This window comes from Thalassophryne amazonica, chromosome 5 (genome assembly GCF_902500255.1).
Source record: "Thalassophryne amazonica chromosome 5, fThaAma1.1, whole genome shotgun sequence".
NCBI classification, from domain to species: domain Eukaryota; kingdom Metazoa; phylum Chordata; class Actinopteri; order Batrachoidiformes; family Batrachoididae; genus Thalassophryne; species Thalassophryne amazonica.
In genome coordinates this window covers 84,325,017-84,385,964 of record NC_047107.1, presented here as the reverse complement: position 1 = coordinate 84,385,964, position 60,948 = coordinate 84,325,017, and the positions used below count along the sequence as shown (strand labels likewise).

At 40.4% G+C, this 60,948-nt stretch overlaps 2 protein-coding genes across 3 annotated transcripts; one reads left to right on the top strand and one right to left on the bottom strand.

Moving 5' to 3' along the window:
* The first annotated feature begins 9,622 nt into the window (after positions 1-9,622).
* On the top strand, positions 9,623-29,261 carry agpat9l (1-acylglycerol-3-phosphate O-acyltransferase 9, like). Of its 2 annotated transcripts, none has more exons than XM_034170747.1 (14): positions 9,623-9,696; positions 9,950-10,152; positions 10,239-10,305; positions 17,532-17,680; positions 18,552-18,697; positions 19,402-19,476; positions 19,600-19,689; positions 19,785-19,878; positions 19,983-20,098; positions 20,719-20,774; positions 20,956-21,041; positions 21,126-21,258; positions 25,555-25,630; positions 28,859-29,261. In XM_034170747.1, exons 2-14 carry the CDS (start codon positions 10,009-10,011, stop codon positions 28,959-28,961), a joined length of 1,335 nt encoding a protein of 444 aa, XP_034026638.1. In that variant the 5' UTR covers positions 9,623-9,696; positions 9,950-10,008; the 3' UTR covers positions 28,962-29,261. The 2 variants fall into 2 exon arrangements, with proteins under 2 accessions (XP_034026638.1, XP_034026639.1); XM_034170748.1 differs by having other exon boundaries at positions 9,636-9,696; positions 9,975-10,152.
* A 15,912-nt stretch (positions 29,262-45,173) lies between these two features.
* myl7 (myosin, light chain 7, regulatory) lies at positions 45,174-50,833 on the bottom strand. Its single transcript, XM_034169478.1, has 7 exons — positions 50,770-50,833; positions 50,471-50,572; positions 46,691-46,766; positions 46,437-46,541; positions 46,267-46,345; positions 46,136-46,184; positions 45,174-45,412 (listed from the first exon to the last, which is right to left on the bottom strand). The coding sequence occupies exons 1-7, from the start codon at positions 50,770-50,772 to the stop codon at positions 45,308-45,310; spliced, it is 519 nt and encodes a 172-aa protein (XP_034025369.1). The 5' UTR covers positions 50,773-50,833; the 3' UTR covers positions 45,174-45,307.
* Positions 50,834-60,948: the final 10,115 nt, after the last annotated feature.

Sequence of the window (60,948 nt, the reverse complement as noted above, 5' to 3'; positions counted from 1 at the left end):
CCGAGACGGTGCAGGTCTTCTTTCCATCAGGGGATTTCACTGATTAACATCACTTTGAGTAGCTGGAGTCAGTTAATCAGTGAAATCACCTGACGGAAAGAAGACCTGCACCCTCTCAGCTATTTCTGGAATGAGTTGAATACCCCTGATGTAGGAGAACCTCTGGCCTTTGTTTTTGTTTATTCATTCATTCGTTTAGTTATTTATATGTACTTATTCTCCAGCAATTCCATATCTTATGGCCATTCAAATTCATGGTAATTGTGTCTCTAAATGCTTTGCCACATGGGGAACCTCTGGCCAAATGATTGATTTATTTATTTACTTACTACTTAGCAGTTGCATAATTGGAATAGTATCTCATGGCTAATTGATTTCTTGGTAACTGTGATTTTATGCAATTGCATGATTGTGTAATAGAACTTGCATATTGCTTTGGTAATTGCAATAAATACGTAAATAAATGCGGAGATGCAAACATTTATACATGTCTATAAAATAATGTTCCATGCACAGATCTGTGCAGATGTGCCAGAAATAACTGTCATAACAACACTAGATGCAATACTGAAGTAACTGATCACCATTTTTTTTTTTTTTTGCTTATTTAACAATAAAATCCATAAATACTAAAGAAAGTATTTTATTAAAGTCAACTGTATGCTTTTGGTGTTGTTGTTTTGATTTTTTTTTTTTATAACATTGATGCATGTTGACCTTTTTGAGGCCAGACATAGGTCATAGGTCATGGGCCAGACATAGGTCATGAGCTCAAAAATCCAAAGGGATATTGATTACACAACCCCACTGTCTATAAGTGTCAGAGGTGGACATCAAATGCTGTGTGCCATTTTCCTCAAAAAGTTTTAAGTCCCAACTGGGAGTGATGTCATAATCAAGGCAATGCATCCTATTTTCCTCATAGTCCTCCAAGTCGAAACCCCCCCCCACTGCGTACTTAACCTTCAGACATTCAGAAAGACTCCTACTTCTGGAAAAAGTGTATTCATGAGATCACTTCTGTAATCTGAGTGATCAACTACTTAGCCTCTATCACAATTGTAGCGATCTTTCATCACGTTTTGGACAAAAACTGAGTGATCTGCTGTCTGTTCTCTGATCTGTTAACATGCCCAGATGTGTGGAGCACAAACAATGGTCCCATGTCCTGCATGTTTTAAGACACCAAAGCATGCAATGTGTATTCTACTCATACGAAGGTCTCTGTATGCCAGCTATAAAAAACAAGCATAGCTGGCAATTGCCCATGTGTACTCTATGCCCATGTGTACTCTATGCATATGACATGCTGTCTCACATGCTGGTGTTTCCTTGTCTCCTTTGTGTGTTCCCGCTGTATGACAGAGCTGCATATGATATAAGGTCTGTGAATTCTGTGAAATAAAGCATCTATAATGATGATACAAATGTATACAAAATGTATACAAACTGTAGAATTAACGAGAGAAATAAACGGCGTGTACTTGCATTGCCAAAATGAGGAAATTGTGTTTCCTTCATCCAACACAAATTCTACACTGGTGATCCCAACATGATCACAACTTCTAGACGGTACAGCTAGGCTAACGTTATCTTTGGGGCTAAATCAAATTGTCAAAGATGGTTTTGCTGATGTGTGGTGCTGGTATCTTAACTAATTGTGTGCAGAATATGAATATATTACGTAAAGCAGTAATGTATTTTTAATATTAATTTAAAGATGAATTTTCAACATTAGTAACATTGTTGTCCCAGCAGCCACAAAGGGGGCTGCGACATTAATTTCCCCACAAGTGTCATTATGGAAATTCTGCCCAATGTAGCGTTCAAGGCATTTTTCCCCATGCTAGAGGCTGGAATCACCAAACTTCCAAGGGTTCTGAATGCAGATTTTGGAATATAGAATGCTACAAAAAATATTCAGTACACCAAACACAGAAATGGACTGCATTTATATAGCACTTTTCCATCCGCATCAGACGCTCAAAGCACTTTACAATAATGCCTCACATTCACCCCCCGATGTGAGGTTGCTGCCATACAAGGTACTCAGTACACACTGGGAGCAATAGGGGATTAAAGACCTTGCTCAAGGGCCCTTAGTGATTTTCCAGTCAGTTTGGGATTTGAACCGAGGATCTTCTGGTCTCAAGCCCAATGCCTTAACCACTAGACCATCACCTTATGGAAGTGAACAAATGACACAGAAATTAAATGAGTGTTTTCATTTACTGCTTGTTTTGAAGTGTGGTGTAGAAAGATATCACATTGTTTTAGTGGCAGCAAATTGTCTTGTAAAATGATATGCTTCGGGTAGCATTTAAGGACAAGTCTGAACACAAATGCACAGTGATGAAATAACAGAGACAGAGCTCAGGCTACAGCTCCCACCTCAAGACCCAATTTGCACCAATAAAGTCTATATCCCAATGTTAAAAGAATTTTTTAAACCCTTGTTTTTCCACATTATCTGGATCCATTCACTATTTAATGGGCTCTTCCATCATGTCCCACCCATAAACAAAACTGATGACATTTTGTAGTTTCTGAGTAATCCTGCCACCAGCCAAAGACTCACACTGTCAACATTCAAAGTTCCAACTTTAACTTCCACCCTTCTAGTTTTCCTCTTCTCCCGCTGTCTCTGGACACATTATCCTCCTCCTCCTCTTCTTCACCCAACAGTATCCCAATTTCTGCCAGCACCCTGTCAGGCAACACTACTGGTGTCGGTCATTGCTAACCCGGGCCTCGACCAATCCGGTATGGAAATTCATTTGTACTCTGCATATTTATTTTGGCTTGTTTTTTGTGGGCTGCCCTTCCAGACACAACCCTACACATTTATCCCAGTTTGGGACTGGCACTGTACTGGCTGCACACCTCATGTGGCTGAGTTAATGCCATACTTTTTGTATTTCTTCATAATTGATGTAAATAAAGTCCAAGACCTATTCAGTGACTTGCAAATGTTCATGTATCCATCCACTGACTTGTCTGAAGAAAACTGGCATTAAAACTGATTATTTACAGGTATTATACCAAAGGGGACCTTGGCATGCAACCCATTATCTTGGCTTTTATATTTTTAATTAATTTATATCAAGTTGTAGAGATTTGCTTTCAGTTTGAGTTTAAGGAAGATAATTTTAGAAATTTTTATATCGAAATTCCTGAATTACTTTTTGTATTTGGAATGACATCAACAAAATAAAATGCGGGAAATACCAGCAGGCCCAATAGCTTTGGAGGGCACTGTGCATCCATAAAAAGAGTCTCTTGATTGGGATCCATATGCCCATCTCTTATATACCAGAGACTAATACATTTCTCTTATGAGAACTTCTGTGAGAATCATGTCTTTTCTGCTGCACATTCTCCTGAGACCATAATCTAAAATTAACTTTGCAAGCTGCCGTCCCACACAGATTAGAAGCACTGGCTTTATCTCAGTAGGCCCAAACGTTCTCCTTATCTGCTCAGGAGATGTGAGAACAGTACCAGGCTGTGGCCTTCCCCAAACACACAACCCAATAAAACCAGCACTCAGCCGTAAACACTGATGTGTTGTGGCGAACGCGTTTTGCCTTGTTAGAAGCAACATGCTGTAACGCTGAAGGACAAAGTGGGCTTGTGTTTTTGCAACACATCTGGAAAGTCTGATTTATTAAGCCCAAATCCAGATATAACATCTTATCATGCACAGCTCTCTCACTGCATTAAAATCATATGAGTGGAGAGATTTTACAGGATGACAGCTCATATTTATGTAGGTCATTATGGCATGTCGCCAGTGAAATATAAATGTAGCTGGAAATGTGTGTTTGTTTAAAAGTCAGATTGTGGCGCAGAAGGTTGAGTGAAGTTCAGTCTTATCGTTCACTGAGATGTTACCCAGACAGACCCCCTGAAGTCTGCTCTTACACAAATGTGCAACAGACTCTGAAACGTGTGAAACTGCAAAAATAATCAGGAGGACCCTTTGTTCATCTTAGGTGGGAGACAAAACTTTACACACAGAAACTGTTGCCATATTTCTCATAAATGTTTCCCTGTGTAATTTCAATTTCAATTTAATTTTATATAGCGCCAAATGCCTTAGTTGCCTCAAGGCGCTTCACACAAGCAAGGTCTAACTTTACCAACCCCCAGAGCAAGCACACAGGCGACAGTGGTAAGGAAAAGCTCCCTCTGAGGAAGAAACCTCAAGCAGACCAGACTCAAAGGGGACTCTGCTTGGGCCATGCTACAGACACAAATACTGACACAAATTACAAAAACAATTCCTAATAAAATGAATTAAAAGAGTAAAAAGCATAGTAACATATTACGACAGTATGCTAGCCAAAGGGAAAATAAGTGTGTCTTAAGTCTGGACTTGAAAGTCTCCACAGAATCTGACTGTTTTATTGACGCAGGGAGTTCATTCCACTAAACAGGGGCATGATAAGACAAAGCTCTGTGACACACAGACTTTTAATTCACCCTAGGGACACAAAGTAGTCCTGCACTCTGAGAACGCAAAGCCTGGGCCGGTACATGGGGTTTAATTAGGTCAGCTAGGTAGGGATGTGCCAGTCTGTGAACAATTTTATAGGCTAGTAGCAGAACCTTAAAATCTGATCTCACTGGGACAGGAAGCCAGTGAAAAGATGCCAAAATGGGTGAAATGTGGTCAAACTTTCTGCCTTGTGTCAAAAGTCTGGCTGCAGCATTTTGAGCCAATTGGAGACCCCTAATGCTGGACTGCGGTAAACCAGACAATAGAACATTGCAGTAGTCCAATTTAGAAGAAACAAATGCATGAATCAGGGTCTCAACATCGGCCATAGACAGGATGGGACAAATCTTTGCTATATTTTGCATGTGGAAGAAAGCAGTCCTCGTAATATCTCTAATATGGAGGTCAAAGGACAACATAGGATCAAAAATTACCCCAAGGTTCCTCACTTTGTCAGTGTGATGTATGACACACGAGCCTATGCTAAGCATTAACTGGTCAAATTGATGCAGATGTCTCACTGGATCAAATACCATCATTTCAGTCTTATCAGAGTTTAAAAGTAGGAAATTGCTAGACATCCAGCTTCTCACTGATGCAAGGCAATCTTCTAAGGATTTTATGTGGATGAGATACCCAGCAGTTATCGGCATGTACATAAGAGTAGTAGTACGTAAGCGCTTGTAAGTGTAGCAAGGAAAATGTCTGAAATGTTTTTTTTTTTTGTTTTTAATATCTGCAACTGGTGATGATGCCACCAAAAACTGGCAATTAGATTGTCACTTTTTCAAATTTGCATCACAGTGGTGAGAATGATTCTGCTTCTCTGAACAAATTCCATGTCAGACATACTGATATTTCTTGTTTTTTGCTGAGAAAAATTTCCACAGATGACAGTGATAGTTAAACACAAAGACGTTTAGTTATTCATTTTACTCCAGTTTTTAAAAACTCATGGTTTAAACAATTAATTAAAAAATAATTGAGAAATTCCTTATGACCAAGTTTGAATTTTTATTTTGTGTCTGTATATTTGTGAGTCAGCAGGACAATCAATGGTTCTTCAGCAATAATTATTTAAAACAAACCCCACTGTATTATCAGGAAGAGTAATCATTAAAGCACATACATACACGACAATTTTTGTTTTATTTTGCTAATCCAGTCCAAATAAATCTGACATTAATTAAGGCTCGGCAGAATTTTTTCAGAGCTGTACTTGGGCCACCGATGTTCAAGCTTCGCTTTCAAGGAACAAGGTAACACCTTTAGCCTCCAGATACATTTTCTTCTGGGTGAGGCCGAGAACTTTTTGAAATACCCTTGTACGCTTCCCTGAAGCAAATGATTTTAAACGCAGAGACTTCCAGTTACTTTCACACACTGGCGCCACTTCCATGTAAGGTGCCGGCCTGCACACCGGCAGCAATTTGTGGTTCAGTGTCCGACTCAAAAAAACTTCAAAACACAGATAGGGAGCAATTTGTAATTTATCCCCAAAGAACATGTGTGGTTGATCCAGTAAGAAAATAAGCCACCTTGGCCTTAGTGGCCAACAGACCCAGGCTTTGGAAATAAAACTATTTAAATAATGAAAACAAAACTCTTTTCAGGCTACATGTAACTTCAAAACCACACATTGAAAGAGAAGGAAGAAGGGTCTGCTATTGATTGATATATATTTTCTGAGTAAAATGTTCGTATTGGCATGCCAGAGCTTGCAACTCAAAAACGCATAAGTCCATCCACGTAAGGATTTCTCTCAGAGCCTGGTTTTAACTCGGTTTGTTTTACCAGTGTCATGTGTTAGTTTCTCCACTAGATGGCGCCTTCGGTTTTGTTTCACACCTGAATCAGATAAGTGACTGATTTTTGATAGACTTTTTAAACTCTGACTTTCTGTTCATGTATTGCCAGATACTTGTGTGCCATGTTTGTCTGTTGCCTTGTTTTTCCTCGCCAGCTTCCAGAGTCACCTTCGATGATCCAGGCAGTTTCCAAGAAGATCAAACCTGAATGCCGCTCTGTGACCTTGACTGCATCTTCCAGCTGTGTGCTTAAGATGGCGAAGCATCCCACAGCAAAAGCTCAGTTCCTGGTCTCGGAGGCAAGCGTCCGCTTGGTTCTGAACCCTGAAGGCTTAGTTGATATTACCCTTCAAGACTGGCTAGGGATCCTGCAGCTCCTCATTTCAACGCCAGGAGGCAGGCCATCTCTCCACTCTGCAGGCACCCCAGTGCAGCACCTTTACTTTATTTATTATAAATAAATGTATTTTCCATTGTACTCTTCTCTGTGTCCAGCTCCCTGCATTTGGGTCCATTGCTTGCAATGGTTTGGTTCCACCCAAACCTCTAACCATAACAATCCAGCTGTAAGTGGGTATTGGCTGTGGAAAATAACTTGTGAAGGTCTGGTGTCCTATCCAAGTGGACTCGTCGACTCTCATCCACTTCACGTTACTGTATCTGTGCATAAACACCAACACCAATGTGTCTCAGGGCCTATATAGAACTTACTGCTTTTTAACTGGATATTTGTAATTTTATTCTTTTATGGTATATGGTGAAGTTTGTTTGAATTATGTTTGTTGTAATTATTGTTATGCTGCTTTGTTGGCCAGTTCTCTCTTGTAAAGAGAGTTTAATCTCAATGAGACTTTACCTGATTAAATAAAGGATATAATAATACTGCTTCTCTTCATATATAATTTGACATTGACATAATTTTGTACTGCACACTTACATACTTCTAGTAATAAGTTTGTATATTTGTGTTGTTGAGTCTGTACAACACCACATGTGGAGTAGAACTGAAATATTCAAAATGTGCTTGTAGTGCAGACATTAAGCTTTAACTCAGCTTTAAACACTGCATTAACCATTTAGGAATGACAGCATTTTTATACACAGCTTCACCCATCAGTTTCAGATGAAAGATTGATGAGAATAGTTTTCCTTTAACTTCATTTTTTACAATCTTTGTAAATATTAACAGAATGTACATTATAAACACACACACACACACACACACACACACACACACACACACACACACACACACATATATATATATATATATATATATATATATATATATATATATATATATATATATATATATATATACTCAACAAAAATATAAACGCAACACTTTTGGTTTTGCTCCCATTTTGTATGAGATGAACTCAAAGATCTAAAACTTTTTCCACATACACAATATCACCATTTCCCTCAAATATTGTTCACAAACCAGTCTAAATCTGTGATAGTGAGCACTTCTCCTTTGCTGAGATAATCCATCCCACCTCACAGGTGTGCCATACCAAGATGCTGATTAGACACCATGATTAGTGCACAGGTGTGCCTTAGACTGCCCACAATAAAAGGCCACTCTGAAAGGTGCAGTTTTATCACACAGCACAATGCCACAGATGTCGCAAGATTTGAGGGAGCGTGCAGTTGGCATGCTGACAGCAGGAATGTCAACCAGAGCTGTTGCTCGTGTATTGAATGTTCATTTCTCTACCATAAGCCGTCTCCAAAGGCGTTTCAGAGAATTTGGCAGTACATCCAACCAGCCTCACAACCGCAGACCACGTGTAACCACACCAGCCCAGGACCTCCACATCCAGCATGTTCACCTCCAAGATCGTCTGAGACCAGCCACTCGGACAGCTGCTGAAACAATCGGTTTGCATAACCAAAGAATTTCTGCACAAACTGTCAGAAACCATCTCAGGGAAGCTCATCTGCATGCTCGTCGTCCTCATCAGGGTCTCGACCTGACTCCAGTTCGTCGTCGTAACCGACTTGAGTGGGCAAATGCTCACATTCGCTGGCGTTTGGCACGTTGGAGAGGTGTTCTCTTCACGGATGATGCGAAGGAGATGTGTTGCACTGCATGAGGCAAATGGTGGTCACACCAGATAATGACTGGTATCCCCCCCCAATAAAACAAAACTGCACCTTTCAGAGTGGCCTTTTATTGTGGGCAGTCTAAGGCACACCTGTGCACTAATCATGGTGTCTAATCAGCATCTTGATATGGCACACCTGTGAGGTGGGATGGATTATCTCAGTAAAGGAGAAGTGCTCACTATCACAGATTTAGACTGGTTTGTGAACAATATTTGAGGGAAATGGTGATATTGTGTATGTGGAAAAAGTTTTAGATCTTTGAGTTCATCTCATACAAAATGGGAGCAAAACCAAAAGTGTTGCGTTTATATTTTTGTTGAGTGTATATATATACCTGTGCCAATTCAACATGCAGATCTACCTTGGATTTGCTGTGGCGACCACGAGTGCAAACAAGGGATATACACATATATAAACATTCATTTTCTGAGGCATCTGGGTCACAAACATTCCTTCTCCCAGTTGGACGTGCCTGACTTCCCTTTGGAGATGACCAGGGGGCTTCCTGACCAGATGCCCAAATCATCTCAACTGGCTCCTTTCGATGCAAAGACGCAGCAGCGCTACTCTGAGTCCCTCCTGAATACTCAAGCTTCTCACTCTTTCCAGGAGTGTAAACCCCGATACCCGACAGAGGAATCTCATTTCCGCCACTTGTATCCCGTGACCTTCCCGTGACCTTATTCTTTCAGTCATTATCAAATTTTCATGACCATAGGTGAGGAAAGGAGTGTAAATAGACCAATAAATTGAGAGCCTCATCTTCTGGCTCAGCTCCGTCTTCACGACTGTCCGCTACAGCCTCCGTAAAACATCAGCCACCGCCTCAATCCATCTACAGAGTATGAAGTAGTAATGATGTGTTGCTTGAATGCCTGAATAAATGCAGCTAAGCAAAGCCTCTGACCTGTAAATTTACATTTATGGATACAGAATTTTTCCAGTAAGCAAAACAAACAAAACAAAACAGTGCATTCTTCAAAAACACAATAATGTCCTCATCAGTATTTTCACCAGGAAGCCCCCCCCCTCAAAAAAAAAAAAAAAAAAAATGATTCGCGATGTCAAAACCATAGATTTTGGACACGTGTTGTTGGAGCTGTTAGCCCACGTGTTTGCTTTTCCTTGTGTGGCCACATGGGGGCGCGGATGGGCGGTGCCAAAGAGGTTATGGGCGGTGCACAGTGAACTTTGTTCTTCTTCTAAGTGGGCGTGGTCTGTGTCTATTCAGTTTTTGTCTTCGGAACAAACGACATGGACAGAAAAGGCTGACAGGTGAGATTTTTTTCTTGGAAATTCGGCACCGTGATAAGAGAGAATAAACCCAAAATAACTTGGTGTGACAGTGTGGTGTTTGTAGAGTTACTGAGCGTCAGTGTTAACCGTTGTTTGTCAGCGCGCGTGTCTTTTTTTTTTTTTTTATCATAATGTGGTTTGTCTGTTGATAGACTTTGCAGTGTGCACGTTCAGTTTGTTTGGAGTTGCTGCGTTTGACTGAGAGAAGTTCATGCACGGTGTCTCCCCACAGGACTGCTCCACACCTGGTCCACAGGGCTGCTCTCCAAACCTCAGGGAACTAAACCAAGCATGGAGGATTTGTGGGCCTTGGCCCTGTGGGGCCTGAAGGTCTGGCTTTGTCTCATCATCACCCTCATCATGCTGCCAGCAATGTTCGGCATCTCACTGGGCATCTCGGAGATCTACATGAGCATCCTGGTCAGAACTTTGGAGGTACAGTCACTCACGTTCCTCTGTTTCTCACAAGCTTTGTGATGATTTATCATTGCACTAGTATCCTGTTGTCTTTTTCTTCATAGTGGGCCACACTGAAGATCCAGAAGGCAAGGACAGAGAAGCAAATGCTCAAAGCTTCTGCGCCTAATGGTAAGCACAATATCCAGTTTCTGACGTCAACTGTTATCACTTATATTTACAACTCATCACATAATCTGTAGATGATAAGCAGCCGATCTGCTCTGTGTCAGCCTGATCCCGTCAGATCTCAGAAGCTAAGCAGTGCGGGACCCGGTTAGTACTTGGATGGGAGACCTCTTTGGAAAACCAGCGGCTGTGTGTGTTTCTCCAGGTAACACTGGAGTTGCGTCAGGAAGGGCATCCGGTGTAAAACCTGTGCCAAATATATCAATGCGGATCTGGTTACATCTGCTGTGGCGACCCCGAACATAAAACGGGAGTAGCCGAATGGACAACCAACCAACATAATCTGTAGATGATAGAAAACATGAAAAGTCCAAAATCTGTCAAAAAAAAAAAATGCATGTGGGTACTGTAAAACCTGTGCCCTGTATTTCTTGCTCCGGGTCATGTTCAGTGTTTATCATAATATGAATAAGTTCAATATAAAAAATAAATAATTATAATTTTATAGTGAAAATTTTATATATTCTAGACTCACTACATACAAACATTTTTAAAACATTTTTGTAAACTTTGACAGCCTACAATAAAAACAAAAAAAAAAAACACATCTTATTATATTATAATATTTCATAATAGTCCAAAAAATAAGTCTTTTTTTTTTCTTTTTTTTTTTTTTTTTTTTAACAGTAACTGTTGAATTTCTGTAAACTATGTTCATTCATGCAGTCAGTACTTGGTTGGAGCTCTTTCTGAATGACTTCTTGCATCAATGTGGTGTGGCATGGAGCCTGTGGCGTTGCTGAGGTGTTCTGGAAGCTCAGGTTGCTTTGATACCAGCCTTCAGCTCGTCTCTATTGTTGGGTCTTTGTGTCTCAGTGCCACATCCTGCCTGAAAAGTAAATCAACGTTGCCATAAAACTTGTCAGCAGATGGAAGCATGAAATGTTCTTAAATTTCCTGGTAGACCTGGACTTGAGAAAACAAAGTGGACCAACACCAGCAGATCACAACTGACTGCAGAGACTTCACACTGGACTTCATGCAACTTGGATTCTGTGCCTCTCCAGTCTTCTTCCAGACTCTGGAACCTTCATTTCTAAATATAATGTGAAATTTATTTTCACTTGAAAAGGACCACTTAACAACAGTCCAGTTGTTTTGCTCCTTAGCCCAGGCAAGACTCTTCTGGCATCATTTCTGGTTCAGGAGTGGTTTGATAGCAGGAATGCAACACTAGTAGCCCATGTCCTGGATATGTCTGTGTGGTGGCTCTTGATGTGCTGACTCCAGCCTCAGTCACCTCCTTCTGAAGCTTGCCCAGGTTCTTGCACTGTGTTTTCTTGACAGTTTTCTTAAGGCAGAGGTCATCCCTGTTGCTTGTGCATCTTTTCTCACCACACTTTTCCATTCTAATCATTTTTTTCATGAATATACTTTGATACAGCACTGTGTAAACAGCCAGCCCTTTCAACAATGACCTTCTGTGGTTCACCCTTCTTGTGGAGGGTGTCACTGTCAAGTTAGCAGTCTTTCCCCATAATTGTGGTTGTGTGTACTGAACCAGACTGACAGATTAATGGTATTCATACTACAAAATAGTGGCTTACTCGAACTTGAAATGAAATATTCTAATATTGGGAGATACTTGATTTTTGTTAGTTTGAGGTGTAGGCTGTAATTGTCAAAGTTAAGATAAAAAAAATAATACTTGAAACATTCTAGTTTATATGTAAAATAATGGAGATGAAATGAGATTTGAGTAGGTTTTCAGGCACTTCTGGAATTGCAAAATTTAATTTATTTCTTTATAACTCTTGTCCATCCAAATTGGAAGTCCCAAAAACCAGTTTTATTTGTTATTATCTATCGTCCACCTGGTCGTTACTGTGAGTTTCTCTGTGAATTTTCAGACCTTTTGTCTGACTTAGTGCTTAGCTCAGATAAGATAATTATAGTGGCCGATTTTAACATCCACACAGATGCTGAGAATGACAGCCTCAACACTGCATTTAATCTATTATTAGACTCTATCGGCTTTGCTCAAAAAGTAAATGAGTCCACCCACCACTTTAATCATATTTTAGATCTTGTTCTGACTTATGGTATGGAAATAGAAGACTTAACAGTATTCCCTGAAAACTCCCTTTTGTCTGATCATTTTTTAATAACATTTACATTTACCCTGATGGACTACCCTGCAGTGGGGAATAAGTTTCATTACACTAGAAGTCTTTCAGAAAGCGCTGTAACTAGGTTTAAGGATATGATTCCTTCTTTATGTTCTCTAATGTCATATACCAACATAGAGCAGAGTAGCTACCTAAACTCTGTAAGGGAGTTAGAGTATCTTGTCAATAGTTTTACATCCTCATTGAAGACAACTTTGGATGCTGTAGCTCCTCTGAAAAAGAGAGCTTTAAATCAGAAGTGTCTGACTCCGTGGTATAACTCACAAACTCGTAGCTTAAAGCAGATAACCCGTAAGTTGGAGAGGAAATGGCGTCTCACTAATTTAGAAGATCTTCACTTAGCCTGGAAAAAGAGTTTGTTGCTCTATAAGAAAGCCCTTTGTGAAGCTAGGACATCTTTCTACTCATCACTAATTGAAGAAAATAAGAACAACCCCAGGTTTCTTTTCAGCACTGTAGCCAGGCTGACAAAGAGTCAGAGCTCTATTGAGCTGAGTATTCCATTAACTTTAACTAGTAATGACTTCATGACTTTCTTTGCTAACAAAATTTTGACTATTAGAGAAAAAATTACTCATAACCATCCCAAAGATGTATCGTTATCTTTGGCTGCTTTCAGTGATGCCGGTATTTGGTTAGACTCTTTCTCTCCGATTGTTCTGTCTGAGTTATTTTCATTAGTTACTTCATCCAAACCATCAACATGCTTATTAGACCCCATTCCTGCCAGGCTGCTCAAGGAAGTCCTACCATTATTTAATGCTTCAATCTTAAATATGATCAATCTATCTTTGTTAGTTGGTTATGTACCACAGGCCTTTAAGGTGGCAGTAATTAAACCATTACTTAAAAAGCCATCACTTGACCCAGCTATCTTAGCCAATTATAGGCCAATCTCCAACCTTCCTTTTCTCTCAAAGATTCTTGAGAGGGTAGTTGTAAAACAGCTAACTGATCACCTGCAGAGGAATGGTCTATTTGAAGAGTTTCAGTCAGGTTTTAGAATTCATCATAGTACAGAAACAGCATTAGTGAAGGTTACAAATGATCTTCTTATGGCCTCGGACAGTGGACTCATCTCTGTGCTTGTTCTGTTAGACCTCAGTGCTGCTTTTGATACTGTTGACCATAAAATTTTATTACAGAGATTAGAGCATGCCATAGGTATTAAAGGCACTGCGTTGCGGTGGTTTGAATCATATTTGTCTAATAGATTACAATTTCTTCATGTAAATGGGGAATCTTCTTCACAGACTAAAGTTAATTATGGAGTTCCACAAGGTTCTGTGCTAGGACCAATTTTATTCACTTTATACATGCTTCCCTTAGGCAGTATTATTAGACGGTATTGCTTAAATTTTCATTGTTACGCAGATGATACCCAGCTTTATCTATCCATGAAGCCAGAGGACACACACCAATTAGCTAAACTGCAGGATTGTCTTACAGACATAAAGACATGGATGACCTCTAATTTCCTGCTTTTAAACTCAGATAAAACTGAAGTTATTGTACTTGGCCCCACAAATCTTAGAAGCATGGTGTCTAACCAGATCGTTACTCTGGATGGCATTTCCCTGATCTCTAGTAATACTGTGAGAAATCTTGGAGTTATTTTTGATCAGGATATGTCATTCAAAGCGCATATTAAACAAATATGTAGGACTGCCTTTTTGCATTTACGCAATATCTCTAAAATCAGAAAGGTCTTGTCTCAGAGTGATGCTGAAAAACTAATTCATGCATTTATTTCCTCTAGGCTGGACTATTGTAATTCATTATTATCAGGTTGTCCTAAAAGTTCCCTAAAAAGCCTTCAGTTGGTTCAGAATGCTGCAGCTAGAGTACTGACGGGGACTAGCAGGAGAGAGCATATCTCACCCGTGTTGGCCTCCCTTCATTGGCTTCCTGTTAATTCTAGAATAGAATTTAAAATTCTTCTTCTTACTTATAAGGTTTTGAATAATCAGGTCCCATCTTATCTTAGGGACCTCGTAGTACCATATTACCCCATTAGAGCGCTTCGCTCTCAGACTGCGGGCTTACTTGTAGTTCCTAGGGTTTGTAAGAGTAGAATGGGAGGCAGAGCCTTCAGCTTTCAGGCTCCTCTCCTGTGGAACCAGCTCCCAATTCAGATCAGGGAGACAGATACCCTCTCTACTTTTAAGATTAGGCTTAAAACTTTCCTTTTCGCTAAGGCTTATAGTTAGGGCTGGATCGGGTGACCCTGGACCATCCCTTGGTTATGTTGCTTTAGACGTAGACTGTGGGGGGGTTCCCATGATGCACTGTTTCTTTCTCTTTTTGCTCCGTATGCATCACTCTGCATTTAATCATTAGTGATCGATCTCTTTTTCCTGGTTCTTTCCCTCAGCCCCAACCAGTCTCAGCAGAGGACTGCCCCTCCCTGAGCCTGGTTCTGCTGGAGGTTTCTTCCTGTTAAGAGGGAGTTTTTCCTTCCCACTGTGGCCAAGTGCTTGCTCATAGGGGGTCGTTTTGACCGTTGGGGTTTTTCATAATTATTGTATGGCCTTGCCTTCCAATGTGGAGCGCCTTGGGGCAACTGTTTGTTGTGATTTGGCGCTATATAAGAAAAAAGTTGATTGATTGATTGATTGAATATATTTTGCTGACAGTCAAGTGATCAGGATATTAACGTTTGTCATAAAAATACACTAAAGACACTGAGGCGATGCATTCTAAATACAGACTTTTCAAGTCTGTCTTTAAAAAACAGTTTCTGTGCCTGTTGCTTTGCATTGAAAGGAGTGGCTGCTCGCTGTGCCCCATCTCTCTTTGAGTCCAAACATTGACTTGCGTGTCATATGAAGGAATGCGTTTTGGGACTACATTTTGCTCACTGCTGTGACACTGGCAGACGGACTGATGCACAGTTGCATGTGTTTGAAGATATTTAACATGGAACCCAGCCATATTTAACTGTAAGAGACAAAGCAGATTTTACACAATGAAGCTCCTTTAAACCTTTGTCTCCATTTAAAGGCTAAAACTTTATCCTGTCAAAACACTTCAGCAGTAATTCATGACAATTAAATAATTGTTTCAATACAAATCTGGAATGATTGTATAGAAACTCTATGTGGTAACCGTGGAAAGCATTATTTTTTTTCTCATACAGATTTTCTTCATTGCTTAACTGCTTTAGCGACATGTATGCTGCAATACTGACTTTGTTGTGACACAAGTCCAGGCATTGCCCAATTTGACTTGGTAACTGAGAAGAGTAAATGCAACAAGGAATGTCTTTGAATTCTGCATACACATGCAGTTCTTGCAGCTGATGGCTATGTGGCACATTTAAACGTACAGGAGGGATCATCTCTGCAGTGACTGTGTAACCGCACAGAATTTATGACACTATGACGTTGTGGGATCTCTGCCTATCTCATGACACAGACTTACACAACACTATCAGTCACATATTATTCGTGTTGTAACATGTACAGATTAGACGATCAGTACAATGTGACTCTACATCGCCAACATGCTAGTTTTGGGCACAGAATAAAAAACATAGTCGAGCTTCTTGATCTGAGACAGTGAAGCTGAGACTGAACAGCTCGTTCAAAATTTTGGACTCTGTCCTCTGTGTTATCAGACGCTGTGGACCTATCTCATCTGGTGCTAGCTTTCAGATTCACTACTGATAGTCTGATCTAACAGCAGAGTGTTTCATGTAGTGGTTAAGAAAGCATGGTTGATCTGACCCCCCCCACCAACACACATACACGTGCACACACACATACGGTTCAGTATGTATATGAACTGCAGATTAATTGCAAAGTTTACATAACAGTGTAAAATACATTTTTTTTAATGAAGTTGAATTGTTTTTAAAGTGATAACTGTAAATCTTGATACAAAGTTGCAGTGGAATCAAAGTGTGAGTGGGAGGGAAAAGCAATTGCGCTTTCATGAGAATGGAGTCTGTTGGAGTCTCCGCTCGAAACAGCTGGAGGCCTGTCAGAGTTCAAGCATAAAAAGAATCACTACAAAACATCAGGGCCTGTATCCTCTGTGCATCTCAAAGAGGTCCTAACGTAGCCTAAAATATCCTGGCAAGGACTCCCAGCCTAATTTTGGTGGTGTTTTTAAATCCATAACATAAAAATGAGTGATTGAGGCACTTTTGATGAGCTATAATGCAAAATGTACACCAAATGGGCTTTTCAATATTAAATTCAAATGTCCACAACTCCGCAATCCAGGTCCAGATCAAACTTTGGCAGGTGATAGTCTGCACCACACTTTCAAATATAAGAGTGACTGGGGCACGTCTGATTAAGATATAATGTAATATATACCTTACATGGGGTAATTGGGATTAGCTCTGGATCAAGCTTTCAGTCAATAAAGGGTACCATCCTACATAACACTCAAAAATATGAAAGAAATTTGATCTTTTTGACAGTTATGGTGGACGGTGGCTTAGTGGTTAGCAATGCTGCCTCACAGCACGAAGGTCATGGGTTTCATTCCACCTGTGGCCTTTCTTTGTGGAGTTTGCATGTTCTCCCCGTGTTTGCGTGGGTTTCCTCAGGGTCCTCCGGTTTCCTCCCACATTTAAAGACATGCAGGTTAGGTGAATTGGAAACTGTATAATTGTCCAGGTCTCCCTTGCAAAAGAGGTCTTGATCTCAATGGGACTAACCTGGTTAAATAATAACAATAATAAAAAAAAATCAATGTTAAAGAAGGAGTTTTTCCTGGTTTTGACCTATGCCCTTGAAAGTTGAATCACTTCTTGCCTATCAGGATATGAATCTTTAGTAAAAATTTAATAACGATATATGAAAAATTGTGGGCTGCAGGCTGTTCAGACAGACAGAAAAACAAACAGGGGTGAAAAACGTTGCTGGTGGAGGTTATACATTTTTTCTTTTTTATTGTTGTTGACTCAGTCATCTCTCACTATCAGAAGATCCAGCCTTGCAGTGTCCCGTTATCTTTTGGTTTACTGCAGCAGTGGTGATTTCTTCCAAACATTTATCTCTGTGTCTGTTTGCCTTTATGTCTGAGGTCTCATCCAGAGGGACAATGGCTCCATGGAGAAAGAACTGGAGGAGCTCAGACGCAGTCGCCCCAAACCACCAGTTGGTGGCGATTTTACACTTAGTGACTGTTTCTATTTCTGCCGAAGAGGAATTGAGAGTATTGTAGAAGATGAGGTACTTTTTATTTATTTATTTTTTAAGTTTACTGTATGTACATACAGTATTTTGTGTGTGGGTGGGTGGTGAGGGATTAAGTACCAAACTTTTAAATATACGTAAAACCTTTCCCAACATATTAAATGTGCTAAACATGTTGATAACTAAAAATGTGTGACCGCTGCTCATTTTGACAATTATATCTTTTAAGTGGTTTCATACAGTTTCTTAGAAAATCAAGTTTTATTTATAACAAGAGCAATCAGAGATTTCTGACGTTATAAGGGTAATCTTGATCCAGGATCTGAATCACCTCCAAAATTCAGTGGAGGCTTCCATGCACTAGTATCTCTGTGGTGCAAATTTGATGAGAGTCCGTGACGTAGTTTTGAAGCAGTCCTTCAAAGCCTATATAAAGTGAAACTTGATCCAGAATCTGGATCACCTCCAAAATTTAATGGGTTTTTCCATGGTCTAATATGTAGCTGTGAAAATTTAGTCAAAATCCGTACAGTAGTTTTGATGTAATCCTGCTAACAGACAGATGAATAAATAAATGAACACCGATGTCTTCATTACGTCCTTGATGGACGTAATTAGGATTTGCCATCAGTTTGAGTAATCGGTGCAAAAGTGCTTGTCATCATGTACCAGATGGTGCACATTCAAAGAAATCATTTTTGTTTTAATGTGAAAATGTTTTGTCAGAGAAATTCTCAGATCATTTTCTTTATTTTTTGGAATTACATTTGGATATGCCAGATTTAATTCCTGTGGCTCAAAATTTTTATGTGCCTAAAACTGTTGTGCTGTATAAGCTTTTTTTTTTTTTTACTGACCACATTTCAGACTTTTCTCTGTTTTTTGCCAATTGTCGCTATAACTTTAGGTGACCCAGCGGTTCACCTCAGAGGAGCTGGTATCGTGGAACCTACTGACTCGTAATAACAACAACTTTCAGTACATCAGCCTGAAGCTGACGCTTGTTTATGGCCTTGGTATCTTTGTGAGGTACTGCATCCTCACCCCTCTCAGGTACTGCACAGTTTAATGTCAGATATATTTTTTAATTCTCTCCTCCATGTAGATGCTGCAGAGATAAAAGTTATGAACAAAAACCTCACTACATACTCTGTATTCTTTGGTTTATTATATTTCTATATGGCAACTGCACCACCTCCTAATCCATCAGCAGTGTGGCCTCCACTAAGCATCCAGCAGGTGGCAGACACGTCTATGGGATATTTCACAAGCAAAGCTTTTTTTGTGTGAGGTTTGTCTTTATTGTATGCCACTGTGATTTATTGCGTCAGAGGTTGACAACACATATTGTTTTTGACTGGAGGGGGATGGTCTCGTCGATCTGTCTGTCTCATCTAATATATTCACTGACTGCATTTTTCAGCTGTTTTAAGTGATGTAGGTACATTTTCTTTTAGGTGGTTTGTTAAAATTTATAAGAAAATCGGGTTGTGCAATTTTGCTGTTTAGCATTAATCAGCAGTTGTGAAGTTTTTTTTTTTTTTTGAGAGTTGCAACACAATTTCTTTAATTAAATCCTAAATAAATCTTAGTCAAAATGTTTAAACACTGTAGATATTTTCTGTTGACCGACTAATAAAGCTAACAAAAATAAGTTTTACATACAGTGTTTAAAACATCTCCACAGTACTATATTTTAAATTGTTTTATTTTTGTAGCTTGAGAATTAAAGGCTGACTATGTAACACTCCCTCCAGGATGATGCTGGCCTGCATTGGCCTCAGCTGGTTGGTCATTGGAACATCTGCAGTGGGACTGCTCCCAAACTGGAGGTGACCCCAAAATCTAACAATCCAGCTATGGATTTACTGTTTCTAACAGTTACACCCTGAAACAGATGGCTTTCTCCTCATTTGTGCTCATCTTTTTTTTTTTTTTTTTTTTTTTTTTTTTAGGATCAAGTCCTGGCTGAGCGAATGGGTTCATGTCATATGTTATAGGATCTGTGCTCGCGGACTTTCTGCTGCCATCCGCTATCACAACAAGTGAGTGATCCTCCTTACCGTCCAAATGCACACCAAAGATGAGCAACAGCTTTTCCTGCTGATATCGACATTCTGTCTTCCGCTTACAACAACAGGGAAAATAAACCCCAGAAAGGAGGGCTCTGTGTTGCCAATCACACCAGTCCCATTGACATTGTAATTCTCTGCAATGATGGCTGTTATGCTATGGTACACAGAAGCATGACTTCTTCTCACATTTTAATTCACATGACTCTTAAGATTCTATGTTGAAACATAAGAAACTGCTGTGATTATATGTGTGTGTTTGTCAGGTTGGTCAGGTACATGGCGGTTTGATGGGCATCATCCAGAGAGCTATGGTTCGATCCTGTCCCCACGTCTGGTTTGAGAGGGCAGAGATGAAAGATCGCCACCTAGTGACCAAAAGGTTTTTTTTTTTTGTGCATTTTACTATGTCTACAGTTGCAAGCCACAGGTTTCTCACTCACTCACTCATCTCCAGCTGCTTACTCCAAGTAAGGATCACGGGGAGCTGGAGACAGGGTGCACCCTAGACAGGACAGCAGTCTGTCACAGGGCCACATATAGACAAACAAGCACATTCACACACACACCTACAGACAATTTAAAGTTTCCAATCCAACTAACCTGCATGTCTTTGAATGTGGGAGGAAGCCGAAACACCCAGAGGGAACCCATGCAAACATGGGGAGAACATGGAAACTCCACACAGAAAGGCCACGGGTGGGAATTGATCCCATGACCTTCTTGCTATGAAGCAACGGTGCTAACTACCAAGCCACCATGCTGCCCCTAAATGTTTTTGACCCTCTGAAATCCTTTTGGGGTCTCTGTACCTTTAATTACCCAGTCAAGAGCAAGACATGCTGGTAATGTTTTGACTCAACGGTGAGTCGTACAGACACCCATTGCACATATTGGTAATGTTTGAAGTTAAAAAAAAAAAAAAAAAAAAAGCCACGGGGCACAACATGCATTTCCTCCTCTTCTGTAAAATGGTTTGTGTCACCCAGTTGTTGCTTTCAGGTTGAAGGATCATGTGAGTGACAAGACGAAGCTTCCTATACTGATATTTCCTGAGGGTAGGTGTGGCTGAACTGAACACGAGAATTACGTATGTTTGCACATAAACGCAGTACTTGTTTGAATTTGGTGTCGTGATAATGTTCAGTAAGCATTGTTATTGTAGTTTATGATGAAAGAGCTGATACATAGGCTTGGAAAACACTCTCACAACTGTCGTCTGATCTCTGGGTTTCACAGGGACGTGTATCAACAATACATCAGTCATGATGTTTAAAAAGGGCAGTTTTGAAATCGGAGCAACGATATACCCGGTAGCTATTAAAGTAAGTCGTGGATTTCAGCGTGGTACCTTTTTGAAAGTGTTCATCATAATTTGGCTTTTAGTTATTTATTTTATTTTTCTTCAGTATGACCCAAAATTTGGAGATGCTTTCTGGAATAGTTCCAAATACAGCATGGTCAGTTACCTGCTGAGGATGATGACCAGCTGGGCCCTTGTCTGTAACGTCTGGTATCTGCCAGCTATGCATCAAAAGGTGAGTAGAAAATATAACACATACAGTACTGTGCAGCTGTTTTTGCATCTTCACAATCTACAGAACATAGTTTGTAATTCGTGGTGCAGGTACATTTGGGGCGTGTCTGACCACATTATTTACATAATGCAAAATCAGGCTGCTGGGTGCAATGTGATTGGTTAAAGTCACCTAATTAGCTCTGGACATAACATAAAATTCAGCCAACTGGAGTGTGATCAGTCATTGCCGTTAAAACACAAGTGCAGTAGGTGATTTCACGCTGCTGTCGAGAGGGCAAGGACACGAATCGGCATGCACAACACAATCGGCAGGGGAAAGAGACACAACACTGGAAATGTGGCTGTTGACATTTGAAATGTCACCTGTTGCATCTGCTGCTTTGTGTGAGGATTGTTCACTGACATCAGGGTATGTGTTTGTAGTCCAGACTTAAGATAACCTATTCTCCCTCTCGTATGGTTAGCATACTGGCATAGTATGGAACTATGCTTCTTATCCCTTGAACTCATTAGCAGCAGAACAGGTCTCAGCCTCACTTCATCTAAATTCTGGGTCTGTTAGTGAAGCTTAGGGCTACCTACCAGTGATCACCGTAGTATTCTCTTTACTTCCTTGTCGATTTTCTGCTAATCTCATACCTTAGGTGCAGTTTTTCCAGCCGACTGATTTTGCTCTTTTTCTTTGTCCGAGGCACTGACAACACCACTGACTGATCCTGGCCCAGCACCACCAAGGTGCCGGACTGACCTCGGGAAGTCGCGCCCGTTCCACGACTGACCGGAGGTCCTGGCCTGCAGCCTACCGGTGCTGGACAATATATATTAGAGACCCAAGACGGACTCTATTGTATTTTTAATGAAGGACTCTGTTTTTGTTGCTCGTTTGTAAAGAAACTTTTGAACAATCCTTAAAAAAAAATTGGGTCAATGGGTCACCCCTCTGGATCTGGTCTGCTTGAGGTTTCTTCCTCATTATCACCAGAGGGAGTTTTTCCTTACCACTGTGGCCTGCATGCTTGCTCAGGGGGTTGGTAAGGTTAGACCTTACTCATATGGAGCGCCTTGAGGCAGCTTTGTTGCGATTTGGTGCTGTATAAATAAAATAAATTGAATTGTATAGTATCAGGGCTGTCCTTAAGCAGTGGAATAATAGTGTTGTACCATCACACAGATTTTCAAATTTTGGGTGTTCCCTCTGTTTTCCCGGTTATTTTATTATTATTTTTTTAATATTACGAGCTCAGGAGTTTCCAGGACTGTAAGCACACAGGCAATCGGCAAATTCCTCAGTCAGGCTGCCCATGCACGTGAATGCAACCTGTGAAAAACTGGGCTGTGAATGCAGCTTTTCCTCTAAATCTGCTGTGCACCCTGTGGTTAAATAGATGAAAAGACTGATCACATCTGGTAAGGATCAGCCTGATAGACACTTTTATCCCCCAGTATGAAACATGGGGGGATTTCGTGATTAGCATGTCTGTCTGTCCACCCTTTTTTGGTTTAACGCAACATCTCAAGAACCACTTGACCAGTTTCATCCATATTTAGCATAAGGATGTACTTGGGTGATCGCTCAACACCAGTCAATTACGGGGACCTTGGGATCAATTTCAAGGTCACAGTGAGATATTCAAGATATTGTCATTGCCACCCTTGTTAATGCAATATCTCAAGAACCAGTTGACCAAGTAAGTCTATTTCAGATGATCAGTGCAAACCCTCTTTCTCTTAAAAGGCTTTATTTTACTCAGTGTGCTACTTTGAAAAGTTATAGATTCTGCTGCTACACTGATTAGCTCTTTACACCGGTTATGTGCATGCTCCACATTTTCTCCATTTTTTGTGGGCGTGTTACAGCACCACATACAGGCCTGGAGTATATACTATAGTCTGTGGTATGGTGATATTTTTTTGAAACAGTGCCGTGTTTACGGAACACATTTTGGAAACAATTGTATCAGTCTCCGTATGTACAAGGCCTTAATTTGTATTTTTAGATAAGATGTAAAGCTAAAGTTGTTGGAAATGGCTTCCATTGGTATTTGAGAAAGCCGTGGTATGTGTTGCACCATTTAATTACCCTGTGCTCGACTTTAGACCAGGTTTTTCTTTAGCAGTTGTGTTTTGTGACCAAATGATAGCAAAGCACCAGCACTGCACTTAAGCCGAGGGGTTTATGCGGGGTCACAATGTTATTGAAGCAGCGGTATATTTGGTAGATGTACTGGTAATCCCATCCCCATATTTTTGATATATCAGCACTGTATGTGGTGAGTGTGGAGCCAAGAGCAGCTAAAAACAGAGAAGAGCAGTACACCTGCTGAGAGTTTATATATATATATATATATATATATATATATATATATATATATATATATATATATATATATATATATGAGGGTAGGCTGAAAAGTTCTAAGGCTCACTATAATGCAGTTAATGCATTACTCCTTCATGGGGAGCCTTAGAACTTTTCAGCCTACCCTCGTATATCCACACACACCCAATGAACAAAAATATAAACACTTCTGTTTTTGCTCCCATTTTTCATGAGCTGAACTCAGTTCTAAAACATTTTCTATATACACCAAATTTCACAGGTGTGGCATATCAAGATGCCGATTTGACAGCATGATTATTGCACAGATGTGCCTTAGGCTGGCCACAATAAAGGGCCACTCTGAAATGTGCAGGTTTGTTTTATTGGGCGGGGGGGGTCAGAAAACCGGTTAGTATTTGGTGTGACCATCATTTGCCTTATATACTGCAACACCTCTCCTTTGCATGGAGTTCATCAGCAGCCAGACACCATCAAATGTGTGCATTTACCCACTCAAGTCAGTTACGATGACGAGCTGAGGTCAGGTCGAGACCCCAGTGAGGATGACGAGAATGCAGATGAGCTTCCCTGAGATGGTTTCTGACAGAAATTCTTTGGTTCTGCAAACCAATTGTTGCAGCAGCTGTCCAGGTGGTCTCAGATGATTTTGGAGGTGAACATGCTGGACGTGGAGGTCCTGGGATGGTGTGGTTACACGCGGTGTGCGGTTGTGAGGCTGGTTGGATGTACTGCCAAATTCTGTGAAACGACTTTGGAGACAGCTTATGGTAGAGAAATGAAAATTAAATTCACGGGCAACAGCTTTGGTGGACATTCCAGCATGCCAGTTGCACTCTTCCTCAAAACTTGCAACATCTGTGGCATTGTGCTGTGATCAAACTGAACATTTTAGAGTGGCCTTCTATTAGAGCAAAGGTCCATTTATAAGGTATATTTCTCATAATTTTTAATAAATGTATTCAAATGTTATATTTATTTATATACACACACACACACACGAGGGTAGGCTGAAAAGTTCTAAGGCTCACTATGATACAATTAATGCATTAACTGCATATCAGCTGCATATATATATATATATATATATATATATATATATATATATATATATATATATATATATATATATATATATATAAAAACAGTGTTACACACATTAATGGGTTAAAGCGTTGGGCCTGAGACCAGAGGATCCTCTGTTCAAATCCCAGTCTGACCGGAAAATCACTAAGGGCCCTTGGGCAAGGTCCTTAGTCCCCTAGTTGCTCCTGGTGTGTAGGAGCACCTTGTATGGCAGCACCCTCACATTAGGGTGAATGTGACGCATTATTTGTAAAGCGCTTTGAGCGTCTGATGCAGATGGAAAAACACTGTATAAATGCAGTCCATTTACCATTAATGTAAATACATAAATTACGTATATCCAATGATATGTATTTTATAGGGTCTAGCCTGGCCACACCTTATTTTTAGAACAATCACCCATGCGTGTACACATGAGCATAGTCTTATATCCCGTTTTACATGAAATGGGCTCTGGGTGTGAGAAGCAGAACTGCGTTGGGTGGAGACTACAAATATTTACAATGTGCTCCTTTTTCCTTAGTGGAAGATAAAGCCTTAAAGGTGCCTCAAATAATGAAAATATATGCTAAATATCAAATATTTATATATAAATAAGCAATATGTACACAGTTTTTAATGCACATTTTAATAGAGATGCAATCTGTAATTTATAAGGTAACCAGGCTATGAATAATTTGTTGTTGCATAATCATTTGTCACTGTTTGTATACCAGGCAGTACATACACAAAAGAAATCTGTGGATATTTTTCTTGTATTGTAAAATTGCTCTACATTTCAGACTGAATTCTGGGCTGCCTAAAACTTTTGGATAGTTCTGCATGACGACTTTGTATTTGACCAAGATGTTCTTATTTTGTAATATGGCAGGAGGGGAAGATGCCGTGCAGTTTGCCAACAGAGTAAAGTCAGCCATTGCTCATCAGGGAGGGTTGGTAGATCTACAGTGGTAAGATTATCCTGCTTTCTTTAATCAGTTCAGCAGATTTTGCTTATTGTTGCTTATTGTTGTTGGTATTGTCTTAAGACTCATCTGGGATGAACTGACTTTGAACTGGTGATGACACCAGAATGTTTCAGGATGCATTTATCTATTGCCCTGAAACAGTACTGCCAGTGACCTTAATAATTCAGAAGGGAAGTGTCCAGGTGTGACAATCCTCATCAAGTCCCAACTATAACAACCATAGTATAAAATTACTATTGCACCATTCTAACACAAAATTTCACTTTAATTTAAATTAATGTGGCATGGTATATTGGCAAAGGAAGAACACAGTAGTAGTATGAATCTGTGCATGGGTTGTAGATGATATTGTATTCAAAGCTCCAGTTGTTCCCTGTGTAGGGAGTAAAGGAAACTGATAGATCCCCAGTGGCATCATGGAAAAACTCCAACATAAACAAATATGGCTGCTTTTGGTGATGGCACAAAACCACCATGTACTGTGGTAATATCCAGACCAAATATGAAGTCGCTGTGTTTTGAGACATTTGTTACTTTAATTTGGAGAAAAAAGGAAGGAATTCTTGAAAAGACTGGTGAAACTGTGGATCTTATCTACTCTGTCCTTGTGCAACCTCTTATCTATAAAGTTCAGCCAGAACCTGTCAGCAGTCATTATGCAAATTGTGGGATCTGTGTGATATGAAGGTGCTCATAAACACACAGTCCTAGAAGAGGCACTTTTATAGGGGGGAAATGTAGGCCTTGTGCCATTCTAAGTCAGACCCAGAAAGTATTGAGTGTGCACAACGCAAGGCCTATATTTCCCCCGCATTTTATGTTACAGCCTTATTCCAAAATGGATGAAATTCATTTTTTCCCTCAAATTTCCACACACAGTACCTCATAATGACAATGTGAAAAAAGGTTTTTTTAGATTTTTGCAAATTTATTAAAAATAAATAAAAACTAACAAATCACATGTACATGTAAACTGCCCAAAGATAGGGTGAAGGGTGTGATTACTTAGTGTACATGAGATTTTAGATTTTTTTTTTTTTTTTTTTTTTTTTTTTTTTATAAATTTGCAAAAATGTAAAAAAAAAAAAAAAAAAAAAAAAAAATTTCATGTTGTCATTATGGGGTGGTGTGCATAGAATTTTGTGGGAAAATTTTATTAAATCAATTTGGAAAAAGGCTCGAACAACAAAATGTGGAAAAAGTGAAGCACTGTGTATACTTTCTGGATGCACTGTACACACTAATTCGTGAGAAGCTGAAAGATTATAGTTAAGAAAAATGTTGAAGAATAAAAATACTTTTGAGTTAGAGTGAGGAAAATAAGTATTTGAACACCCTGCGATTTTGCAAGTTCTCCCACTTAGAAATCATGGAGGGGTCTGAAATTTTCATCTTAGGTGCATGTCCACTGTGAGAGACATAATCTAAAAAAAAATATCCGGAAATCCCAATGTATGATTTTTTTTTTTTTTTTTTTTTTTTTTTTTTATGCTTTATTTGTATGTTACTGCTGCAAATAAGTGTTTGAACACCTACCAACCAGCAAGAATTCTGGCTCACACAGACCTGTTAATTTTTCTTTAAGAAGCCCTCTTATTCTGCTCTCTTTACCTGTGTTAATTGCACCTGTTTGAACTTGTTACCTGTATAAAAGACACCTGTTCACACACTCAATCAATCACACTCCAACCTGTCCACCATAGCCAAGACCAAAGAGCTGTCTAAGGACACCAGGGATAAAACTGTAGACCTGCACAAGGCTTGGATGGACTACAGGACAACAGGCAAGCAGCTTGGTAGAAGACAACAACTGTTATTATTTATTAGAAAGTGGAAGAAACACAAGATGACTGTCAATATCCCTTGGTCTGGGATTCCATGCAAGATCTCACTTTGTGGGGTAGATGATTCTGAGAAAGCTCAGAACTACACAGGAGGACCTGGTCAGTGACCTGAAGAGAGCTGGGATCACAGTCACAAAGATTACATTAGTAACACATGATGCTGTCATGGTTTAAAATCCTGCAGGGCAGCAAGGTCCCCCTGCTCAAGCCAGCACATGTCCAGGCCCGTTTGAAGTTCACCAGTGACCATCTGGATGATCCAGAGGAGGCATGGGAGAAGGTCATGTGGTCAGATGAGACCAGAATAGAGCTTTTTGGAATCAACTCCACTTACCATGTTTAGAAGATGAGACCAACCCCAAGAAAACCATCCCAACCGTGAAGCATGGGGGTGGAAACATCATACTCTGGGGGTGCTCTTCTGCAAAGGGGACAGGACAACTGCACCGTATTTAAGGGAGGATGGATGGGGTCATGTATTGTGAGAGTTAGGCAAACAACCTCCTTCCCTCAGTAAGAGCATTAAAGATGGGTCATGGCCGGGTCTTCCAGCATGACAATGACCCCAAACACACAGCCAGGGCACCTAAGGAGGGGCTCCGTAAGAAGCATTTCAAGGTCCTGGAGTGGCCTGGCCAGTCTCCAGACCTGAACTCAATAGAAAATCTTTGGAGGGAGCTGAAACTCCAAACCTGAAAGATTTGGAGAAGATCTGTATGGAGGAGTGGACCAAAATCCCTGCTGCAGTGTGTGCAAACCTGGTGAAAAACTACAGGAAACGTTTGACCTCTGTAATTGCAAACAAAGGTTACTGTACCAAATATTAACATTGATTTTCACAGGTGTTCAAATACGTATTTGCAGCAGTAACATACAAATAAATTATTAAAAAATCATACATTGTGATTTCCGGATTTTTTTTTTTTTTTTTTTTATGTCTCTCACAGTGGACATGCACTTAAGATGAAAATTTCATACCCCTCCATGATTTCTAAGTGGGAGAACTTGCAAAATTGCAGGGTGTTCAAATATACTTGCAGACAAGTACAGTGAGTATTCTGTGTGCAACAGAATAGGCATGACAAATCCAATGGCTTCCTCTGGTGGCCCCTCAACATTTGGCCTTTAATAATTGAAAGTTGCCAAGTGTTTTATTAATGTAAAATATTTAGTACATTTTTATTAATAAACTAATTTATTAGTGTTAATATAAAAAAAAAATAAGCACAGAGTTGAATGGCTCTGTCCAGCAGTAGCAGGAAATTGAGAAATCTCTCTAACAATAGTATATTTTTATTGTGCAGTCTGTTGGATGTGGTTGATTTGAGCTGCGTTACACTTCTGTATGTGCCCGGCTGCTCTGCAGGGATGGCGGCCTCAAGAGGGCGAAGGTGAAGGAGTCATTTAAGGAGGAGCAGCAGAAGCAGTACAGCAGCATGGTGGTGGGAGACGACAGCAACAGTGACTGACACCTGCAGGCTGGACCACCGGCCGCTGTGCTGGTGTCACCGAACGCGCACTGGAAATGGGACTTTTTGTGTGTCGTGAGCTGGACCCCACTCAGAGTACCATAAAGTGGACGGATGACTTGGACACACCGACATACTCAGAGGAGCATGTCATAAATTCACGGGAAACATAAATTTGATATCAAACTTTATCAGAGCTGCAAGCTGACAGTGAAAGGTGAAAGCTCTGTTTTTGCTGCTGTTAATAATGAATGTTGACTTTGGCTGAATATATTAAAAAAAAAAAGTTTTGAATGAAATGACTGATCGCACTCTGTGTCCTGATTCACTTACATTTGGGTGATTTATATTTTTTGTTACATTTGGACAGTTCTGCACACAGTGGTCTGCACCATATGGTCCTCCTTAGAATTACTTGTCAAACTATATTTTAAATACACAATTTAAAATATATTCAAAAACATGCAGATTCATTAAAAATGTACTGAGGATGAAAATACCCTTTGACAAAGTTGGAGTAAACCACTTTGGCAGCTTGTTTTCTTTACATAAGTTGGAATGAACTCATGAACATTTCTGTACCACTGAATGTCTCAAGAAATGTAAACAGTATGGTATTGTGTAGTCAGTCTGTCTGGTGTAGGCAATTCTCACAAACTGAGTGACTGCAAGGAGATAAGTGAGGGAAACCAAGAAACCCATGATGACTACAAAGAAGTTCTAGGATTCTGTGGTTGTGACTGGAGAAATTGTGTATTGCAGCATTTGCCTGTTGTCTCCAGTTATACAGCTTCATGATTGATTACAACAGATAAGCTGTATTGTATGGCTATGACAATATGCGTGCTTTGATTGGCTGATTTCTGGTCTGATATTTTCCCGTATCAGACCAGTTACAATGCTATTTGGGCAGGAACGCGTATCGCATTTGTTAAAAACCAGAAAGCTAAAAACAGTTACAATAGAAAAACCAAGTCGAACATGAACATACTCCATAAATATCTACAACCCCTGGCAAAAATTATGGAATCACCGGCTTCGGAGGATGTTCATTCAGTTGTTTAATTTTGTAGAAAAAAAGCAGATCACAGACATGACACAAAACTAAAGACATTTCAAATGGCAACTTTCTGACTTTAAGAAACACTATAAGAAATCAAGAAAAAAAAAAATTGTGGCAGTCAGTAACGGTTACTTTTTTAGACCAAGCAGAGGGAAAAAATATGGACTCACTCAATTCTGAGGAATAAATTATGGAATCACCCTGTAAATTTTCATCCCCAAAACTAACACCTGCATCAAATCAGATCTGCTCATTAGTCTGCATCTAAAAGGAGTGATCACACCTTGGAGAGCTGTTGCACCAAGTGGACTGACATGAATCATGGCTCCAACACGAGAGATGTCAATTGAAACAAAGGAGAGGATTATCAAACTCTTAAGAGGGTAAATCATCACGCAATGTTGCAAAAGATGTTGGTTGTTCACAGTCAGCTGTGTCTAAACTCTGGACCAAATACAAACATGGGAAGGTTGTTAAAGGCAAACATACTGGTAGACCAAGGAAGACATCAAAGCGTCAAGACAGAAAACTTAAAGCAATATGTCTCAAAAATTGAAAATGCACAACAAAACAAATGGGAGGAAACTGGAGTCAACGTCTGTGACTGAACTGTAAGAAACCGCCTAAAGGAAATGGGATTTACATATAGAAAAGCTAAATGAAAGCCATCATTAACACCTAAACAGAAAAAAACAAGGTTACACTGGGCTAAGGAAAAGCAATCGTGGACTGTGGATGACTGGATGAAAGTCATTCAGTGATGAATCTCTAATCTGCATTGGGCAAGGTGATGATGCTGGAACTTTGGTGCCGTTCCAATGAGATTTATAAAGATGACTGCCTGAAGAGAACATGTAAATTTCCACAGTCATTGATGATATGGGGCTGCATGTCAGGTAAAGGCACTGGGGAGATGGCTGTCAGTACATCATCAATAAATGCACAAGTTTACGTTGATATTTTGGACACTTTTCTTATCCTATCAGTTGTTTAATTTTGTAGAAAAAAAGCAGATCACAGACATGACACAAAACTAAAGTCATTTCAAATGGCAACTTTCTGGCTTTAAGAAACACTATAAGAAATCAGGAAAAAAAAATTGTGGCAGTCAGTAACGGTTACTTTTTTAGACCAAGCAGAGGGAAAAAAATATGGAATCACTCAATTCTGAGGAAAAAATTATGGACTCATGAAAAACAAAAGAACGCTCCAACACATCACTAGTATTTTGTTGCACCACCTCTGGCTTTTATAACAGCTTGCAGTCTCTGAGGCATGGACTTAATGAGTGACAAACAGCACTCTTCATCAATCTGGCTCCAACTTTCTCTGATTGCTGTTGCCAGATCAGCTTTGCAGGTTGGAGCCTTGTCATGGACCATTTTCTTCAACTTCCACCAAAGATTTTCAATTGGATTAAGATCCGGACTATTTGCAGGCCATGACATTGACCGTGTGTGTCTTTTTGCAAGGAATGTTTTCACAGTTTTTGCTCTATGGCAAGATGCATTATCATCTTGAAAAATGATTTCATCATCCCCAAACATCCTTTCAATTGATGGGATAAGAAAAGTGTCCAAAATATCAACGTAGACTTGTGCATTTATTGATGATGTAATGACAGCCATCTCCCCAGTGCCTTTACCTGACATGCAGCCCCATATCATCAATGACTGTGGAAATTTATATGTTCTCTTCAGGCAGTCATCTTTATAAATCTCATTGGAACGGCACCAAACAAAAGTTCCAGCATCATCACCTTGCCCAATGCAGATTCGAGATTCATCACTGAATATGACTTTCATCCAGTCATCCACAGTCCACGATTGCTTTTCCTTAGCCCATTGTAATCTTGTTTTTTTCTGTTTAGGTGTTAATGATGGCTTTCGTTTAGCTTTTCTGTATGTAAATCCCATTTCCTTTAGGCGGTTTCTTACAGTTCGGTCACAGACGTTGACTCCAGTTTCCTCCCCTTCGTTCTTCATTTGTTTTGTTGTGCATTTTCAATTTTTGAGACATATTGCTTTAAGTTTTCTGTCTTGACGCTTTGATGTCTTCCTTGGTCTACTAGTATGTTTGCCTTTAACAACCTTCCCATGTTGTTTGTATTTGGTCCAGAGTTTAGACCCAGCTGACTGTGAACAACCAACATCTTCTGCAACATTGTGTGATGATTTACCCTCTTTTAAGAGTTTGATAATCCTCTCCTTTGTTTCAATTGACATCTCTCGTGTTGGAGCCATGATTCATGTCAGTCCACTTGGTGCAACAGCTCTCCAAGGTGTGATCACTCCTTTTTAGATGCAGACTAATGAGCAGATCTGATTTGATGCAGGTGTTAGTTTTGGGGATGAAAATTTACAGGGTGATTCCATAAATTTTTCCTCAGAATTGAGTGAGTCCATATTTTTTTCCCTCTGCTTGGTCTAAAAAAGTAACCGTTACTGACTGCCACAATTATTTTTCCTGATTTCTTATAGTGTTTCTTAAAGCCAGAAAGTTGCCATTTGAAATGACTTTAGTTTTGTGTCATGTCTGTGATCTGCTTTTTTTCTGCAAAATTAAACAACTGAATGAACACCCTCAGAGGCCGCTGATTCCATAATTATTGCCAGGGGGTGTACATGTGTGTGTGTGTGTGTGTGTGTGTGTGTATCGCTATTTGAAAGCATTTTGTTGTTTTTCAGCAGCTTAAAACATTTTGTTAACACTGTAGGATTTAGTGTCATCTAGTGGTGAGGTTGCAGATTACATTACGCCATTATGCCATCGCTGGTCAGTTCTTTGGTGATGGGGATTCATGCTCCCTTGCCTTGTGATATGCAATATTTGTGGTCCTCTATTTCATAAAAATGAGGATTTTCAAACTTGTTGGGCTCATTATGAATGCTATATTCCATAACTGTGAATACACACTTCAATCCTACACACTATAGCAGGGGTGCTCAAGTTCGGTCCTCGAGAGTTACCTTCCTGATACTCTTAGTTGTCTCCCTGCTCCAACACACCTGAATCCAATGAAAGGCTCATGAGCACTATAGCATTCCTATTGTACAAAAGTGATTTGCATTTTTTTACAGATGATATTTGAAATTATATCTTTAAAATATCTATTCCTAATGATCAGAACTGGAGAAAAAAGTTCCTTTTTTAAAATCATTTGCTCTTTTTGTCACAGAACTCTTTATTGAGACTGTGCACAAAAAACGATTTGTGTTTACTGTTAAGAATAAATGAAAATATATGCTATTTTACTTATAATTAGCTTTGCATGCTAACAATGCTAAAACTAACCAAACTGAATAAAAGGTTTTGTGTTCATTATTTACAAAAAGTAACAAATGTTTAGAAGTATGTACACCATGCAGGTTTAAATGAACTAGATATTGTATTGAATGAATGAAGTTGAATAGAGTGTATACTTGTGCCATAATGTGTTTAAGGGTTTTATCATGATGTCAAATGAATGAAAATGTGTATGCCTATGCTTTGATAGGTGTTCAACTGATTTATGATGGTTCTGAAATGATACAATATTATACGGTTTGATTAATGATTGAAATATGTGCTTATGATGAATTGTATTGAACATGTTGAACTGCTGACAGATTTGTTGACTCTCAAATCAGTAAAGTGTTTTGGTTTAAGGTTTTCATAAATAACATATGCTTAAGTCGGGTGTAACATGTTGGTTTAAAACATGTCAGACATTGACCATTTTAATAAAGTCATGACTAATGCCTGACATGATGTTTCATGATATGTTCAAAGGTCATGAGGTCAAGATATGTACTGCAAATAATTTTGTTGTTGCCTCTGTTTATAATCAAATGGTTTGTGCATTTATGTTTGAACTATGCTGATCAATAATGAACAGTTGAATGATTGTATTGTTCAGATTAATTGCTGCTTCTGCATTCTGTAAAATGTGAGTGATTTCATATTTTGACTGTGAAAGAACTTTGTTTCCACAGGGAAGAACAATGACTGGATTATGTGTTATCGGGGAGGCAACCTTGAAAGTGTCTGTAGAGACATTAACGACACTAAAACTGAACACATGGACCTGTTCTCATACGGAGCTGAAAACAAGAAAACAGTGATTCTTTAATTAATTAGTTACACTTTGCCGCAAAAGGCAGAAACTGGGGATGTATGTACTGGCAATCTCTGCACCCAGGGCATTTATCAAATCAGTTCCCATCACAACGTTGGACATTAAGAATTAACAACAATGCCTGCTTTATGGACTTCATGGAGTTACATATTTACATGAGGCCGAGGACGTGTGGGACTGGGAGCCCCGCCCGGACAGATTTCTGAACTGCAAGCTTAAAAACTCTGTTAATGAAAAGAAGTGTGTTCTTTTTGCTGCACATGCTGAGGGTATCGGTTTTTGTGGCATTAAAGATGTGTATGCATTCTGAAACCATTTTTGCGCAAAGATGAATGATTTTTGACAACTGATCTGCTCTGCTGTTTTAATAAACCTAGTAGGATTAACTTGAATTTAAATTATTGTTGTTCTGTGTTCTCTTGCACTGCCCATAGACTCACGAGGGGAAACCTGAGATTTTCTATGTTTTGAGTAAAGGTTATTTTTGCACGAAGGTGTTTTTTCCCCAACATTACTCTTAAATAGTACTTAATATGTATAAAAGTCCTGTGCGTGAACCATCCACTCAAAATCTGACGTCTTAAAGGATAGCACAGAGTCTAGACTTTTTGACTTGCTCTTCACTGGCTGAAAGGGCTGAAGGCTCGTCCTCACTGCTCCCATTTCTATCTTTATAGCCTGAAAACAAAGAGGGATTTGTTTTACGTTTGCTGAATGTCATCTTGTGCTGAATCAAACCTCGTATTTGTTTTCTTCTCACCAGTGTTCTCTTCATCACAGGGTCGTTTGTTTTTCAGTGTATCCTGTACAAAGCAAACAGCACCATGTGAAGGCCGACATCACATTAATACATCACTAAAAGCTCTGAGTTTCTACTTCAGCCTCACACTTACCCCATGTGAGGTAGTTTTCTTTTTCATTCTCTGTTTGGTTTCCTGGTACCTACAAAAATGATTGATAGTTTCTATGTGATTGACAGTTTGTGTGTATAACAAACAAGAAGAAACAAATGGTGTGATGAATTTGTTGTCTGTTTAAACTCAGATAAAACTGAAGTTATTGTACTTGGCCCCACAAATCTTAGAAACATGGTGTCTAACCAGATCCTTACTCTGGATGGCATTACCCTGACCTCTAGTAATACTGTAAGAAATCTTGGAGTCATTTTTGATCAGGATATGTCATTCAAAGCGCATATTAAACAAATATGTAGGACTGCTTTTTTGCATTTACGCAATATCTCTAAAATCAGAAAGGTCTTGTCTCAGAGTGATGCTGAAAAGCTAATTCATGCATTTATTTCCTCTAGGCTGGACTATTGTAATTCATTATTATCAGGTTGTCCTAAAAGTTCCATAAAAAGCCTTCAGTTAATTCAAAATGCTGCAGCTAGAGTACTGACGGGGACTAGAAGGAGAGAGCATATCTCACCCATATTGGCCTCTCTTCATTGGCTTCCTGTTAATTCTAGAATAGAATTTAAAATTCTTCTTCTTACTTATAAGGTTTTGAATAATCAGGTCCCATCTTATCTTAGGGACCTCGTAGTACCATATCACCCCAATAGAGCGCTTCGCTCTCAGACTGCAGGCTTACTTGTAGTTCCTAGGGTTTGTAAGAGTAGAATGGGAGGCAGAGCCTTCAGCTTTCAGGCTCCTCTCCTGTGGAACCAGCTCCCAATTCAGATCAGGAGACAGACACCCTCTCTACTTTTAAGATTAGGCTTAAAGCTTTCCTTTTGCTAAAGCTTATAGTTAGGGCTGGATCAGGTGACCCTGAACCATCCCTTAGTTATGCTGCTATAGACGTAGACTGCTGGGGGGTTCCCATGATGCACTGTTTCTTTCTCTTTTTGCTCTGTATGCACCACTCTGCATTTAATCATTAGTGATCGATCTCTGCTCCCCTCCACAGCATGTCTTTTTCTTGGTTCTCTCCCTCAGCCCCAACCAGTCCCAGCAGAAGACTGCCCCTCCCTGAGCCTGGTTCTGCTGGAGGTTTCTTCCTGTTAAAAGGGAGTTTTTCCTTCCCACTGTAGCCAAGTGCTTGCTCACAGGGGGTCGTTTTGACCGTTGGGGTTTTACATAATTATTGTATGGCCTTGCCTTACAATATAAAGCGCCTTGGGGCAACTGTTTGTTGTGATTTGGCGCTATATAAAAAAATTGATTGATTGATTGATTTGTTGTTAGCACAGTGTTTTTTCTTTTTTCTTTTTTTTTACACCCATGGCCACGAATATCCTTCAATTACTTAAGTATCAATTTTTTTTTCATTTTAAATACTCCCCACCCTGAAATAATGTTTGTAAAAGATGTGGTAGGTTTCAGTGATACATGAAAACAATTCTATTCTGATGTCTTCAAGGGACAATAGATATGTCAAATATATTTACAGGGGCTGTCTAGTTTGTTAATTTGTGGGATGAAAACAGATTTACGAGCATTGATATGTAATGCATGCAGGCCACTAGTATGGCAGGGTGGGGGAGAGACCATTTTGTGAGCTTAGGCACAGATCCCTAGTAATTATTTGAGGCTGTTTCTAATTATACAATCCTATCAGCTGTACAGATCATGTGGCCTTTCTCTCTTTGTAATTCAGGTGGTTAAGTAATATGAGCATCCAGAAAATATTCACAACACTTAATTTTTTTCACATTTCACTTTTTTAATGTTAAGCCTTATTCCAAAATGGATGAAATTCATTTGTTTCCTCAAAATTCTACACACAATACCCCATAATGACAATGTGAAAAATGTTGGTGTTTTTCTTTTTTAAGTTTTTTGCAAATTTATTAAAAATAAAAAATAAAAAAATAAGTAATCACATGTTCATAAGTATTCACAGCCTGTGTCACATGCTTCTTTGCTCAGATTGTTTGTATGCCTATCCATCAGCATCCAGTGGTAGTTTTGTCTGAAAATGATGGTACTTCCCCCTGGAAAAGAAACATGAATGGAGAAGTACCAGAGGACTTATTCTGTCTGTCTGTTTCAATCCTGTAATCAGAACCAACAGAATCCGGATCAAAGGTCAAGGGTAAAATCCACTTCTTGGTACAGATCTACATCAAAATTTAATAACCTCTTTATCAATCCAAGGTCTACATCTCTACTAATTGCAGTTGTAATCAATTTGTCCTTTTGAGAGAATTGCTGACTGACAATCAGATGGCCAAGGAGACAGACAACCAACAAAAACTTAAACTGCTCACCAAAGATGACAATGATAATAATTTAAAAAAGAATGGACATTTGGCAAAGAACTATCTAAGCAATTTATGTCCAGTTACTTTTCATCACTAAAATCTGTAGTATTAAACAAGATCGCAGTATTTTAAACATCCTCAAATTAAATTTACACTTGAAACTCATTCATTATTTGATTCAACTTAACGTTGAATAACATGTTGTGAATAACAAATGCAAATCAAAACTTTTACAATGTCCAAATATATATGGTCGTATGTGTATATTGGTGTAGTTTGATGTGTTTGCATTGATAATCTTTAGCAATACTGCAGCTCCTCCACCCAAACACTGATATTGTTGTTTAAAACCACTTTTAGAGCTTCCTCAGTTATGATGTGAGAGGTCCACCCACCGCTGCAGATAGGAGTCACAGGTCCTGGGGATATGTTTGGTCTTGATCTTCCTTCCATCTGGTGTCCACACTGTGCTGGTATCGACTCCCACATCGACCCTACCCGCTGCTCCGGATGCGATAGGCATGTCTGCTGGCAGATAGACTTTCTGTGATCAAAAATAGGCTCTCAGTCATTTAGGTGCATCTCTGCTGTTGTCCAAATGTCAAAAACAAAGGCGTAGACTTTTATGCGCTCCGTATTCTCTTTAGTTTATTGCCCCTCTGCTGTGTGAGCAGGATAAATAGCGGAGGAATTTGTTGTTGTATCCATAGCAACAGTCTCATAATGAAACAGTGGAGGCCTCGCTGTGAACTCACTTTTTTGTGACTTTACAGCACTATATTCCTTTGGAATACAGCCTCGTTACATTTTGTTGCCGTTGAAAAGCAAACTTGAGCCGGCGTTTCTGTATTTCTGTCTTTGATTTTCTTTAAAAAGAAGACCTGAAAGTTCAACTACAATTTGCCAGAAAGTACATCTGAGATGCAAGCCTAGATTTGATGTTTTGGTGAAGGAAAATCCTCCTCTGTACCACTTCATCATGAAGCTATATAACTGGTGATGCAGTTATACCATACATAATTTCCTCCAAGCACAGCCAGAGAATCCTATAACTTCTTCTGGGTGTCTTGGTGTCTTTCCTCACTCTTCTCCTTCTTGTACAGTCACTCAGTTTTTGAGAACTGTCTACTCCATACAGATTTACTGAGTCCAAGACATATTCAGTGGCTTGGAAATGTTCATGCAGCCATTCCCTGACTTGTCTGAAGAAAGCTAGAAATAAAAATGATTATTTGCAGGTATTATACCAAAGCTTTCCATTACTTAATGTAACCCATCATCTTGGCTTTTACATTTTTAATTCATTTATATCAAGTTGTAGAGATTTGCTTTCAGTTTGTGTGTAAGTAAGCTCATTTTAGAAAATTTTATTTTTGTATTTTTTGTATTTGAAATTGTATAAACCAATTGAAATGTGTGAAATACATATCTCACAGCATGTCGTGATTCAACATCACGAAATATACATTAATCTATTGGTTAGTGATATTGTCATGAAAAGTGCAAAATTCTTGTAATTAGAGCACAAATTTATTCTATTACATTCTGTGACGACTGCACAAAACTAAAAGTGATGCGGGGGGTCTTGTGGGGTTATGGTTAGGTGTAGGGGAAGGAGTAGGGTTAGGTTATGGTTAAGGTTACGGGGAGGCATAGTGTTAGTAATAGTAAGTTAAAAAAAACCCTGTCATGAAAATCTGAATCATTTTCTGATGGGAGCATGAAAAAAAATTGTGAGACTGAGTTGGAAATATCAAGTGTTCCAATACTTTTGGAGGGCACTGTAGTGCAAATTATTGTCATGGGTGAGTAGTTTGGGTTGGCATAGGGGTGATGGAGGCCACAGCTCGGGGGCGGGCGAGAGGAGCTGTTCCTCGGCCTGCTTGTGTGGGATTGTATTATTCTGTAGCATTTGCCTGATGGTAGAAGTTCCAGTAGAGGGTGACTGGAATGAAAAGTGTCTGAAATGATGCTGCTCATCTAGGTGTGGAAGCTCTGAACATACCACACACTGTGCAGTTTTCGTACATAGAATCACTAGGAGCCAATCACACTGGAGCCGTTTTAGCACACAGCAACCATTCTTTTCTTTCTTTTTTTTTTGGCTGCTTCTGTTTTTGCTTGGGGGCTCAGGTGGATCTGATTTCAATTTGACATTGGCATCTGAGCAATTAGTACAGTATGGGTTAGGAACCTGCTACCTAGCCATTACTGTAGTATGTACAGTAGTGTTCAGAATAATAGTAGTGCTATGTGACTAAAAAGATTAATCCAGGTTTTGAGTATATTTCTTATTGTTACATGGGAAACAAGGTACCAGTAGATTCAGTAGATTCTCACAAATCCAACAAGACCAAGCATTCATGATATGCACACTCTTAAGGCTATGAAACTGGGCTATTAGTAAAAAAAAAAGTAGAAAAGGGGGTGTTCACAATAATAGTAGCATCTGCTGTTGACGCTACAAACTCAAAACTATTATGTTCAAACTGCTTTTTTATCAATCCTGTGAATCACTAAACTAGTATTTAGTTGTATAACCACAGTTTTTCATGATTTCTTCACATCTGCGAGGCATTAATTTTGTTGGTTTGGAACCAAGATTTTGCTCGTTTACTAGTGTGCTTGGGGTCATTGTCTTGTTGAAACACCCATTTCAAGGGCATGTCCTCTTCATGCCCTTGGACCCAAAAAGAACAATTTTACTCTCATCAGTCCACAAAATATTCCTCCATTTCTCTTTAGACCAGTTGATGTGTTCTTTGGCAAATTGTAACCTCTTCTGCACGTCTTTTATTTAACAGAGGGACTTTGCGGGGGATTCTTGCAAATAAATTAGCTTCACACAGGCGTCTTCTAACTGTCACAGCACTTACAGGTAACTCCAGACTGTCTTTGATCAACCTGGAGCTGATCAATGGGTGAGCCTTTGCCATTCTGGTTATTCTTCTATCCCTTTTGATGGTTGTTTTCCGTTTTCTTCCATGTGTCTCTGGTTTTTTTGTCCATTTTAAAGCATTGGAGATCATTGAAGATGAACAGCCTATAATTTTTTGCACCTGCGTATAAGTTTTCCCCTCTCCAGTCAACTTTTTAATCAAACTACACTGTTGTCCAGAACAATGTCTTGAACGTCCCATTTTCCTCAGGCTTTCAAAGAGAAAAGCATGTTCAACAGGTGCTGGCTTCATCCTTAAATAGGGGACACCTGATTCACACCTGTTTGTTCCACAAAATTGACGAACTCGATTGAATGCCACACTACTATTCTTGTGAACACCCCCTTTTCTACTTTTTTTTTACTAATAGCCCAATTTCATAGCCTTAAGAGTGTGCATTGTTGTGTGTTGGGGGGTGTGGCTGGAGATTTTGGTGTTCTTTTCTTTTCTTTGCTCTCCAGGTGGTATGAAAACTGATTTGTCTGTGGAGAAGGTGCTGGCTGAAGAGTCCTTCACCCTCATCAACGTTATGTGCAGCACCTGTGGATGGTGCTCACATGCATCCTTAAAGACTTTCAGCTGAAGCAGATAATTAGATGGCGTTCTGCATTTAAGCCATGTGTGATTCAAGCAGAATTGCCGGGAACTTGACCTTGTGATGTTCGTTTGTGAGACGCTGAGGACCGCGCCTGGGTTTGACACATCGTGCCTGTGACGGAAGAAGGGTGAGGGACACATGCTGTCAGCACACATCAGAGGTGATTAATTGTTTGACTAATTGTTGATAGTAACTTGGTATTTTGTTACGCAGTAGATTGGAATTGTGATGAGAATTGTGCAGCTCGCTTCTCACTGCCGTGGCGTGCGGAGTGGTAATCCTCCGCCTGTTGTGAGAAGCTGCTCATTTACATAAAGCTTAAATACAGACCTGAATGTGTTGCTGATAGTGTGTGCCTTTTGAAGGATATTGATTGTAGCTGCTGACTTACCTCACCTTTTCTATCCTTCGCAGAGAGTCGGTTTGTCGTGTCCACCTGGGGGGTGTTTGGCGGTAGAGTGAGTCCAGAAGCGCCGGGCTTCGATCCTTTAGGCGCTGGAGAGCGTGCCAGCCTTCACTCCACCAGACTGACGCTTCTTTTGTTCATACTCTTGGTTATGCACCAGAGGGTGGTAAAATAAATTGTTTTGTTATTGGAACCGCTTTCTGGTTATTTTAGCGCTGGGTTCCGTCCGACGCAGGTCCGCTCCTCAACCCGCGTCGACACATAACAGTAGTTCCCGGCCATTCCATAATGGACCCAGCGGCAGAGGCGGTTCCATTCGCCGAAAGAGTTCAAGAACACTTGGAGAAAAAATGGGAGCAATTACAGCATCCCGCAAACCAACTTGAACAAACAGACGCCCGTGTTACGGAGCTTGCAGCGCAAGCTGTTACGCTTCCTGCTGCTCCAGCTGTGGCACCATCGATACCGGTGCAGATAATTCCGTCTCCCAGAGATTCGGCGTCCGAACTGATTATTTGTCATCCGGAGCCTTATGCGGGAGACGTTGAAGCCTGTGCTTCGTTTTTGATGCAATGTTCTCTGGTGACGTATCTCCAGGTGTTCTGGGACAGGCGAAATAATACACACACACACACACAAAAAAAACTTGTATGGGTTAATGTTTTGTTTCTTTGAATAGGGGTTATAATTTGTTTGGGGAGTCAGAGGCGTGTCTGGTGGAGTGAACGTTAGGCGGTTAGAAGCCCGTCTGGGCTCACTTAATCGTTATTTTTTTTATGTGTATTTAGGTATTTTCTGTTTGGGTTTTGGGGTCGTTTTGTTTTGTTGTTTTTTATTTCCCTACATCCCTAACCCCAACCTCACTTGCCCCAAGACCGTTCGTCTTGTGGGTTGTGGGGTGGTGCAGGTTGGTCACGCTGAGCGTTCTCAGAAGACCTCTGCACCTAGGGGGGGGGGGGTTGTTAGGGCCGTTTTTCTTGGTTTGGTTAGGGCCCGGTTCCACTCCAGCCTCGGTGAGCCTTTGTACCATTCGTCATTGGTGTAGCCGGGGTGTGGTGCAGCGGGAACATACCTCAGTCGGAGGGGTGGGCCGATCTGTTGCCGTTCACCATTTCGGTAGTTCCACCCCTCCCGAGAGGCTGGGGTATGGTCGAGTTGGGACACCGGACGTATTTCCGGTTTTCCGCTGCGCCTTGGGGTTGGGGCTGGGTTAGTTTTTCCTGTTCCCTTCCCCGGCTTAATGTTTTGTGCCGTTCGCCAAAATTGAGCCGCCGAGGGGCTCTGGGAGGGACCTGGGGTCTTTCGGGTGCCGGGGAAGGTAACAGGGTTTGACGGTTGTTTTATTTGCCCCCGGGGTTGTTTAGGGTGGTCCTCCGGGGGTTGGATTTTGAGTTTGTTTTGTTTCCTTCCGGGTTCCACCTCCAGGGTTGATGGGACGGTCCTCTGGGGGGGGAATTGGTTTGTGGGGCCGACTAGCCAGGTGTGGCCGGGTCTGGGGTTCCGGGGTTGTGGGGAGGGTGCCTCCTGGGGTTTGATGGTATGGTCCTCTGGGGGGCGCCGTTTGCTCCATGTGTACCTGGGGACCTTTGTGGGATTCCGGTTCTGGCTATTCCTCCTGGAAGCGGCGGTGAAGGCCTTCTGGGGGGTGTTGGGCTCTGCAAGTCGTTCTGGGAGGGTTGTTTGTTATTTTTCTTTTATGCATTTATGTTTGTATTGTGTTTGTGGGGCTGTGTTGGGTTTTTGCATTTGGGAGTTTTTCTTTTCTTCCCGGGGTTGGATGGGACGGTCCCCTGGGGAGGTTTTGGGTGGGTTTTATGTTTTTTCTTGTATGTTGGATTGTATTAGGGACTGTTTTGGGGTTTTGTTGATGCCAGCCGGCCTTCCAGCTGCGGTGCCCTGTCCTGCTGTCTGTGGTGGACCTTGGGAGCGTTATGCTGTCTGCTTCCTGACGAGGACCCCGGAGGGAGGTGCTGTTCTCGGACCTGGTCTGTTCAGTTGCCGGGAGGCTTCCCGTTGAGGGGGGGGGGGGGGGGGTACTGTTGTGTGTTGGGGGGGGGGGGTGGCTGGACATTTTGGTGTTCTTTTCTTTTCTTTGCTCTCCAGGTGGTATGAAAACTGATTTGTCTGTGGAGAAGGTGCTGGCTGAAGAGTCCTTCACCCTCATCAACGTTATGTGCAGCACCTGTGGATGGTGCTCACATGCAACCTTAAAGACTTTCAGCTGAAGCAGATAATTAGATGGCGTTCTGCATTTAAGCCATGTGTGATTCAAGCAGAATTGCCGGGAACTCGACCTTGTGATGTTCGTTTGTGAGACGCTGAGGACCGCGCCTGGGTTTGACACATCGTGCCTGTGACGGAAGAAGGGTGAGGGACACATGCTGTCAGCACACATCAGAGGTGATTAATTGTTTGACTAATTGTTGATAGTAACTTGGTATTTTGTTACGCAGTAGATTGGAATTGTGATGAAAATTGTGCAGCTCGCTTCTCACTGCTGTGGCGTGTGGAGTGGTAATCCTCCGCCTGTTGTGAGAAGCTGCTCATTTACATAAAGCTTAAATACAGACCTGAATGTGTTGCTGATAGTGTGTGCCTTTTTGAAGGATATTGATTGTAGCTGCTGACTTACCTCACCTTTTTTATCCTTTGCAGAGAGTCGGTTTGTCGTGTCCACCTGGGGGGTGTTTGGCGGTAAAGTGAGTCCAGAAGCGCCGGGCTTCGATCCTTTAGGCGCTGGAGAGCGTGCCAGCCTTCACTCCACCAGATTGACGCATCTTTTGTTCATACACTTGGTTATGCACCAGAGGGTGGTAAAATAAATTGTTTTGTTATTGGAACCGCTTTCTGGTTATTTTAGCGCTGGGTTCCGTCCGACGCAGGTCCGCTCCTCAACCCGCGTCGACACATAACATGCATATCATGAATGCTTGGTCTTGTTGGATTTGTGAGAATCTACTGAATCTACTGGTACCTTGTTTCCATGTAACAATAAGAAATATACTCAAAACCTGGATTAATCTTTTTAGTCACACAGCACTACTATTATTCTAAACACTACTGTACTAGAAGGAAGCATACAAGTTATAGGTACACAATTCAGATGAACTACTCCATCTTACCTGACCTGTGATCTGGATTTTTACAAATGATACATACGAGGGCTGTCAATAAAGTAACGGTCCTTTTTATTTTTTTCAAAAACTATATGGATTTCATTCATATGTTTTTACGTCAGACATGCTTGAACCCTCGTGCGCATGCGTGAGTTTTTCCACGCCTGTCGGTGACGTCATTCGCCTGTGAGCACTCCTTGTGGGAGGAGTCGTCCAGCCCCTCGTCGGAATTCCTTTGTCTGAGAAGTTGCTGAGAGACTGGCGCTTTGTTTGATCAAAATTTTTTCTAAACCTGTGAGACACATCGAAGTGGACACGGTTCGAAAAATTAAGCTGGTTTTCAGTGAAAATTTTAATGGCTGATGAGAGATTTTGAGGTGATTCTGTCGCTTTAAGGACTTCCCACGGTGCGAGACGTCGCTCAGCGCTCTCAGCCGCCGTCATCAGCCTGTTCAAGCTGAAAACCTCCACATTTCAGGTTCTATTGATCCAGGACGTCGTGAGAGAACAGAGAAGTTTCAGAAGAAGTCGGTTTCAGCATTTTATCCGGATATTCCACTGTTAAAGGAGATTTTTTTAATGCGCGTCGGGACGCAGCCGACGCGACGCTCCGCCACAGGACCTTTCCCAAGGGCCCTTAGTGATTTTCTGGTCAGGCTGGGATTTAAACCAAGGATCTTCTGGTCTCAAGCCCAATGCTTAACCTCTCGTCTAGACCATCACATCCCCTAAAAAAATAACAGATGATTGTGTGCCTAAAGGAAAATGTTTTATTTTCAAATGCAAAATTTTGACATGAACTACTTTTGAATTAAACCACAAATGCATTATTTATGACAGCTGGTGACAGTAGGATGATTTTATAGGTGCTGATAAACACCACGCTGCAGTGCTTGTTAAGATTCTTCCTTCTCGTCTCCATGTGTGATGGTGTAGCATAGTGACTTGTAGTCAATGTTACCAGCTGGGTCGATGGGGGCGAGGGTGAAGGCCTGATCCACCTGACAAAAACACAAAAAGAGCTGAGCAGATCAGAAATGGGGAAAGAAGGTCCACCTTGACACTTGCATGCACTTAACCCCCGCACTGCCGCGCAATTTGTCGCGCCAATGCTGTTTTGTCCCACTGGATGCTCTGCTTTGTGCTGCTGGATGCTGCATTATATAAAATAATTATTTCGTAGTGGATTAATCATTTGCTCTCAGAGTTTGGCTGAAGAAACCACCTCTAATTGCTCCTGGAATCACAAAGGAATTTTCTACAGCTGCAGCTTTTCTCTCTCTCTCTCTCTCTCTCTCTCTCTCTCTCTCTCTCTCTCTCTCTCTCTCGTGCGCTTCATGACGTGGAGAATGCATTTGGAATTGTCTAAAAGGTAATTATTTGTAATATTTATATTGCAATGGCTTGGTAAAACAGTTGCATTTTCATGCCTTCTTATGAGTATCTGTAAAATTATATTTATTATAGATTTATCTCATAATCGACGCAATGACTCACAGTGACACGCTGGTAGTTTGCGCAATGTTCACATGTAATTCACAAAATTAATGCGTGCCATTCAATTTCAACGTTTCAAATTTTTCTTTGCGCACTTGCACGCAGCTGTGCACAGTTTAAAATGAGTTTACAAAGAGTTTACTCTGGCACGGCAGATTGCGTACCAGTGCGTAGATCAAATATGTGCAAATGTCAAGCTGGACAAATAAAAGAAATAAATCACAAACCTCCTCTGCTGTGAATTTATCAGCCTGGTTCATCAGTAACCGCTTAAACCTTGATTGATGAAACAGAAAAAAACTGTTTAAAAAGGTTGTTTGATGACTCTCAAACACTAAATGTGCCGCAGTTTTCTTACTCGTCCTTATTGACAAAACCTGTTCCATTAGGGTCAAAAAGCTTGAAGGCAGCCAGTATGGTGTCTTCAGGGTCAGTACCTACAACAGAGCACCCATATGAAAACAGCCCCTTTCTAAATTACTGATCTTCATTTTTCCCCTCCTTTGGTCATTTTGCAAAATTTCTCACCATTGAGTTTCTCTCCAAATAGAGAGAGGAACACGGTGAAGTTAATGGGACCCTTGCCCTCATTAAGCATCTCATCCAGCTCCTCATCTTTGACATTAAGCTTTCCTGGTGTGCACAGATGATAAATCACTTTATCTAAATTTATCAAATGTGATCATAATTTGTTTTTATCAGAAGAGTATAAACTAATTTTATGGCCAATATGTTAAATAAATGGAATGAAAAAGAAAAAGAATCAAAGAAAAAGGCAACACCTAGCTGAGCGTAGGTCTCCTTCAGGTCTTGTTTTTTGATGATACCGTCTCTGTCTTGGTCAATGCATCCAAAAGCCTGCAGGATACAACACAAAATAAAATAAAATAAAACTATTATTAGTAGTAGTAATACTAGCAGTAGTAGCATTAGTAGTATAGCTTGCCAATTGTGGACTCATTTTTAAAAATCTAGATTGAAGACTTATCTGTTTTCTATTTCATACATTAGTGGTTACCTCCGCCAAGGAGGTTATGTTTTCGGTCACGTCCGTTTGTTTGTTGGTTGGTTGGTTGGTTTGTTAGCAGGATTACTCAAAAAAATCCTCAACGGATTTCAATGAAATTTTTACCAGGGGTGTATCTTGGCCTAACTTAGAAATCATTAAATTTTGGTAATGATCTGGAACACGATCCGGATCCAGTAATTTTTTAAAGGATTCTTTATCATTGCAGGATAGGGCCAATTTCAACTTCATGAAGACGGCTCACAAAGGCTGAAAAAAAATTAAGCTACGACACAACAGTAATTTAGTGTTTGGTTCTCCTCATTGAATAAACTTGTTATTAGAAAATAAAAAATAAAAAACTTGTGTAGTTCATGCAATTTCTCTTTATAAATACATTTGCTGAAGATCTAAGGGTTTAACCATTGAATCTGAAACATGACAGTAGATGCATGAAATGATGTGGAATAAGTCTCTTTGCCAAAGGGTATTCCATGTGACATCAGTGGCCAAGTCTATGGCCTTGGCGGAGGTTTGCGCTCTCCGAGTGCTTCTAGTTTTGATTTGTTTTTTAAGCCCTTGTTTGAATTGTTTGAATTGTATTTTGTTCATTTATTGTTGTTTTCACAAATATTTACTTCATTGCTGTTAGTTGTAATCGGATCTGTTGTATTTTGTATTGCTTTCTGTTGATGCTATAGTCTTGTGATTGTCAGAATGAATTGTCACCCAACTGAGGTGGGTCTGCTCTTTTGGATCCTGCTCTTGTGAAGCACCTTGAGACAACTATACAAATCAACTGAACTGAATAGTAGTAGCAATAGTAGCAGAACTAGTAGTATCACAAAATCGTATTTTCACAGTAATTTTTTGCATTTTTAATATTGATCAAAATGAAATATTTAAGATTGCGTGGGTCCAAATGTCTGTACAGATTTTCAATAAATCAATTTCACCAATAATGGTATTTTTTGTGAGAGGTCAGATCAGGTCAAGTCTGACCTCACCACAGTCACCACACCACAGAACTGCTATTGGTCCTGGATGGCAACCACACCAGAAAACAACTGGTCCAGTTCCACTCCTCAAAAGTAACCATCTATCTGCCACAGTCAAGTGAAACATTGTCATACCTTTGACCTTCTCCAGCCACTGGAGTCCTCAACAATGGGGCAATTACTGGTGGGTCATGCCCAGAGAAAAAGACCTACATGACCAAAATATCATAGCTGACATTCACTCATGAATGTCATACTCCTCATTTTAGTTTCCCTAAGTAACTCCCTGTTTGACACAAAGTCATCCCAGTGGTATGGAAAGGAGACAACACCAAAGACATCCATTGAAAATGAGGTGAATATGAAATTAGCCCACATTCAGATGAAATTGTACAACCCCAAATCCGAATAACTTTGGAAGCTATGAAATAAATACATTTGGAATTGCAACCCCAATTCCAATGAAGGTGGGACATTGTGTAAAATGTAAATAAAAACAGAATACAATGATTTGCAAATCCTCTTCAATTTTTTTTCAATTTCAGTTTATTTTTATTTATATAGCACCAAATCACAACAGAGTTACCTCAAGGCGCTTCACACAATTAGGGTCTAACCTTACTAACCCCCAGAGCAACAGTGGTAAGGAAAAACTCCCTCTGAGGAAGAAATCTCAAGCAGACCAGACTCAAAGGGGTGACCCTCTGCTTGGGCCATGCTACAAACATAAATTACAGAACAATTCACAGAAACAATTCACAAAATGAATATATAGGAAATGCTGTTGGTGCATAGGACAGGAGACCTTCTTCAACCTACATTCAACTGAATACACCACAAAGACAAGATATTTAATGTTCAAACTGCTAAAATTTATTGTTTTTGTGCAAATATTTGCTCATTTTGAAATGGATGCCTGCAACATGTTTCAAAAAAGCTGGGACACTGGTATGTTTACCACTGTGTTACATCACCTTTCCTTCTAACAACACTCAATAAGCATTTGGGAACTGAGGACACTAATTGTTGAAGCTTTGTAGGTGGAATTCTTTCCCATTCTTGTTTGATGTACGACTTCAGTTGTTCAACAGTCTGGGATCTTTGTTGTCGTAATTTGTGCTTCATAATAACACATTTTCAATGGGCGACAGGTCTGGACTGCAGGCAGGCCAGTCTAGTACCCACAGGTTTTTACTACAAAGCCATGCTGTTGTAACACGTGCAGAATGTGGCTTGGCATTGTCTTGCTGAAATAAGCAGGGACATCCTGAAAAAGACGTTGCTTGGATGGCAGCATGTGTTGCTCAAAAACCTGGATGTACCTTTCAGCATTGATGGTGCCATCACAGATGTGTAAGTTGCCCATGCCATGGGCACTAACACACCCCCATACCATCACAGATGCTGGCTTTTGAATTTTGCACTGGTAACAATTTGGATGGTCTTTTTCCTTTTGTCTGGAGGACACAACGTCTATGATTTCCAAAAACAATTTGAAATGTGGACTCATCAGACCACAACACACTTTTCCACTTTGCGTCTGTCCATTTCAAATGAACTCGGACCCAGAGAAGGCGGCGGCGTTTCTGGATGTTGTTGATATATAGCTTTCACTTTGCATGGTAAAGTTTTAACTTGCACTTGTAGGTGTAGTGACGAACTGGATTAACTGACAATGGTTTTCTGAAGTGTTCCTGATCCCACGTGGTAAGATCCTTTACACAATGATGTTGGTTTTTAATGCAGGGCTGCCTGAGGGATCGAAGGTCATGGGCATTCAATGTTGGTTTTCGGCCTTGCTGCTTATGTGTAGAAAGTTCTCCAGATTCTCTGAATCTTCTGATTACATTATGGACTGTAGATGATGGAATCCCTACATTCCTTGCAATTGAACATTGAGAAACATTGTTCTTAAACTGTTGGACTATTTTTTCATGCAGTTGTTCACAAAGTGATGATCCTCACCCTGTCTTTGCTTGTGAATGGCTGCACCTGTTTCCAGTTAGGTGTTCTTTGAGCATTCATCAACTTTCCCAGTCTTTTGATGCCCCGTCCCAAGTTTTTTGAAATATGTTGCAGGCATCCATTTCAAAATGAGCAAATATTTGCACAAAAACAATAGTTTACCAGTTTGAAAATGAAATATCTTGTCTTTGTGGTGTATTCAGTTGAATATAGGTTGAAGAGGACTTGCAAAACTTCATTGGAATTGGAGTTGTACATGGAGCTCAAAATGAGCTTGTGGTGGCCACCAAAATCCAAGAGTCAAGAATTCGAATTATCTGTTAAAAATATACCATTGGTGCCATATTATGATTAAAAAGTATCAAAGTGAGATTTCACAATTTACGTTAAAGCAGTAAAGGCAAACCAACACTAGAGATAGTTTTGCTATGCACTTGTCCATTTTAGTAACCTTAGCGGACCTTTGTGTCAAGAAATGAAGACATATTTATTGAAAATTAACCTCTTGTTTTGACTGAAAACAGACACTAATGGATGCCTGGTGTTCATACAGTAATTAAACAGTCAAAGTGTGACCATGTGTGGCATTGTACCTCCTTGAACTCCTGTATCTGTGACTGCTCAAACATGGAGAAGACATTGGAGGACGCTTTCTGTCCTCCCCTTTGTCTCTTATTGGATGCCTTCTTACTGGCCTGAAAGGGTGAACACAAAGTCTGCTAAGACAACACAGGTGCCAAACCCAAATCCTAATATGAGCAAGTTCACATGCACGTGTGCGCACGAGCGCGCGCGCACACACACACACACACACACACACACACACACACACACTTACAAAAAGTCACATAATGACCCAGCTTTTAGAAATGAGTTCTTCTGACTGACTCACCATGCCCGTGGAGGTGTGCTGACTGTCAGACTGGCTGTGGTGGTGAGGTGGGTTTATGTGTGGCCCGTCTTATCTGCTGCTCTCCTATAATAGTCCGTGAAGGACAGCTCAGTCCCTTACATGGATGTGGCTGCTTTCTGTCACTACAGAGTGCTGATAAGAGGTGAAGGATGCCTCAGAGCTGGAAAACAGAGATATGCTGACCAGAGAGGCTCTGAAGAGACGAAAGTGACCACTGACGTTACACAGTCTAAATCATTTAAGGTGCTCTTGAGCAAGGGCTTTAACCCGTGGCAGCACAGAGACACCGGTGTGTGTGTGTGTGTGTGTGTGTGTGTGTGTGTGTGTGTGTGTGTGTGTGTGTGTGTGTGTGTGTGTGTGTGTGTGTGTGTGTGTGTGTGTGTGTATGGGGGAATGTGAGGCATCAATGCGTTCAGAGTTGACATCAGATGCAAAGATGCCGAATGAAGCTTGGCAAACGTCTGACAAGAAATTACTTATTTAATTTGTTAAATAACATAATAATAATCCTACTTTCTTCTTCAATACTGTGACAAAATGTATTAATTAGTGTCACGAGTCTGAAGACTTCAAATTTTTCAGTTGGTGACTTTTTCCACTAATAAAAGAGAGGAGGTTAATTTCTTGTCATTTAATTTTACACATTTCAATAATTGTTACAACTTTTGTGTATATATATATATATATATATATAAAATAAAGCTATATATTCCGTCATCTTTCTGTTTGGATACGCTCCTGGCCTGCACAGTCTGAGAACAAGAAGAATGAAGAGTTTGTGTATTTATGTGGAAAGCGTGACCTGATTGACAGGTAAGAAGATTTTATCTATGCTTTTATTTTGTACCATTGTCAGAAAGAGACTTTGGGTGTATGTAGAAAAACAAACACACAAACAAGGTGTTAGGTTTTTTTTTTTTTTTTTTTACTTGCTGCAGGTCCTGACCTGTTTTTAAGCTGCTGCTGTTTTGGCCGTGCTAACACATCCAGAAGACACACATAGACTTTGAACGAAAACAAAGCATAAATATGTTTTTAAAACTCAGTGCAGATGTGCTCCTCTTGTTCACTGCATCGCCACCACGCTGTGAGACACAGACAGTAAATGAAAACTGTTTGTTTAAACTCAGAGCTGCTACAGAAGCAGCTGACTAACTGCTCTCCACATCCAGCACTGATATATTGAAATATGGGGACAGGATTATCGGTACATGTAAGTTTCCTGTGCATATGGTTTCTTCTGCTTATCTCAGAAAAGATTTTGGAAGTTTATACCAGCCCACCCTGGATAAGTCGCTAGTCCATTCAGGGGCGTAGGCAGAAATCATAAAATGGGTGGGCCCAGAAAAAATCAGACGGGCCCAACCTTTGGGGTTGTAGGTAAGGTGTAGGTATTATAATACACCGTTTGAAAAAGTATGCCTCCTTTGGACATCGCAAGCAACGTTATCACTTAGCCTACAGCACTGGCAAAGTGAGCACACAGACGCGACACATCAGACAAAAGCACTCTTCATGGATAATGCACGCTGCAGTGCAGCGCCACACACACACACACACACACACACACACACACACACACACACACACACACACACACACACACACACACACACACATACACACATTCAGTGCAAGTCTGGTAGCCTACTTGACTCGGCCTAAACCCAAAACATCAATAGGTATTTAAATAAGGCACTGTTTCAAAAATGAATTCCAAGTTTAATGATGAACACATCTCAGCCAACTGCACAGACGCTGTGTGCACAGTTACACAGACGCAAAGTGTCAGACACAAGCACCCCATGGACAATGCAAGCAGCAACGCAACACTTAGTCATGTAAAGTCCTTTAAAATAAAAATTCAAAATATATCCGCAACATGAAAACAGGTTAGCTTGGCGGCCAAATTATGAAATTGATAAACAATGGAAACCATGGCTCAGCGGCCAAATTAAAAACCATCAGAATGGACACCAACATGATAGTTGCAATAATATTAACAATTAGGCCTATTTAGAAGAAAAAAGTAATTAATGATCTCACACTTACATTTGACGAATCCTTTTAATGCGTGTTACAGCAGGAGACGACAGGGTTTTTGTTGAACTCTCTTATCACATCATCATAGTCCAACGATTCGGTCAGTTCTCTTTCAAGGGAAAGCACGGAGAGTGCATTCAGTCTGTGAGTCAACATGGATGTTCTGGTGGACGTTTTTATCCATTTAACAGTAGAAAACTACGGCGACGTGGAGCTGCCAGCCATATAAATATAATTTGACTCAGTAACGTAATAACGTGAAAGGTTTCATGTTATAACGTGATATTTATTACGTTATAAAGTGCTATCTATCACGTTATTTCGTGATGCACAACTATCATGTTATTTCATGATATGGTATTTTCACGTTTCATTGTGAAATGATGTTATTACGTGATAAGAAATTATCACGTTATTCCGAGATATGAATCTATCACGTTATTTCATAACATGAAATTATCACGTTATTTCGAATCATGAAATTATCATGTTATTTTGTGATAAACATTTCTCACGTTATTTCATGATATTTTTACGTTATAACGTGAAAACATCAATATGGTTTTACTTTGATACACAGCCAAGCCAGTCTACTAGCGCACCTCCCTTTCATGTCACGTCATCTTCATTCTTTCTTCGGTACAACCCCATGCTTTTCAAAATCCTTTGGAGACTACGCATACTGACAACAATACCATCTACAGTGCTCAACAACTGTAGAATGTCACCATGCCTTAAACCAAGCTTGAAATAGAACTGAATGAAGTCATGTAGACGAGCCATGTTCCTTGACTGAACCTGGGAAGTGTTGAAGTGCTGAATAGCCTACATATCATGAAATAACATGATAAATGCTTAACACGAAATAACGTGATAGTTGTATATCTCAGAATAACGTGATAATTTCTTATCTCAGAATACCGTGATAGTTGCATATCTCGGAATAACGTGATAATTTCATATCACGAAATAACATGATAATTTCTTGTTATAACGTGAAAATACCGCATCATGAAATAACATGATAATTTCATATCACGAAATAACGTGATAAGTATCACGTTATAACATGATAAATATCACATTATAACATGAAACTTTTCACGTAATTACATGATACTGAGACAAATATATATTAGGGCTTGGCTCAGAAGCTCAGAGCTTCCGTAGAAAACAGCCGTTCGACAGTGCATGTTGTTATTGGCATTGTGATGAGGGCCCGCAGAAGACTATTTATTTGACAAAAATGTGGTCCCTCGTTTATCGTGGGAGTTACGTTCTAAAAATAACCCGCGATAAACGAAATCCGCAAAGTTGTCAGCGCTATTCTTTGGAATTATAGATGTTTTAAGGCTGTAAAACCCCTCATTGCACACTTTATACACTTTTCTCAAACAGGCATTGACATTTTCTCACTTTTCTCTCCTGTGTAAACACACTCTTTTTTCTTCTGCGTGAGAAGATTATAAACAGACACACACAGAACACAATGCACGTGCTGTCCCTTCGCTCACTGCCTCCCGAGGTACGGATGAGGGACCCGCAAAGAATCCAAGTCCTCTCTCGGTGGCCACGGAGCTCTGCGGCTGCGGTCAACATCCGCATCAAAACAGCAAACATAGTCTCTGGACCTGTTGCCAGATTTGACGCAATTCCGCACAGCAGACAGAAGGAGGTGACCCGCTGCTGCATTTACCGAGCTCGCAGAAAGCGCATCGGAGGCAATGAGAGCAATCACGGTGATGCCGACCGGTGCCGCGACCGGCCCGCCTGATAAGGACACAGAACACAATGCGCCGTTTAAAAAAAAGCATGCAAAATTGCACTAAAAAAATCTGCGAAACTCGCGAAAGGTGAACCGCGTTATAGTGAGGGACCACTGTACTCTGAAAATGAATTAATAAAAATCACAGAAGATGAACCAGATTTTTTTGACAAAATTTATTAATTGTCGCTCCGTGCTAATGCAATACCATATCATAGGAATACAACCCCTGGCAATAATTATGGAATCACCGGCCTCAGAGGATGTTCATTCAGTTGTTTAATTTTGTAGAAAAAAAGCAGATCACAGACATGACACAAAACTAAAGTCTGTTGTGAAAGTGACGTGACACGGACCCACAACAGGGGGCGGTAATGAACGGACAATGGATAAGCCAAAAGTAACAATTTAATGTTGTGAATCGCACAACGACGTACAGACAATAACAATATGGTGGACTGTCAATCATACACCAGGTGACGTGTGGGCAGGCTCGACGATAGAAGACGCCTGGAGAGAGAAGAGCTGGATCCCCACACAGCTTCCACCACCAACGGAGCTGAAGAACACCGGAGCCGCCAAGCCCTGCGCCCCAGGTGGCCGCTGTCTTCAGCAGTCAGACCCGGTACTGCTGGCAGAGAACAGAGACAGTCCAGATGAGTGTGAGTTCGCACACTCAGTAATCCCACAGTCAGTGTTCAGTAAAGGAGGGAGAACCTCCACCTCCAATCACACACTCGTGCAGCTCCTGTTTAAACCACTTATCTGGTTTTTGTGGTGTGAGGCAGCCGTCGCTGTCACACCAAACGCCAATCCCACAGATAAGGACGAACACCACAGGATAACGGCTGCAAAAGAAGTTCAGATTATCACTCAACGGTTTGAGTCAGCAGAGAAATTACCTGATTGGTAGCTGATTTCTCGGCGGGGAGGTGGAGTTGCAGTCCGGCCTTTATGGTGGTGGTGATGAGTAGTGGATGAGTGACAGCTGGTATGGATGATGAGTGACAGCTGTCACTCCTGGTCGCTCCGACGCCCTCTCGTACTTGAAGCCCGCACTTCAAGCAGGGCGCCATCTTGTGGTGGTGGGCCAGCAGTACCTCCTCTTCAGCGGCCCACACAACAAAGTCATTTCAAATGGCAACTTTCTGGCTTTAAGAAACACTATAAGAAATCAGGATAAACAATTTTGGCAGTCAGTAACGCTTACTTTTTTAGACCAAGCAGAGGGAAAAAAAATATGGACTCACTCAATTCTGAGGAATAAATTATGGAATCACCCTGTAAATTTTCATCCCCAAAACTAACACCTGCGTCAAATCAGATCTGCTCGTTAGTCTGCATCTAAAAAGGAGTGATCACACCTTGGAGAGCTGTTGCACCAAGTGGACTGACATGAATCATGGTTCCAACACAAGAGATGTCAATTGAAACAAAGGAGAGGATTATCAAACTCTTAAAAGAGGGTAAATCATCATGCAATGTTGCAAAAGATGTTGGTTGTTCACAGTCAGCTGTGTCTAAACTCTGGACCAAATACAAACAACATGGGAAGGTTGTTAAAGGCAAACATACTGGTAGACCAAGGAAGACATCAAAGCGTCAAGACAGAAAACCTAAAGCAATATGTCTCAAAAATCGAAAATGCACAACAAAACAAATGAGGAACGAATGGGAGGAAACTGGAGTCAATGTCTGTGACCGAACTGTAAGAAACCGCCTAAAGGAAATGGGATTTACATACAGAAATGCTAAACAAAAGCCATCATTAACACGTAAACAGAAAAAAATAAGGTTACAATGGGCTAAGGAAAAGCAATCGTGGACTGTGGATGACTGAATGAAAGTCATATTCAGTGATGAATCTCGAATCTGCATTGGGCAAGGTGATGATGCTGGAACTTTTGTTTGGTGCTGTTCCAATGAGATTTATAAAGATGACTGCCTGAAGAGAACATGTAAATTTCCACAGTCATTGATGATATGGGGCTGCATGTCAGGTAAAGGCACTGGGGAGATGGCTGTCATTACATCATCAATAAATGCACAAGTTTACGTTGATATTTTGGACACTTTTCTTATCCCATCAATTGAAAGGATGTTTGGGGATGATGAAATCATTTTTCAAGATGATAATGCATCTTGCCATAGAGCAAAAACTGTGAAAACATTCCTTGCAAAAAGACACATAGGGTCAATGTCATGGCCTGCAAATAGTCCGGATCTTAATCCAATTGAAAATCTTTGGTGGAAGTTGAAGAAAATGGTCCATGACAAGGCTCCAACCTGCAAAGCTGATCTGGCAACAGCAATCAGAGAAAGTTGGAGCCAGATTGATAGAGATAGAGTGCTGTTTGTCACTCATTAAGTCCATGCCTCAGAGACTGCAAGCTGTTATAAAAGCCAGAAGTGGTGCAGCAAAATACTAGTGATGTGTTGGAGCGTTCTTTTGTTTTTCATGATTCCATAATTTTTTCCTCAGAATTGAGTGAGTCCATATTTTTTTTCCCTCTGCTTGGTCTAAAAAAGTAACCGTTACTGACAATTTTTGTTCCTGATTTCTTATAGTGTTTCTTAAAGCCAGAAAGTTGCCATTTGAAATTACTTTAGTTTTGTGTCATGTCTCTGATCTGCTTTTTTTCTACAAAATTAAACAACTGAATGAACATCCTCCGAGGCCGGTGATTCCATAATTTTTGCCAGGGGTTGTACAATGAGGCAACAGCATGTGACTGGAGTGTCGACTCAGCCTTCTCATTGGATGGGGCGGGCCTGGCTGACAAGTTGGCGGCCCGGACCCATCCAGGCCCGCCCCTGGCTACGCGTAAGAGTCCATTTCAATCACATGACACATAATCACAGACAGACACACAGACATTTCTTCAATCTCTTCTCACCTACAGTAAATTTAGTTGTGGCACCAAGAATGGGTCATAATGAAGAAATGAAACATGGAATCTAAAGCCCTGTAATTGAGCTGTTTTATTTACAAATAATCGTATTTACAGTGAAAGCAGAATTCATAATAATCTGAAAATCTAATGACATCTGTGAATACATGTGAACATAAAATTTAAATATATAATATCAAATAATTATTGTATTATTCAGAAACATAAATTACTACACAATAAAATGTTTATTGTGTTTATTAATCTGCAAACATAGATAGAGCTCTACAGGGAGGGTAACATTAGGACTTTACAGTAGGCCATGGAGCAGGTGATTAGAGACCCTATAAGGCTTATAACAAATGTGGGCTTGGAATCCATTAGTTTAGCAGGAAAATTAGTGCAGAAAATCCACTATGGTGATAGTGCAGTTTATGTGGCAGGGAGGGAACTTCATCCAGTTGAGACTGTGGCCTGTCTCCACAGACGTCTCCATAAAAATCACAGAGGGATATGCTTTGCAAACGTAATACCCATTACTGCATTGGATGACATTGAAACTGAGGGTGGCCCGCTGGCTGTTCTAGCAATATCAAATATTTTGTGTTTGCTACCTACAAACCGCATGGAATTTCTCAAACCTAAACCTACTTCAAGGCATCTTATATATGCTACTCTGGAACCACCCCTAAATCCAAACAGTCCAACTGTCAAGCCCACTGAGGTCCTTAGTCTGGGTCTTATTAACATAAGATCACTGTACTCAAAATCACTGTTAATGATCTAATTATGGATCACCACTTAGATATGATTGGGTTATGTGAAACCTGACTTAAACCTACAGCTGCCCTCCCCTTAAATAAGGCCTGCCCACCAGTGTACATATTTAGTTATGCCCCTCGTGATGTGAAGCAAGGTGGGGGTGTTGCTCTTATTTATAAATCTAGGTTTATTTTATTCGCTGTTGGGGGTCATAAATATAATTTGTTTGAACATGTGATTCTCCGCTCAGCCCGTGATGCTCTGTATTGCCAGGGTCATAAGAATAAAAATCAGACATATTACTTTGTCACTGTATATAGGCCCTCTGTCCCATTCTCTGAATTCTTACATGATTTTGGTGAGTTTATCTCTAACTTGTCAACTACTGCTGATGAAATTCTGCTTATTGATGACTTCAATATTCATATAAAATAAGCCTTTTGATCCCCTCTGCAAATCATTTATGGAAATTGTGGATGCATTAGGATTTCAGCAATGCATTCAGGACTCGACGCACATTAGTGTAAATGCCCTGGATTTGGTTCTCACATGTGGTATTGCTGTCACAAATATTGACATCATGCCTCTTGCATCAGTGGTCTCTGATCACTCACTTATTAGGTTTACAGTTTTGCTGCTGTGTTTAGTGGAACAACAACCTTATTTATCACTGCAGCGACACATCAACTCCTCAACTACAACTGAACTCAACGCTAGACTGCCTGATATCTTAGCTTCACTTTTGGAAAATGCCCAATCAGTAAACAGTCTTGTGGACAGTTTAAACTCAACGTTAAAACTACACTTGACATGATTGCGTGCCACCTATATTAAAAAACCATGCACACCAAAACACAGTCACTTTGGTTCAGTGATTACTTGCCTGACCTTAAGCATAAGGCTAGAGGTCGAGAATGAAAATGGCGTAGTTCAAAATTTGAAGTATTCCACCTGGCGTGGCATGATGCTATCTAGGATGTGAACATGTCCTGTCTCTGGTAGCCAGCCTGTGAGCAGGACTTATGTCCCTTTTGTCCTTTATTTCACAATTATGACAGAGTTTTTGGAGCCAGCAGCAGCCCCGCAGCAGGGGGAGCAGAGGCTTTTTTTTTTTTACGTGCGCGTGGGAGCGAATCATCCGTGAAGATTATTTTATTAATTAACTACACAGATGTATAATAAAACAAATTGTGACTGGTTTCTAAACACAATTATGACAGAGTTTTTGAGGGAAGAGCGAGGAGCAGCCCCACAGCAAGCAGCTGAGTTTTTTTTTTTTTTAATCGTTTACATGTGCGCGCGTGAATGGTACAGGAGGTCCTCAAATCGGGTCCTGCAGAGGCGGAAGGACCAATGAAAGCAGCCGTCATCCAGAAGCACCTCCTGCAGCAAATAATGATACTCCCCGAATTGGGAACGTCTCATGACGTTTGTCAGCTTTCCACAACAACTCGCTCCGTTTGATCAAGGTCCTTCATGTTAACTTGACTGATGACAGGTGTCATGCCAAAGTACTTATCCCCGTCAGAATTTGTATCCCCTGGCGCGGGAGCGCGCACTGTCTCAGTGCATGGCTTCCAGATGTTCTGCAGCTCTTACAAACGATCTTCTCCTGCTCCCAGACAAAAATAACAGCATGTTGGTTGTTCAATACATGACATTAAAAAATAAGTTTCGTAATCTTTTGACGACGTTTAATGCATACGTGTCTTCACGTCGATTACACGCACAGACACAGAAACGGTGTTAAAAAACAACCGCTGAAGACGTTTATTTAAAAAAAAAGAGAAAACGCTGTAGGGCGTTTATTTAAAAAGAAAACGCTGTAACCCGTTTATATATGTAAAAAAAAAACAAAAAAAAAAACATGCTGTAAGACGTTTATGATCGCACCACCGTCAAGATAATTCAATGATTTTCACTCTTCAGATCAGTTCGTTCATTCGAGATTAAAATATGAACAGTTATAAACTGTACACTCTTGTACTTGTCTGTGACTTTTTCTATTTTAAATAAAAGATAAGCAGACAAACGTGATGTGGGTGATGGTTGTTTTGGTTTACAAGAAATAAAATTCAGCTTTTACACTGTAAAAAAAAAATCCAGTTGTTTTTACAGAAACATTCTGTCAGCTGTGGTTTCCAGGGGAATTCTGTCAAAATTACAATGAATATGCAAATGGTTTGCACATACATATTTATGTAAATTTTACAGTTTAAACCTGTAATTAAAAAATATTAATCTGTAATTTTGACAGTCTTTTTCATGTTGAATTGGCATGGCCATGCTGATATTAAGCCTTTTTTTTGTAAAATTTACAAATATATTAAGTCCCTTTGGCTGCTCCCATGATTTCACTCAGGGTCACCACAGCAGATGCAAGGAGGGGCTGCATGTTGATTTGGCACAAGCTGTAAACCAGATGCCCTTCCTGCTACAACATCACATTGCAGTGAAATGTGGTAGGGGTGGGGTTCAAACCAGGAACCTTTGTTACTGAAACCAAGTGCACTAAACACTTGGCCACCACCCCTGATATCTGTCTGTATCTGATAGAGTAATAAGCACAGTAGCTTTGTGGTTAGCGCATGTTGCCTCAGAGAAAGAAGGTCATTGCTTCGATTCCCACCTGTGGCCTTTCTGTGTGGAGTTTGCATGTTCTGCCCATGTTTGTGTGGGTTTCCTCCGGGTGCTTCA

Coding starts and splice junctions, on each gene's coding strand:
- agpat9l (XM_034170747.1), top strand. CDS start 10,009: ATGGAGGATTTGTGGGCCTTGGCCCTGTGGGGCCTGAAGGTCTGGCTT. Junction 10,306..17,531: donor CAAAGCTTCTGCGCCTAATG/GTAAGCACAATA, acceptor TTTATGTCTGAG/GTCTCATCCAGAGGGACAAT. Junction 20,775..20,955: donor TATACTGATATTTCCTGAGG/GTAGGTGTGGCT, acceptor TGGGTTTCACAG/GGACGTGTATCAACAATACA.
- myl7 (XM_034169478.1), bottom strand. Junction 46,767..50,470: donor AGATACAGGAGTTCAAGGAG/GTACAATGCCAC, acceptor TGTATCCTGCAG/GCTTTTGGATGCATTGACCA. Junction 46,346..46,436: donor ATTTGGAGAGAAACTCAATG/GTGAGAAATTTT, acceptor GCTCTGTTGTAG/GTACTGACCCTGAAGACACC.